This window comes from Pinus tabuliformis, chromosome Q, assembly GCF_031772625.1.
Source record: "Pinus tabuliformis cultivar Carrire ecotype Pingquan chromosome Q, CPIR1, whole genome shotgun sequence".
Lineage (NCBI taxonomy): Eukaryota > Viridiplantae > Streptophyta > Pinopsida > Pinales > Pinaceae > Pinus > Pinus tabuliformis.
The window spans coordinates 431,125,777-431,197,865 of record NC_142296.1 but is presented as its reverse complement, the minus strand read 5'-3'; the positions used below and the strand labels follow the sequence as shown (position 1 = coordinate 431,197,865).

Genomic DNA, 72,089 nt, shown 5'->3' with positions numbered 1-72,089 from the left:
CCCCCCCCCTCTCAGTATTATTTCCAACAATTGGTATCAGAGCAAGTTCTTCAGAAGAAGCTTGATCGCTTGAAGAAAGATCTTGCATCATGAGCAACTACGAGAGGGAAGCATCAATCAGGCCACCGATTTTTGATGGGACAAACTTTGTTTATTGGAAGGTAAGAGTTACTGCCTATCTTAAATCTCTTGGTACAGAAGTCTAGGATATCATAGATACAGGGTATACTTTTCCTTCAGCAACTCCTACAGATCCGGCTAAGAAGAAGAAATATGAAACAAATGCAAAGGCAGTCAATACTCTATTAGGATGTCTATCTCAATCATAATTTGTCAAGGTAATGCACTTTAAATCTACAAAAGAGATATGGGACAAGATTGTTCTGAGCTATGAAGGGGATGATCAAGTAAAACGAGAAAAACTTCAAACCCTCAGGATTCAGTATGAAAATCTCAGGATGTATAATGATGAAAGTGTGGCTAACTATTTTCTTCGTGTAGATGAGATTGTTAATTGTATGAAAAATTTGGGTGAAGAAATAAAAGAAGCTGTTGTGGTTGAAAAAGTTCTAAGATCTTTGTCCCCTAGGTTTGAATCTAAAGTTTCTACTATAGAAGAAAAAGAGAATCTACAACGAATTCTAACTGCTTATGAAATGAGGAAAGGAGGTCCATCAGACAGGAGAGAAGCTGTCTTCAAGGCTTCAGGCAAAGGCGAGTACTACGATTCAGGACACGTGTCAGAAGAAGAAGAAGAATCAAATTTTTTCAGAAATCTTCAACGGGGTATTGGACGGTTCCGAGGTAAGTTACCTTTCAAATGCTTTGCTTGTGGAAGAGTCGGTCACTATGCTGCCAAATGTCCTCACAAGGATAAGATTGAAAAAGGGAAGGAACCTGTTAGATGGAACAAGAAACAGAATGCAACTAAGAAAAGTTACTACACTCATGAAGACAATGATGGCCTATCAAATAGCGACGAAGATGAACGAGGTAATGATTATAAACTTTTAATGGCTTTTGAAGATGATGATTACATGGATGCTATAGATGTGGATGACTTTTATGAAGAGATTTCTAGACTCAAGACATGTTTAGAAGAAAAGAATGTGATCATTGATACTCTGCAATTTCAACTTTATGAAAAAGAAAAATCTCTTGAGAAGTTAGAATGTGAAATTGTTGGCCTTAGAAAAGAAATTGAGAAAACAAAGGTTCTTAATCTTAAGTTTGTTAAAGGATCTGAAACTCTAGATGAGATTATCAATGTACAGCGTTCTCCACTAATTAATACAGGTCTGGGTTATAATGGAGAAACATCTCAAGCATCCACCTCAAAGAGTTGTCTTGATGCAACAAGGAGGAATGAGAAAAAGCCCAATGGAGATCATCAGGTAAAGCAGGGACGAATTACATCAAGAACAAACAGAGACTACCAGGTAAACCAGGGGCAATCCATCTTAAGGGTGAACAAAAGCTACAACTAGCCACAGGTAAAAACTTCTCAATTTGCTTCAAGAATGGATGAAAATAGAAATTACAATCATTTGGCTGGTAGATTTGATAATCGCAGAAGTTTCTTCAATGGTCAATGTTTCTCGTGCCATAACTTTTGTCACAAAGCAGCTAAATGTGTTTCCTATAAGACAATCATGACTAGAGAAGCTCAAAAACAAAGAAGTATGACCGGGATTACGAAAAGGACCTATAACAACTTTTCGGCCCTTGAAAATGAAATTGAATGTTCTATTTGTAATAACTTCGGTCATGAAGATTCTGAATGTAGGAGCAGGTTTCGGCAGCCAAAGGAACAAGCCTCAAGCACCCAAACATGGAGAATAAAGGAACCGCAACCAGAAAGATGTGGGATAGCCTTTTATGCAGAAGGACATGAAAATATATGATACATCGACAGTGGATGTTCGAAGCATATGACAGGTGATAGAGAAAAACTTGAATCATATACTGCTTTAGAAAAGGGTAAGAAAGTTTCTTTTGGAAATGATACCCCTGCAGCCATAAAAGGAAAAGGCACTGCTCATTTGAAAGAAAAGGTCAAAGCTGGAAATGTTTTGTATGTTGATGGCTTGAAGCATAATCTACTGAGTGTCAGTCAGATGTGCGATCAAGTAACTGAGGTAATATTTCGATCAAATGGATGTAGCGTTCGTGACCTTGATACAGGAAAAACAATGATCAAAGGCAGAAGAACTCAAAATAATCTATACATATTTGAAGAAGGACAACAACAATGCTATTTGAGCAAAGATGATGAACATTGGTTATGGCACCAGAGGTTAGGGCATCTAAGCTTTTCACAAATAAAGAAAGCATGCAAATACCAGGCAATTCGTGGTCTTCCAAATATCAAAATTCTAGACAACACCATATGCGAATCATGTCAGTTTGGTAAGCAAACCAGAACTAACTTCCCTAAGAAGGAAGGATAAACCAGCAGGCCTCTTGAACTAGTCCATACAGATGTATGTGGTCCATTTAGGACAAGGTCACCTCAAGGAGAAGAATACTTTATATTATTCATTGACAACTTCTCCGGGATGGTTTGGTTGGGATTTATGAAACACAAGGACAAAGCATTCGAAAAAATCAAATCTTTCAAAGCCTTGGCAGAAAACGAATCAGATCACAAAATTAAGTGCCTCAGGTCCGACAGAGGTGGGGAGTTTACCTCAAATGAATTTTTCGATTTCTATGAAGAACATGGAATAAGAAGGGAATTCTCTACATCTAGGACTCCTCAGCAAAATGGAGTGGTGGAAAGGATGAATAGAACGGTCCAACAAATGGCTCGTGCTATGCTTGATGAGTCTGGGACTCCCGCAACCTTCTGGGGTGAAGCTTATTTTGCTACGGTTGTTATTCTCAACAAAACAAATGTCCGAGTGAACAACACCCAAACTCCTCATGAGCTCTGGTATGGTGAGACTCCTTCGGTAAAGCACTTCAAAATTTTCGGGAGAAAATGCTATATTAAGAATATTGATGAACAGCTTGGCAAACTTGAACCTAGAGCAGATGAAGGCATTCTCCTTGGTTATTCTCCCCACAACAAAGCATATAAGTGTTACAATAAAAGGCTTGGAAGAATTGTTGACAGCATTGATGTAATGGTTGATGAAAAAGGATACATCCCTAGGCAAGTAAATCATGAAAATATCGAAGAGAATGTAGACTACGCACCAAATCAGACAGATGATGAAAAAGAACCTCAAGAGGCACCAGAGGAATAGATAAGGATAGAAGAGAAAACTCCATCCAGGTACGTTCAGAAGAATCATCCAGAATCTCAGATTTTGGGGCAGAAAGAAGCAGGTGTACAAACAAGAAGAACAATTGCAGAAGCCTCAAGCTATTTGGCATTGCTCTCCTCCACTGAACCACAAAATGTAAGAGAGGCATGCAAAGATGAATGCTGGGTCAAGGTGATGGATGAAGAACTTGAGCAGATCGAAAAGAACAACACTTGGGAATTGGTTCCTAGACCAAAAGATAAGAATGTCATAGGGGCAAAATGGATCTTCAAAAATAAGTTGAATGAAAATGGAGAAGTAATTAGAAACAAGGCCAAACTTGTGTGTAAATGGTATGCTCAACAAGAAGGAATAGACTTCAAAGAAACTTTTGCTCTCGTTTCTAGACTTGAGGCCATCCGAATGTTCCTTGCTCTCTCAAACTTTCAGAAGTTCAAAGTTTTTCAAATGGACGTGAAATCAGCCTTTCTGAATGGGGACTTAGAAGAAGAAGTGTACATTGAGAAACCAGATGGGTTCATCCTTGGGAATGATCCAAATCGCGTATGCAGACTAAAGAAGGCTCTCTATGGTCTTAAACAGGCTCCAAGTGCTTGGTACTACTGTTTGGACAAATATCTTCATCAACAAGGTTTTTCAAAGGGATCAGCAGATAGCAATCTTTACATAAAAATTGAAAATGACAAATTACTAATACTTGTTGTGTATGTAGATGATATTATCTTTGGCAGCAATGAAGAAGCTATGAGTCAAATCTTTGCCTTGGTGATGCATAAAGAATTCGAAATGTCTTTGCTTGGAGAACTGACATATTTTCTTGGATTGCAAATCCAACAAAATGAAGGCGGGATTTTCTTGTCTCAAACCAAGTATCTCAAGTAGATTTTGAAGAAATATGGCATGGAAGATGCAAAACCAGTATGTACCCCCATGGTCACAAGATGTAGCCTTAGTGCAAATGATGAATCAGCAGCAGCGCACCAACCAACCTACAGATCTATGATTGGAAGTCTACTTTATTTAACTGGTACCCGACCAGACATCATGCATGCAGTGGGAATAGTTGGAAGATTTCAGGCAAATCCAAAGGAAACTCATCTTCATGCAGTGAAGAGAATTTTTAAGTACCTTCAAGGAACTCAAAACTATGGCTTATGGTATCCTAGAGATACAAATCTCACACTTCATGCTTATACAGATGCAGATTGGGCCGGAAGCATGGATGACAGGAAGAGCACAAGTGGTGGTGCATTCTTTATGGGTTCCAGATTAATATCTTGGTTCAGCAAGAAACAGAGTTCGATTGCTTTATCTACAGCTGAAGCGGAATATGTGGCTGCTGCATCTTGTTGCACTCAACTCCTTTGGATGATGCAGACCTTGCAGGATTTTCAAATCACTTGTACTCCACCTATCTCCATCTTATGTGATAATACAAGTGCAATCAGCATTTCAAAGAACCCAGTCATGCATTCAAAGACCAAGCACATACCGATCAAGTATCACTTTCTCAGGGAACAAGTGCTTCAACAAAAGGTCAAGTTGGAGTATGTTCCTTCTAAGGAACAAGTTGCTGATATACTCACCAAACCATTGCCCAGGGAGACCTTTGAATACCTCAGGCAAAAGCTGGGGGTTGTTGATGTATCATCTTGTTGTTGAATCTCATCTGTTTCAGAGATTGTTGGTTGTATGCGAGGTTCATATGGGGTATATGCGTACATTTGCTGGCTTATGGATTGGTCGAAGATTGAATGGAACAGGTTCAGGGGGAGCACATATAATGCATTGTTGGCATCATGGTAGCACAGAAGGAGAACATGGATGATGATCTAAATATTACTGCAATATGTCTCTTTCTCTTATGGTGTATGGTGGATTATGGTTTGTAGATCTGGTGTACTGTCAGGGGGAGCATGATTAAAGATTTAAGCATGGTCTCAGGGGGAGCATAACCCTTTTCCCTTGATGTCAAAGGGGGAGAATGACGATGAGGATCTTGAGGTTGCCATCAAGTCCAAAGGGGGAGATTGTTGGCATTATGATTCTGGTTTGGCTCTATGGTTCAGGTGTTGTACTTGATGGAAACTCACTCAAGTGGCAAAACTCTATTCAAGCTCTTAAAATAATGGAAAATAAAAGGTTTGCAGGTGCATCGTTCAAAAGGTGCGGACCCACAGGTTCGTCGTCCAGGGAGTGCGGACATACCCGCAAGTTCATCGTTCATAAGGTGCGGTCCCCCAGTTCACTCACTCCAATGCAGAGAAGCGCACTCATGTGGGGTATCCTATGTTTGGCCCTTGGTATTTAGCCCGTCTTTTACGATCCTATGGTTTTGGCCCGTGGTATAGGATCTAATTTATTGAACCCCAGTTTGGATCCCTTGTATTGGTTTTCGATGGTTTTGTCCCATGGTGTGGATAAGGGTTGACTATAAAAGGGGGAAGGAGATCACTTGGCTAGACACTTGTGAAATTTGAATATCTTAAGATCTAAATGTTTGGGTGATTGGTTTTAAAAGCTAGATCTAAATCAAGGAGAAAATTTAAGGCGAATCTATTGATAAATCATGGTCTCTCGGGCGCATGATCAGATCTGTGGATCTGACTGACTGTGGCACATTGGAGGACTGTTAATTTGGCCCTAATCAGAGGTTCGCAGGTGATCCACGGTGTAATTGAGGGGGTACGCAGAGCAGGGGAAGACGCAGTGCGGGGGTACGCTGCGCAACAAAAGGCGCAGTGCGAGGTACGTAGCACAGAAGAAAACAAGGTTCGGAGATACGCAGAGGCACGGAAGGAACAGTGCGGAGGTACGTAATCAGACAGAGAGTACAGTGCGTATCTGAGTTGAGGTACGCAGTTCAGCAGAAGGAGAAAGTGTGGTGGTACGCAAAGCAACAGAAGGATACGGTGTGGATCTGCGCAGTTCAGGCACAGAAAAACTGTTGATATCCGCAGGTTTATATCGATGAAGTTGTGGACCTGTCTTGAAACATTTGTTGACAGTCTTTTATCTATTGCTACAGAGTTCTGGGTTAGATTTCTGGTATTTCTTTTCTGTTTACAACATTCTAAGAAGTTGGGTGATTCATTGGTTGCTTGTATAAGGAGATTGGTGATTTGCATGTACTTGATGATTATTTGCTCTTCTTGGATCCAATCTGAAAATTAATGAAACATGGTCCTTAAAGAAGTAGAAGAGTAAAGGGGGTTGTAGCTCCCTTCCAGGAGAGTCTGAAAAACAAGAGAGAGTTGTAGCTCTCTGCAGGTTGTATCCTGCGTACTGGTAAAGGACTGCACTAATAAAAAATCCTTGTAAAAGAAGTTTCTAATTGAAAGAAGATAGCGACATATTGCAGCATGTGGTTTTCACCCTGGGTTTCCACCTTATATCTGGTGTTCTTTGGTGTGCTTATCTATTTTTCTTGCTCTTGTTCAATACTATATGGCACTGACATACAAATTAATGATTAATATCTGAAGAATAAATTAAAGTATAAATCTGGAAAGGATATTGAAAAGAATTTGATAATACTGATTCACCCCCCCCTCTCAGTATTATTTCCAACATGTATCTAAGCCACTCATGCTAACAATGTTGCATAAACATATAAACAAGTTATACTACCAACATCTCAGAGTGGACAACACAATTGCAGTTCTATATTGATGTAGAAAGAGTGATTAAAACCATCAGTTGTATTATCCTTCCCTTTTTCCTCTAGCTCCTCTCTCTCTCTCCCTTCTTAACCTCTTCTGATACCTTAGTCTGATATTCTGCTCGACAGTCAAATAGGCAATCCTTTCAAATGGTTCGACCCCTTTCACAATGGCCCTAGCCTTGCATATATAGCATGTGAGGATAGGGTTGCCAAGTCCTTCATGAGTTCCACTAGACAAAAGAAGTGATGTTTCCATGCCTTTGTGCTCTTTTCCGTTTGCATACTCCATTAGGAATTAGTAATTCCCCCAAACAGGTCGAGTTCTGATGTTTCCCTTCTTTTGTGAGCTTACATAAGAGAGAATATTTGGATTTTTCTCAGTCAACTCGTTCTATTTACCCGTAGAAACTCATTATATTTCACTAACACTCTTCCCGAGGTAACAGGCAAAGTTACCCTAGGCACTAACACACCCTTAGCATTGCTAGGAAGATTTATAAAGCAGGTTTCTAGTGCTTAGACAGTGTTAGGTTGACAACTGGGCCTGTGAACTTGGTCAGTCCTTCAATCATCATATCTTTCTCCTCTGGGTTGATGAGGAGGTCATTTTCATGTATAACATATGCCCCCTAAAGTGTGAGATCAGAGGTTGCAACGATGGCCGAAATACTTTATATTCAACTGTCCTTTTCCTTGGAAAAAAGAGAGAGAGGATCGGAGCTTCAGGTAGTACAAGAAACTTGATACAACACATATATAAAAAACAACTAAAATCATATCCTAAGTCGAGCATTCCCACGCTCAGTAGCTATTTCAGACTGATTTTCTCAATAAAGAGATATGACGATGTTGTCCGCCGATAAGCACAATGCAGAACCTGTGTCATAATAGGATCATTCTGATGAGATGTGTCCAAAAAACAAGAAATGCAACTTGGGAGAGAAAACAAGGTTGAGTGATGCAAGCCTCTACCCAAGGTCTTGATTTCCACTTCACCGCAACAACATAGATCGATACATGTGAATATAGGTGTTGAGGTCGAACATGCAAGAAATCGTCTCATTACCAGTCAATAATGGAGGTTGTTAACAGAGTCAAGGATGGCCACCAATAATGGTGATGGTCTCCAAGATGCACAGTACAAGCTAGCGAGTGTGAATAATGTTTTTGTCGTCAAACACTTGTAGAATTGTTTAACCAGGAGCCAATAATGAAAACCCTTGACCAAACACAAGGTGACCTGCCACTAATTTCTACAAGTACCAAGGCAATGAAGTGTTCTGGGTCTTCTTCCTAGATAGAGTGTTGAAGTCGATAGGAAGAGACATGTCGAAAGGTATGCAATAAGGTGTCCTACATCAGTCGACACGAAACGAGACAAGAATGATTGTTTTTTTGAGGAATATTTTGAGCATTGGGTCAAAGTGACAGAGGGTATGATGATAGGATATGCTTGATGGTTTGATAGAGGAAACAGAAGGTAAAGGTTTTCCCTTGAACAATAGAAGGTACAACAATGGTTTTAACCATGCAGCACTAGACTCATGAACACCAAAGAGTGTTAGGATACAGAGATGCAAGAACATCAGGGTATATAGGCTAAAATCATAGGATGGTAAGATCATATTGAGAAATCGTCACAAAGAATGTTTATCTAAGGGAGTGCCATGTTCAAGGGATCGATTACTGCCAAAAAACTCTTTTCACAATACGAAACACAAAGCAATTGTGTTGTCCACTTTCCCCATTTGATTAGTTTAGTGAGTCCAGACGGGTAAACTCATCGATCTTTTCATGTTTTAAGAGTCTGAAAAGGACCATAAAAAGAGCGACTCTATGCCCTATCTGATTAGTTTAATGAGTCTAGACAGGAAAACTCGTCAATCTTTTCATGTTTTAAGAGTTTGAAAAGGATCGTTAAAAGAGCGACTCTATTCCCTATCTGATAAGTTTAATGAGTCTAGACAGGGAAATTCGTCAATCTTTTCATGTTTTAAGAGTCTGAAAAGGATCATAAAAAGAGTGACTTTATTCCTCATCTATGTAATTTAATGATTCCAGACAAGACAACTCAGTGGTCTTTTCATATTTTGAGAGTCTGAAAAGATCATAAAGAACGACTCCAAGGTGGTCCCTTTGTCATAGTTTTTAACCGGGTGCAACAAAGGTTTAATAGTATACCCGAAATGGTTCCTTTTCTGTAAGTTAATCTATTGATTCCAGATAAATAGAAACCTATGCTCAATAGATGTTTGCCTCATTTTGTTACGAGTACGAGGAGACGGAGTAAACTCGATATTCTTTGTGAAATTTAAATGAATCACGCGACAACAAACTCAATATACCTTCATCAAATTTTAATGAGTCAAATGAAGAAAACTTGAGGTATCTTTTTTAGTTTAATGAGCGAGGAAAAATAGAGAAAATAACTACTCATTCCTTCTTCGTAGATTTAACGAGCCCGAAGAAGGGAAAAACTCGGGGATTTTTCAATTTAAGAGCAAGAAATAGTCCCAAAAAAGAAAGCGCTCATATCATCGTCGTAAGTGTTTAACAAGCCCAATGACGAAAACTCGGGGTTTTTTCGATTTAACGAGCGAGAAAAGTTCCTAAAAAGAATGCTCAGAGCTTTTTCATAAGTTTTTAACGAGCCTGAAGAAGGAATTGGGGGTTTTTCAATTTTATGAAAGAGAAAAAAGTCCCAAAAAAGAATGCTCAGTCGATATTTTTTAGTTTAGTGAGCTAGAAAAAGAGGGAAAAAGAGTTGCTTGGACCGTCATCGTAAATGTTTAACGAGCCCAATGATGAAAAACTCGGGGTTTTTTTTTTATTTTAAGAGCGAGAAAAAGGTCCCAAAAAAGATCATGCTCATATCTTCTTTGTAGTAGTTTAACGAGCCCAAAGAAGGAGACTCGAGGTTTTTCGGATTAACGAGCAAGAAAAATACCATAAAAAGAATGCTCGATCTTCTTCGTGGTAGTTTAACAAGCCCGAAGAAGGAGACTCGAGGTTTTTTCGAATTAATGAGCAAGAAAAATACCATAAAAAGAATGCTCAATACTTCTTAATCTCATGCTTGACAATAGAAGGGTCTATGCCATGCATTTCCTCATAAGACCAAGGGAAAACATCGCGGAAGTCCTTAAAAGGGTAGGTGAAGATCGCAATTTCCTCAAGAGTGCAATTGGCTCCAATCTGAATATTTTCCACGATGCCTATCTTGACTGAAATATCGATGAGAAATGTCTTTGAAGGATTTCCCATGTTCCCTTCCGAGTCCAAAGTTTGGATAGTCGTATAAGGTGAGGGAACGATTTCAGGTGCGTCAAATGACAGGATTTGAAGAGGCATCATGTCTAAATTAGATATTGAAACATGATGGTGAGAGTCCTCCCATGGTCGCTCTTCTAAACACATGATCTCTCTAATAGCTTCGTTCGAAGGTAGGACTTGATTGAGGAGATCAAAAGGAGAAGTTATGGGAAGGGATGTAGTATCGTTGGTCGTGACCAAAGTGACCGGAGATTCGGATGCAGATTGAATGGCTTGGTAGGCAAATTCAATTGGTGACAGTGGTATTTGTTCTCCGTAAGTGTCAATGTCTGAAGGGGACGAGAGGATCCAAGGATCGGTCAGTTTGTGAGGAATGGATGAAACCATAGAGACCGTATGTGGAACCGTGAGCAGCGGAAGAAGGAAACAATCCATCAGGGAAGAGCCCTTCAATAGACCGATACTGATACTAATGTAAGAGTCAGGTACACCACCCACTAAGGGTACAGAGTCGTTGGGTAACATGGAATAACCAGGGGTTCAAAAGGATAGCTGGTCCACTGTGACTATCTTTTCCATCCAATGGAAATAGGATGACGCAAAAGATAGTAGACACAATGGCAGTCATGGCGTAAGTCCAACTATGACCCAACAATAGATTATAGTTGAGCTTTCTATCTACGACTTCGATAGCCATCGTTACTGTTTTCCCATTCAAAGTGACGGGGTAGCTAGATAGGTAACCTTTTGGGATGAAAGTGTGGTTGTCGAAAACTTTAAGGGAATTCGACGGCAGGGATAGGGTTGGAGAACCCAAAGCGAGCCAACATGAAGCCGATGTGACACAGGTTGAAGCACCTTCGTTAATGACAGTTCTATGTATTCCTCGCCCTTTCGAAAATATTTGCACCTGAAATGCAAGTTGGTGTGAAAGGGGAGGTTTACATTTGTCCATGTCGAAAATTGCAAGCATGGAATCCTAAGGGTCAATACCACCAATTGCCGAAAGTAGAGCTTTCCTTTGTGCTAGACAGGTTTGTAATACTTCGAGTGCCGACATAGCTGACGGTGCTTGCGCCAAATCTTCTACAATACTGTAGTTCTGGGCAGCACGTGCAGATGTATTATGCGTTGTGCGACGAAGTGCCCCTTTTGGGGGGCAAATCACAAGATCAACAACCGGCCTTTCGATATGAATATCATTAGGCAATGGTGGGTTTTGACTCGAGGAGGCTTCCTCAGCATTAGCGACTGGAGCTCCATAAGATTTGGCTCTGGTTTGTAGATCTACCGTTTCAAAGGTGTAAACGGTAGATGGTCCTTCACCAGCTGAAGGATGATGCGAACCATCATTGCCCCCTTGCAAGGGTTGGGGTTGGTTTGCAACAAGGTGTTCCTACTGCTAAGCAGGGAAAGAATTATGTAGGACCACAGGGGTCCTATCGATGTCCTTTTCAGTGATGAAATATGTGCATTCCTGAAGACATGGACAACGATATGTCATGTGGTCTTCTGCACAGATTTTGCAAGGGAATTGGGCAGGTTTGTCCTTTCCATCGTCAGAAGGCGCAACAGCCTTCTGCTTTATGTTGTACTGCTTTGTTGACTGCTCTTTAGAAGGATCAATCTTTTTATTATTCTTCTTGTTCTTACCATCGGGTTTTTGTGTAGACTGCATAGAGTTTATCGCAGTGGTAGGAAGAGCAGTCGATTTGGTAGAGGGGTCAACTAACAACTGGGTAATGTGACTGCTAAGTTGTTTTACAGCAGCCCTAGAGGTTGCGCTGATAATCCCATCGGCGTGCGCTCCGGATTGCTGAGTAGCGGGAGCATTGGAGTTGCAAGGCCCATTGGGCATGGCATTGTATAAAGTGCCAGACTGCAAATATATCAAATCTAAGCACTGGGCACAATGAATGGAATGGTCTTCGTAACCGCACCACCTAAGGTGACATCTTTAGCGATTTGGGGGAGTAAAGACTTGCAGAACCAATCCGCTAATAGATAGTCTAGGAGGGGAGCTTTGACTAGCCTCCACCTACATCTCCATTCATGTATATGATCAGAGATGTGGGTGGCGATGTCCTGACGTAATGAAGTGAGGAGTTCTGTCCCAGTTTCATAGCGGATGGGTAGCTGGAATTGCTTTAATAATTCCATTGCTAAAGCACTAAAGGTATTGACTAACGCGCATGGTAACTCAATGTACCACTTGGCTGCATTACCAGTAAGGGTGCGGGGAAAGAGTCATAGTCGGATACTATCATCCACCATGGAGTTAGAAACACACCATAAATGATAGGTGGTGATGTGTGTACCCGGATCCTCCCCTTGTTTCCCTTCGAACTTCGGGATGTCTATCGGGATTTTATGCGGGATTGGTGGCCAAAGTAAGTTGTGATAGATGGGGTCATTTGTGAGTTTGTACAAGTTGGGGATATCAAGCGTTTCCAAGAAAGGCAAGGTGTTTGATGCCCCTAAATCGGACCAAGGCGATGACATATGACTTAAGGATCCTTGCAGTCCTTCCATCGTGTTGTTTCTAATATTATACACAGTTCGTGGTATAGTAAGTTCCTTGGGGTATAGCTGTGTACTATGGGTTTCCATAGGGGTTGTTAGACTGGGGGTTGGAAGTTCCCCCAGGGTAAGGAGTTCCCCCTTGATTCATTTGAGTTTGTGAGTAAGGTGCTCATATGGAATGATTGGGACCTTGCTAAGGGTTCCCACTTGCCACATAACTAACTATAGGTCCTTGACTGACATAAGGAGGGTTCATGTTAATTAATGACTGTCCCTACAGACCTATAAATGGAGGGGTAATTGTTACGTTCTCGACTAGTATATGCATATTGGGAACTATGCCCCCAAGCATCTAAACCTAGGGGTTAGAACTAAACAATGGATGCCAACCATAGGGGTGGTTGACGGGACTCGTGCTAACCGTTCTATATTGAGTGTTATAAGGAGAACTATATGTAGCACTTGTCGAAGGTCCAAGGGCTAATACAAAAGGGGTGGAACTCGGAATGTACTGGGTTCCACTCATGGTGGGTGTCACGATAGGGTTTGAACCTGGCACAAATGGGATAGCAGGGTTTGCCATCAGAGGTGCGGTATTGACTTTCCACTAGGGCGGTGGTGGTGGACCAAAAGTGTCAACAAAATCCCATGACCCGTTACTCATCGATGGGATGGGTGGAAATGTTCCAACGGAAGACAAAGGAGGTACAAATGCAACGGGAATCAAGAGTGGTCCCAACGGATTCCTGACCAGAGGATTGTATGGAGGAAGGAATCCTTAAGTAAATAAATCTTCCGATAAGCTTGAATCATGGGATGTCCAAACTAATTCTATGTTAGGTCTCAGAGACTAATTGCCCGAGACAGGGAATCCAGTACACTGGGGCTTGGCGGATCCTCCACAGTGAGTGGGGGAAGACCTAACAACCGTCTAGATTGACGATGAGGGCCGGATGTAGCCACGGTGACCAATAAATTTTATCAATAGATTTTACAGTGATATTTATTAAAGTCTCAGTGATAACAATTTGGCACTTAAAAAATAAAAAATACACCAAGGAAATCAATCAACAAGCAAAGGGAAATGACCCTATCTGATAAGCATCGATCACTGGAGATGAAACCCAGTATCATAATGAATAACAGAGAGAGTTGGCCAAATGTACAGTTATGATTACTCTTGATCTTCGCCCAAACCTCAGATTAAGGGGCCAAGTACTCTCATGAAGACGAGCACCCTCCCAAAAACCGAAGACAGAGTAGGTTCATCTGTGTTAGGTACCAGGGCAACCCACCCCAGTCACCTTGTGTTCATCCCTAAGAGTATGGCCACTAAGGATACCTCAAATCACAGACACTACCGACGCAAAAATAGTCGCAAATAGTACGTTGTATTGGCAGGATACCTAAGTTCCCAACTCAGCTCCGATATCCCCGAAGGGATCCCTGATACACAGAATACCCAAAGGAGATGTAAGCAAAGGCAGGCTACCTTCACTTACAGTCCAATGTTTTCTCATATTTAGCTCCACTTTTACTGGAGTGGTCCCAGATAGTATGAGTGCAAAAGGATTTCTCTCTTTAATGACACTAGTTTCGGTGTATGATCTTGGGCAATTAACTCACACTGCCTATCCCAAGATCCTAGCCTAAACTAATGTGTGTTTACTCTAAAAAGAGTTGTTGATTTATTTTATTAAGCATATTTTAAATGTACTTCGTTACAGTCTTCGGTAGGGGTGTTGACGTAATATGAAGTTATATGGGACTCTAACTCAAATCATGCAAAAATAATGCTTGTAAATTTTCACTTTCGATGAATAAGTTGCTTCTAAAAAGAGAGAGTCATTCATACATCAATATATATACCATGCATCCTATTCAGTAAAACACTAGCATAACTGACAGAACTTCAATGCTCACTAACAACTTTTGAAACCAAATAATGCAGATCTAACTAGCTAAGCAGAAAACAGTAAAAATTTTGTATTTTTTCTTTAATGAAAACAAAAACTTTAAGAAGTAAAGTTATTTTCTTAAAAAAAAATTGTTCAGGACACAGATCAATCAAACAAGCACAGTTGCAGATCCCTGATCAGTCTACAAGCAGATTTCCCAACCCATGAGGTCACAGAGCAAGTTGTTTATCAAGAAATGGTTGGCTAACACTCTGTACTAGAGGCTATAGAGAGTTAGTTTCAACACTAACGCACTGTTTGTGAGGACACAGTGCTTTATAAAGCATTGTTTACACTAGCAGACAACGTTAGTGAGGAAAAAGGCTCAAAAAATAGGTTGTGGGGATCAGATCTAGGGCTGAGCACTGAGAGAAGGGTGTTGTATAGTCCTAAGTGGTCGAAAAGGGAATGAAGAAGTATAGGAAGGCCTGGAAGAAAGAGAGATCTAGGAACTTTCTGGGAAAAACCAGGAACTAAGTGTAGTCCCTAGTGGAGTCACCAATTCTGCTATAGGGATTAATGCATAGGTGTTTGGTGATGTAGAAACCCTCAAGGATCTTCCCAGGATCCTTGGCAGACAGTCAGATTAGCTGCAACTGTCACAAAGATGCATGCATATCTATGCTTAACAAATGAATATCAAAGCGAGAAGGACTTATTACCTTGAGTCTTAGTGTGGTGTTGCTGGAGAGCGCAATGTAGCTAGGCAGAAGACCCCTGAGCCAGCTCCAATACAAAACCTGCACATAGCAAAGACAAGCGTAATATCACAGCATAAAACCTTGGTAAACAAAGCATGAACATATAAAGATATCTAGTTGCATATATCTAAGCCATTCATGCTAACAATGTTGTATAAACATATAAACAAGTTATACTACCAACATCTCGGAGTGGAAAACATAATTGCAGTTCTATATTGATGTAGAAAGAGTGATTACAACCATTGGTTGTATCAGCGTTCCCTTACCCCTCCAGCTCCTCTCTCTCTCTCCCTTCTTAACCTCTTTTGATGCCTTAGTCTGAGACTCTGCTCGATAGTCAAATAGGCAATCCTTTCAAATGGTTCGATTGGGCCCTCTCACAATGGCCCTAGCCTTGCATATATAGCATGTGAGGATAGGGTTTCCAAGTCCTTCATGAGTTCCATTAGGTAAAAGCAGTGATGTTTTCATGCCTTTTTGCTCTTTCCCATTTGCATACTCCATTAGGAATTACTAATTCTCCCAAACAAGTTGAGTTCTAATGTTTCCCTGCTTTTTTGAGCTGACATAGGAGAGAATCTTGGGATATTTCTCAGTCAACTTGTTCTCTTGACCCATAGAAACTCATTAGGGTTCACTAACGCTCTGCCCGAGGTAACAGACAAAGTTACCCTAGGCACTAACGCACCCTTAGCCTTGCTAGGAAGCTTTATAAAGCAGGTTGCTAGTGTTTAGACAGTGTTAGCTTGACAATTGGGCTTGTGAACTTGGTCAGTCCTTCAGTGATCATGTCTTTGTCCTCTGAGCTGATGAGGAGGTCATTTTACTATATAACAGTTGTTACACCCTAAACAATTTCTCTGTCTTATATTGGTCATGTCAGGCCTTGTACTTTTTCTGTGACTTCTTTAATGTCTCTTGTACCTACAAATGGATCTATCTAATCTTTTCAATGAAATTATACACTTTCAATGCTTCTCCTATGATTTCTTTGCTCACTCCTCTTTGTTTTCCATAGACCACATCCAAGGATGAAGGCAACAAATACACAAAGTGGATTTTAAAAGAGGACTTACCAGTAGAAGTATGGACTATTATGTTATAGGAGTGACCAGTGTAGATCAAATTTTCATCCTTGGTCTTTAGATACTTTTAAATGTAACCCCTCGAAAATTTAAACAAAGTTTTGTTGACTACTTTTGTTTTCCCATCTATTTGTGGATGGAAGGCTATAGATATCTTCATATTAGTTTCCATATTGCCCAAAGTGTAGTCCAAAATACACTAAGAAATCTTGCACCCCTATCTAAGATGATGTTCCTTGGTATACCAAAGCGCACCTAGACCTAGTCCAAGAACATGTTGACTATTTCATGTCCTTTAATGCTTTTTCTACGAGGCATAAGAATGCACATCTTGCTGATTTTGTTAACTACTAGAAACAGATAGTGTTGTCCCTCCCTAGTTGTTGGGAAACCACCCAAAAAATCCATGGAAATGCTCTCACATGGTTGGGTGGGTAAAAGTAAGGGATGGTATGGACCCTTTTTCCTATTAATAGGCTTTTTGGTATAACAAAATATGCATCCTCTAATATACCAAGCTACATCTTCCTACGTTATGGACCAATACACATACCTATATAAATTTGCAGTTGTCTTCCCAACACTAACATGTCTTGTAACCTTGGAAGTTTGAACCTCTCTGATAAACTGCAATCATTCACCTTTAGGAACAAATAACTTGTCTAATTTGTAGAACAACCCACTCCAAAGATGATAGTAAGCCTTACTATCATGCCTCTTACATTATATCATTTAACTTAGCATAACCTCTTTCCATTTATCTTTACTCTGTTAGACACTTGTTATCAGATTAAGTCATTTTTTAAATAAGTTTGGGTCATATATTGTGGATTATAGTTTAGTTATTTTCTCTCTATAGTTATCATCAAAAATGTGTTTGGTTTGTTGTTTTTGAATTAGTAACCTATTACTAAAGGTAAGTGTAACTAGGTTCGGTCTTAATTATGACATGTAATTATGATTTTATGTAATGAGATGTAAAAATAAATAAAATTATTATATTGACTTGCTTCATGGGTTTCATAAGCAAGAAATTTTGATTTTGAGTCAAGAATACCATTAAGAGTCTTTAGAAATTATTTGTCATCTAGTCATAAAATGATAGAGTCATTGCATGTAATGAATTCATGCTACACTTTGTAAAATGTCAAACTTATCTATGTAATGTATCCTCCAAGACCTTGTCACTTATCCTCTTCAAGTCGGCCTACCACAATGGAAGAAATTGCCAGAAGAAGTCGGCCTACCTACTTGAGATCATGTCGGCCTAAAGGACATGAGGTGAGGTGTATAAGTAGTCATACTCAACCTCACTTAGAGGCTAGCAACTCGAAAAGATATTCGATCAAGAAGAAGTGTGAAGGATAGCCCAGTGACAGAAGTGCAAAGAAGGATAGTGAAGGAGGTTTCTTTTGGGTATAGCGAAGGAGACTTTCTTCTCGGGTCAGCGAAGGAAAGTTACTTCTGGGGATTGCGAAGGAAGGATTCTTCTGGGGTCAGCGAAGAAAGGGTTCTTTTGGAATACTTGTTCTGGGTGACCAAGATAGAGATCAAAACTAGAGACCGAGATTCTCTAGAGGAAGTCAGTAATATCATAGAGACTGAGATTCTCTAGGAGAAGTTGAGAAGCAGTGTGAAGGGTAGAGACTTGAGTTTCTCTAGAAGGATCTAAGGAGAGAAGTTTGAAATCAAGAAGAAAGTCGAGAAAGGGAAGAGGTAGAGCATCAAGGTTAGTGACAAGGTTCTTAGGAGGATACTAGAGTCAAGGGTCTTTTTCATGGTTTTGGTACTCATCAATTGAAGATCTAGAAGAAGAATTTTGATCGGTTTTCCTCTCAAGAGGTGAGAGGTTTTGGCCCTGGTTGACAAGCCTACATACTGTGTCACTTGTCTTTTATTATGCATATTGGTAATTGTCTTGATGAAAAGAACACAATAATAACATAACGAAGAAAAGACTATAAGCTAAGAAATAAAAGTATATCACAAGCAATTATCAAGAAGAGAAATCTTTTAACTATTCATGCCCTAGATTTCTCAACTTGGAATCAGAGCTAAGGTGATAAAGTCAAAGGAAGGGCATCTAATCAAAGATACACTCAAGGATCGAGTTTCAAGAAAGTCATCTAAGCAAGTCGAAGGCTATCAAAGCAAAAGATCAAGATCTACATTGAAGAATAAAACCCTTGGATCAAAGAAACAGCCTACAACAACAAAATTTTTGGATCCTCTAGTCATCATCAAAAGACCACAAAGACCCTCATCAAGTTATCTACAAAGAAAGGTAGCTCGAAGAACTTTAAAGATGAAGATCACATCATCTTAAAGAAATTCGAAACCCTAGAAGCAATTCTAATTTTCAATCATTCACTACTGAAGAAGTTGAAGTATCTTGAAGGCTAGAAGGCATTGTCATCATCTTCAAGGTTATAAAGCAAGCAAGGATCCTCTCCTTGTCCTTGAAGAAGATCATCCGAGGAAGCAACAAATCATCCTCATCAAAAGGAACCAAATCAAAAGGCATTGTCATCATAAAAGGAGCAATCTTCTTTATTGAATAAAGGCTTTTTCATTTGGAAGGTCATCCAAGAGGGAGCACTAATACATCTTCTTCAACCATCATCAAAGTGATCAAGTAGAATATTTCATCTTCACTTGTCAAGTAAGTATCTTTCATTATTTAATTAAATTTGGTAAAATGACTTCGTGTTTTCAAGGAGATCTATAAGCTGGTTGGGTCATCGAAATTCCTTGCATGGAAAAGGAGGATAGACATAGTCCTCGAAGAAAGTGAAGTCATTGAACACATCAATGAAAAAGGTCTCCTCTGAATTCATGGAAAGGGATTCTTATGAAAGGTCCCCTCATATAGCAATATTGGAGACATCAAAGAGATGTATATGATAAGCTCGTAAGAATATTCTTTGAAGATGCGATAAAGAAGGTCACATGACTTAGATCTGATCTACACAAAATTGAAGGTATCAAAGAATGAAGGGATATCTTCATAAGATCTCAACTGCGAGATCTGGGAGAGATGATAAGAAGATAATCATCATTGTTCTAAATGCACTAACTGATGAACAAGGTAACAAATGTCCATGGGGATAAGAAAGTTACCTCATTCGACAACTTGTGGTTTCTATGCAAGATAGAAGAAGACAAGTTGAAGGCAAAAGTGTTAAAGGACTCAAACATTCGCAGAAAGGAAAGGGAAGTTTGGAAAATTTTGGTCTTCAGAAAAGAAAGAAGAGCATAGCTGAGATTCAATACTATGGATGTAAAATTACGGACATTACAGGAAATATTATCTTAAAGGGACAATATCAAAAGAAGAGAAGAAGCCCATATCACCGAAGAAGTGGAGGAAGTTGAAAAGAAGAAGTCCAAGAAAAAGGAAGTAAGATATCTCTACTAAGATAGTCTCCCTCACAAAAGGTCTTGACATAGCTTCTAAATATTATGTTGTAGGATATGGCTATAATAAATAATAAAGATGCATCGTGACATCATGGAAGCATTAGAAACAAGAGCTTGTGACATCACCATAGGAAACATGAAGGATGTCTAGAATAAAATCCATGGCAGACAAATATGAAGGATATCGCTCTTAAGAGCTTCATTGCAAACTCAAGGAAAGGAAGAAGTCATCCAGGACAAGGCTCATCATACATCAAGTCAAAAAGAAAACATCTGTCGGATAGGGACATACAAGATCCTTAAGATTCTCTGATGGAATGGTCATCGAAGGGTTCGCCGATCTAGAGAGGAAGTAAGTGTTTCGACAGGAACTCCAACTTGTGGATTTCATGGGATGATGGTATGATGACATGAGAGATGAAGCAGATTAAGGGGTTGAAGATCTTTTCAATCAAGGAAGTTGTTGAAAGAAGCCTAGATGACCTAAAGGTAAATGAGGTATGTATGCTTGTATTTAATATTATAATGTCACTTTGTATGGTTGCAGGGAACATGGATCACTACTTCTATCTTGAGAAGCATGATCAAGGGAAAATGATCTCCTCCTCTGAAAGGATGTAGGAAGGCACAAGTCACACTAGATGAAATCAACATAATATGTCCTCGTATAAAGTATGAGGTGGTTTACTACAATTAAGTAGCTCTGATTGGAAGCTGCTAGGAATGGAATGTGTGAAGCAAGGAAGGAAGAGATCGTGAGATATGCAACCATGATAAAGGAAATCAACATCTAAAAGATCAAGAAGATTTGACTAGCAAATATCCCAGAAGGATATGAAGACTCTGATGAAAGTTTGAAAAAGACGGAGACCCTTGAAAATCGATATCTTTGGGAGATGCGTCAACATGCATGCAGGATGATGATACCTACAGGAAATTGTCATGATAAGAGACCATCACAAAGGTAATTTCGATTTAAGTGTACAACTGTATTTTTGAACTAATATCTAGATGGGATTATGTAGCACTGCCAAAGGGAAGATTTGTGGATGACTTCCAGGAAGACCATATAGAAGGATGTAAGATCCTTTCGAAAATATGGCATCAACAAAGCATCATGACATGAAGCAAATCCAAATGGAAAAATTGATAAATCACTTTCTCATGAAAGGAATGAGGACATGACTAACTCATGAACAAAAGTGATGGATGGCATGTTCCCTATGAAGAAGTCCCAAAATATGAAGACTCCATAACGAAAAATAAATTTATGACATTAAAAGAAGGAGCTCTTCAAGCAGTTGGTTGTTCCATGATCTCCACATGAGGAGCTATTGTAGGTCCCTAGTTAAGAGGGAGCCTGAAAATAAGTTTCTTACTTGGAAGAAACTTGGAAATTCCTAAGCCAAGAGGGAGCTTCGGTACATTCTTTTTGTAGGATGAGTACATTCTTTTATTGGAATATGTCCTCCCTATCTGAGAGGGAGAGATAGACACATGATTTTGGTCTTCACCTGGGAAGACAAAATAGAGGATTGGGTAATTATTTGGCATTTGATACTCTTTGAGGATGACATAGGGCATCCAATAGAAGAGTATTCGTGGAGGACCGATATTCCTTGAGGGCTTGGGAGTCCAAGATAAGAATAGTCCTCATGGAACACACCTTGAGTACCCAGGTAGGGGATGTTCCGAGAGAGACAATGAGGAGTGTCTATAAATCATTGGTCTTTCCAGCATTGAGCTCAGATCTTGTGGAGAGATGGAGTTGTTAGTCAAGGCCTTGCTATGTAACAATGTTGGTTGATGTGATGCTATACAAATGAGTTACCAATCTGAAATTCTTCTTATGAGAAATTCTTCAGATTGAGAATGTCCAAGTATCATTATGAATACCCCCCTAGTTAAGAGGGAGTGTTGAAAAAGTTTGGTCTTCATAATGACATGTAATTATGAATTTATGTAATGACATGTAAATAATAAAAAATAAAATTATTGTATTGACTTGCTTCATGGGTTTCATGAGCAAGAGAATTTGTTTTTGAATCAAGACTCCCATTGAGAGTCTTTAGGAATTATTTTTCATCTAGTCATAAAATGATAAAGGCATTGTCATGTAATGAAGTCATGTTACACTTTGTAAAAGGTCAAACTTACCTATGTAAAGTATCCTCCAAGACCTTGTCACTTATCCGCTTCAAGTCGGCCTACAACGATGGAAGAACTTGCTAGAAGAAGTCGGCCTACCTACTTGAGATCATGTTGGCCTAAGGGACATGAGATGAGGTCTATAAGTAGCCACACTCAACCTCACTTAGAGGCTACCAACTCGACAAGCTATTCAATCAAGAAGAAGTGCAAAGAAGATCCCAGCAACGAAAGTGTGAAGAAGGATAGCGAAGGAGGTTTCTTCTAGGTGTAGCGAAGGAGACTTTCTTCTGGGGTCAGCGAAGGAAAGTTGCTTCTAGGGATTGCAAAGGAAGGATTCTTCTGAGGTCAGCGAAGAAAGGGTTATTTTGGAATACTTGTTATAGGTGACCGAGATAGAGATCAAGACTAGAGACTGAGATTCTCTAGAGGAAGTCAGTAAGATCATAGAGACTGAGATTCTCTAGAAGTCGAGAAGAAGCAGTGTGAAGGATAGAGAACGAGTTTCTCTAGAAGGAGCCGAGGAGACCAGTTTGAGATCAAGAAGAAAGTCGAGAAAGGGAAGAGACAAAGCATCAAGGTTAGTGACAAGGTTCTTGGGAGGATACTAGAGTCAAGGGTCTTTTTCATGGTCTTGGTACTCATCAATTGAAGATCTAGAAGAAAAATTTTGATTCAGTTTTCCTCTCAAGGGTTAAGAGGCTTTGGCCCTGGTTGACAAGCCTACATACTATGTCACTTGTCTTTTATTGTGCATATTGGTAATTGTCTTGATGAAAAGAACGCAATAATAATATAACGAAGAAAAGACTATAATCTAAGAAATAAAAGTATATCACAAGCAATTATCAAGCAGAGAAATCTTTTAACTATTCATGCCCTAGAATTCTCAACATGATGTGAGTATAGATATCTTATACAAAATATTTGAATAAGTTTTAGTGCTAACATGGTTGAAGAAAAAAAAAATTGAATAAAGTTCTGAAAATTTTCCAAATAGCTAAGAACTTAATGGATCCATGTTTGTTGTTTTCAATTAATAATTTCATCACATGGAATGCATGAAATTATCCTTCTCAGCCTAGAATTAGACCTGACCATGCTGGAATGTCAAAGTTTGACCAGGAGATATCACCTTTCTTATTTAGTCAACCAAAGCATCTTGTGGAACAAAGGAACAAAACCAATGTGGCAGATTTTGATCTAGAGAAGCACTTGTAAGCCAACCGGTGGATGGTTACTAGATCTAAATTGTGGTTACAGGATCCAAAACTTTTATCACATCTTTAGCAACTAAATTTTGGAGCTAGTTAAACCTAGTTTTAGCAACCATATACTTGTTAGCATCCATTGTTGCGAGCCTTATCCTCTTATGAACTTCAAGCCTTTTAATTGTAAGACTTTGTTTTTCATGGAAAAACTAGTTCATTGGTAGAAAGAAATCCATATAAAATTTGCAAACTAAAGTTAAATACACATGTAAGTAAGATCATGCAATCTAGTCAAAGGATCTTAGCTCAAGTGGTTTGGTGAACAATTCATTTCACCAATTGTGTGGGTACAAGTCTTTGAAGACATGTAACCAGCGCGTTTGTGGCATTTATGAAATAGTTGTATCTAGTGTAATAGTGGACCGACTTTTCACAGAATTTTCCAAAACACTAGATTACCGAACACTCAAAAAAATAAAAAATAAAAATAAAAGAAGTAAAGTAGAAAAAGGAAGTGTGCCCTGATGCCACATTCCTAAAAGAGAAAAGGGTTTCATGTTGAATGCAAAGTTTGTGGACATAGAGGCAGAGACAATTGAACAGGGGTGAAATTCCCAATTTATCTATTTTCATAGCTAAGTGTTCCCCTAGGTTATTTTGACGTCCCTTCTATCAATTCCTTTTGGACTCAGAAGGAATATGACTTTGTTTTTGGAAAATTCACTACTAAGAAGGAAGAGAACGTGTTTCCCTTTGAAAAATTATTAGAACGTGTTTGCTCATATGAAGTCACAGGTTCAAATCCATAAAGGAATAGAGAATATATACCTCCATAGATTTTAGCAGTGAAATCATTGCACAGAGAGTATTCTTTGTCCCACAAACCAGCGGTTCTCTTACATCAATTTGATGTCTAACTTAACCATAACTTTAAATTATTATTATTATTATTTGCTACTGATTTATATATTAAAATAAACTAAACTGAAATAAATCATCAACATTTCAGTTACTACCGACACAATATCTTATAACAGACGAGAGCTAAATGTATCATAAATAAATGGCCAGTGTGAAATGGCTATTATTCAATAACGGAGAGAATCAGTGTCAAAATTTAACCGACAAAGAACTAACTTTATAGAAGATTACATAATATGATCACGATACTACAGTCCCAACATCAAATTTTCGGCAATTCAAAAACTATTTTCTTTTTGGTCATCACATGATTAGGAAAAGAGAAATTTCAACAATTACATAGTCCATTCTCCATGTCTGTAACAGTTCTAATTATGTAGCTGTTTCTCATGCCGTTGCATCAGATCCATATGAAAAGTGACTACAATTGACATATTGCTATCTATATAATATGTTTGGTTCAGGCTTGATATCATGCACAATGTTCATTCATGGTAAAAGGTTCAGCTTGGCTCTTCCCTTCCAGTAAGAGCTGTGGAGATGAGAAATTTGAAAACTATGAAATGCAGAATCTACTGTGATGTTTGCAGCTCAAGCTACCTAACTCCATGTTTTAGTTCACTTTTCAATAGCATTTGATGCACTCCTCAAATGCATATCGTGGGGCTAAAAGTAGCTTCACCAGAAATAATTCTCCTTTTAAAATATCACAAACCTTCAGTCCCTTGCAGCCAGAGCAGTAGCATTTGATGTACTTCTCAAATGCATGTTGTAGAGCTAAAAATACCTTTGAAAGAAAAAATTCTCCATTTACAACATCACACACCTTCAGTCCCTTGCAGCCAGAGCGCTATTGATGCTTTAAGGATGCTTTTTAGTATTTACTGGGTCTTCATTAATTTCATATTATGTCCGTCCAAGTGCTGGTGCTTTTGAAATAAGCCTTCATTTCCCTGAGAATAATAGTTTCTTAACGACTGATAACGTCCAAGGAAACGTGTCTCTGTTGACAGCATGCGGCTGGCAGTTGTTAGGAAACCCTTTTCATTATACTCATTTTTGCATACAATCAGGTAACGTATAGCAACATCATTTTCATTTTCAGAAGGAACCACCAAGCAGGACTCGGACTCGTTCACAAAATACCATTGCCCGGAGAGAATTTCACAAATAGCCACCACACCATATCCTTTTAAATTCCCATTTTTCCACCCAGAAATAGGTGAAGAATGAGAACGTGCAACGTCCAATTCAGTAGAGAAATAGATGCCTTGCCCATGTGCCGTTCCAGAAGACATGTAATCTGTTCTGCTCAAGCACCTCAAGCCATTCCTGGAAAGCAAGACAGCCACCCATTTTTGATGAATCCAAAATGCTAATCAGTTAAACGTTTATACTAATTTATGGATTTGTATAATGACTACAGTTGTTTTATACTTACAGCTGATAATGATATATGAGGTGCACTTTCTAATATAGAAGAATACAAAAACCAGAAAAAACAGATAATAAAACGAGACGATGCTTAGCTATGACTGATTTGCATACCGAAATGGCAGAACAGATACGTTAAATTCTTCCCTTGTTAACAACATGTTCCAGATCAAGCTTCTCAACAGGGCATGCTCATTAGAGGGAAGGTTTATCAAATTGAATGACCTTGCAAAGATGTATATCAGATGAATGCAGTTATCAATTTCAAGATCATTTTTGGAAACTATGTACATTAATTTGATGTAGATGTCAACAGCGTAGGTAACAAAGAAAAAGTTGTATCTTTTTCTACAGAAATTGTACAGTATGTAATTTAGGTGAATCACTTTTCTAATGTAAGGATATCTGCCTCATAAGACAGTCTCAAGGATTAGCTCAATTTATTGAATCATCCATCCGAAGCATGGTGTCAACAAGGAGGCCATACATCACAGGCTTAAGTACAGTTGAGTTTTTTCAGATTACCAGCTGCTATTATTGCTAGGGGTTGAACTGCTCTCCATCTGGATACTCCGAGGAAAAGGGAGAAATCCTGCAGAATTTTCCTTTAAAAAAATGTCACGTAAGACAAAATGTCAAACATTCCAATTCTGCCTTAATGTTTTGATTGATCCTATGAAAATAGGTTAGGCATCAAAAGAAGGAATGCCTTCTTGTGACAAGCAGCTTTCATAGCCAGAAAAGTAAATCTTCTAACCAACTTTTCTCCACAGACAGTTCAGATTAATTTCATCGATATATTGATTGTTCTATTTTATATGTGGTCCCTATATTCTGATGTCAAAACAATATTTAGGATTCCAAATTAAATGGGAAGCATGTAGCACAAAAAGATAGCAACTAAGCAAATTCTGACCATGACTTTGCAACCCTAAAAGCAATACAATACTGCTTTTCAATTTTTGAAACAAAAACCAAGCTACATCAAATTGTGTGAAACATAGCTTCTTGTAATTTGTATAATGCAAGAGTAATTTTGGTAAAGAAAACTAATAATATAACTTCTACCCCTCTTTTAGCAGGGGTACATATGCACATATTCATTTTTGGAAGCACCATTGTAAGCCCAAGGAATGTAAGTCTAAAGCCCTATTAATCCCTGTGGGATGATAATTATGTCATACTATGTCTTAGATCCCCGATGGTGGATGGTCATGGCTGGTCCTCTTAGCTTCATCTTCATGGTGCCTGGTTTTATGGCACTATTGACATCCCCCTAGTGGGCAGTAACTTCCTGCCTTGATGGGCATTCTTATGTCTTGGGGTGGTATGCAGGCAATATGGAGGTGGACCTATTAGGACTCATGATTTATGGGAACACTCACCGTCTACCCCTATAAAGGTGGTCATTTATTGTACTTTTCTCCTCATTTCCCCTAAATGCTAGTGGACCTATTTGTTCCCCACATGGTCGTCTTATTGAATCTGTAGGCATTCCTTGGCTTTGGTGTCTTTATCTTGTCACGATTCTTCATCATGGCAGTCTCACATTTTCCAACATTTGTGGTTCCCAATGCACAAGTTCCCAAGGTCCTTGGTCAACAAAGGCTCAGATTGAGTAGCAAAATTTATCCCTGCCATTCCACAGTGAATTTTTCAGAAATGACGATCCAGAAGGAAGTTATGCTCTATGCAAGGTGGCCATCCTCCTTTTTGGCACGTGTGGGCCTCTGAGAGGCTTTGGAACAAATTTTGGTCGAATGGATCAAGTGAGTAGTCAAAAGGAATCTACAATTTTTTGGCAAGAGAACCAATGTTTTAGAATCTTCATATCAGCAATGGCATTGGAGATCTACACTTGGGGTCACTTATCTAAGGAGCCGACAACATTTGTTAAGGCTAGAAGAGCCTTCCAAGCCAAGTTAAAGGAACTTTAGACCAAGGATGGAAAATCATGCATCGTCAAAGGGAAGTTACCAAATAAAAAGTAGGAAAGCATATATTTTCAAGAAAAAGGGACCAAGTCAAACTTCTAAGGGAGACATCGGATGCTTGTGGAGCAAGTTGTGGAGGGTTTGAATGCAAGTCAATCGAATGTTGGATCTCTACTAGCCATTGGAGGGTTAATCCCACATCAAATTACTCAACATCACTCTAAGTCATCATCAAGCTCAAGCCTTGAAGCACACATCAAACAAGTTTTGGACCAAAAGAGAGGAGCCATCCACCTCTAATAGTTGTTGGGAGTACATCAAAGTCAGTTTGAAGGAGTGCTGAGCCTTTTGGGTAGGTCATTGAAGTTTAGAGGCATGCCTAACTGTAGTTCAAGTCAAATCAAGCAAAAATTCCAGGGAACGTTGTCATTTTAGGCCAAATTAGCCCTCCTTGAATATATTTCAGCTCCCTTCTGTTGGCATGTCTCACCTCTTTAGAGGGTTTTAACTTTTAAGCAATGTAAAAGACCAATTTTATTTTGACTTAGTCTCTAAGTATTTTGTGGATGACAAGTCACCCTATTTTGGGAAAAAAGAAAGGAAAATAGATGTGGAGAGCCTCACCTATAAATATAGATCTCTCCATCCTTAGCAAAGCATGTTGTGAAAATGTGAGATCATTAATGCCATAATAAGAACTTCTTTGGTGCAAACATCTTGTATACAATTTGTGGATTGGTTTTTCTATTCCTTCTCTTCTTAGCTCTTATAGATATTATTGTGCTTTCATAAGATATTTTGCAGGTTTTTTTCTAAATTACACAAAGTTATTGGATCAATCCATTGAGGGGCTACATGGTCACGTAAAGAAGGGTTAGCACACTAGGCCTCACCTTCTTCTTGTTGAACGGGTTATCGAAGTCTGACTTTTGGACCAACCCTTATTGGTGGTTCTTCCTTTAAAGGATTTGCTCTTTCATAGCTTTATAGTTGATTCATTGGATTGGTTAAAACACTAGGCCTCACCTTCATAGTTGATCCAATGGATCCTTTGTACAACTTGTGGATTGGTTTTTCTATTTGTTCTCTTCTTAGCTCTTATAAAGATTATTGTGCTTTCATAAGATATTTTGCAGGTGTTTGTCTAAATTACACAAAGCTATTGGATCAATCCATTGAGGGGCTACATAGTCACGTGAAGAAGGAGGGTTAGAACACTAGGCCTCACCTTCTACTTATTGAACGGATTATCGAAGTCTGGTTTTTGGACAAATGCTTATCGGGGGTTCCTCACTTAAAGGATTCGATATCTCATAGCTTCAGAGTTGATCCATTAGATTGGATAGAACACTGAGCCTCACCTTCATAGTTGATCCAATGGATCTTGTGTACAACTTGTGGATTGGTTTTTCTATTCCTTCTCGTCTTAGTTCTTATAAAGATTATTGTGCTTTCATAAGATATTTTGCATGTTTTTGTCTAAATTACCTTATTGATCCACTGAGAGGCTACATAGTCACATGAAGAAGAAGATTAGAACACCAGGCCTCACCTTCTTCTTGTTGAATGGGTTATCAAAGTCTGATTTTTGGACAAATCCTTATCGGGGGTTCCTCCTTTAAAGGTTTTGACCTGTCATAGCCTCATAGTTGATCCATTGGTCAAAGGAATTGCTCGTAGTTGAATTTGGGCACTAGTAAAGGTCTTAAACAAGAGTGGGGGTGACTAGTGCAAACGCTCCAAACTCACAATTTGTCCAAATAATAAAGGACTTATTTAAGGAGAGTTGCGATCACAATCCGACACCAGAAGAGGTGATTAGAAGGGCACAAGGCAAGTCACATCTTCACCTCATCAAATTTCAAAATTCCTTGTGTATTATCATTTGAAAATAAAAAGTCAGAAAATATAAAAAAAAAAAATAATAATAATAATAAAACAAAACAAAACAAAATATTTTACTAATTTTCAGCATTTAACTAGTTTTGGCACTTGGGTTTTGTTTCAAAGATTTATCTAATTGGCCAAGAAAGTTATAGTGACTTGTGTATAGGGAAAGCTATTTTCAAGCAAAACAAGTTGTTGTCCAAGGGTTTTGTAAGTCTGTAACAGCAAATTACAGCCACCATTTCACATAGTAAGTGAATCCCTTTCAAGGGTCCTTCACATTTAAAGGTATATTTCTTCAATCCTCTTCATTTTCTTCACTTCTAGAAGTCTATTGAACATTATTTGAAGTGAATAATCAATCCCAAACTTGTTGGGATAAAAAACTGCATAAATAGAAATCTAGGTTTTGACCCTAGTGGGATTTAACCCCTAAAACTGAGTAGTAAATTTCAGATTTGAATATCTCTTGAAATATTCAGTCTTTTGAAAAGTGCTAGGACTCTAGGAGTTTCATTTGATTCATATTTCAGTATACTCGTTCTCTCAACCCAGAGCCATTTTAGAGCTTGTGGGTGGCCCCGAAGTGGGTTGTAACTACTTGGTTTCTACATTTTTTAATTTTATGCAGATTCCTAGGTCTTAAGGTTCAGAACAACAAGCTAAATCATCATTTCTAACCTCATACCAAAGTTAAAATCCAGGCTACTCATTCCAAGATTGATAATCTCTCTTTACACTCAATCCTTGTGCTTTTCCAAGGCTTTTTCTTTCATTTATTGAATGTTTTTTTTGCTAGTATGTGTTTTCTATAGTAATAAATCATTTTCAGATCAACAAATTTCCTAAACTAACTCCTAAACTCCATCACCCAATAGGAAGTATAAGTCATTGGCCTATTAATCTTTTGGTGTGGGATTTTGTGATTGTTGGGAAACCTCCCATGGATTTATAGGAGTTGGACCAAAGAGTGGGAACTCATACCAACTTCCAAGGTGACAATGGGTACGTGTTCTCTGTGGTGCCACCCTAGCACCTTGTCGGACCTTAACAAGATTTCTAATCCAGACAGTAACAGTGACCATAATGAATCAGCATATACAACATAGAAGGCATAAATTGCATTGGTACTATTGCCGTATAATCTAGAAGCCTAGTGTAAAGCCTCACTAGGTGATCTAGGTCTTAGGGCAACAATGGGATTCACCACCACTATCACCTTAGTAGTTTCTCCCCTGCTATTTTGTGGTTGGATATTATCCCCACAAAATAGGTTTCCCTGGCAAGATTTAGACACTAGATGACCAAGGAATCTAAGCCAAATTGCTTTCTAAGGGACTTGCAACTAACACTCTAAAAGGATCAATAAAAACAGGCTCAAGGGTGGACAAAGAGCTAATGAGATAGAGAGAAGTATTGGCAAGGCCTTCGAGGCCGAGATATGGTCTATAGATGTTCAAGTAAGGTTTCCCACTAGCCACCATCAACTAAAGAATGTTGTTATAAGTTAAGGTTTTATAGGTATGCATATTGACAACATGCAAAACATTATATCAACAATTAAAACAGCCTATAAATGTTAACATCAACAAATGTTTGAGGCTATTTAAGGGGGTAAACAAAGGATAGTTTTAATGGCTGAAACGCACAAAACTTCACCAACAACCTAGACATGAGCCCTAAGAATAGTGATAAAACGTGCATAAAATGATAGATTTTGCATTTAAAACATTAATAGATGCAATTCCTGCCTAGATATAGGTGCAATATTCCTATAAAACACAGTTTTAACCAAACCCTAAACCTACTTAACATAAAATGATATAAAAATGGAAATTTAAGGTTGATTAACACACCAGGACTAGTGCCTCTAATCAATTGCAATGGAGTCAATTAGGGTGAGGTCAAGATAGAAGGACCTTGGATAGAGAGGGTGGACGACAATTTACATTACTTTAGAAAACCTAGCAACTTTCTTGTATAGGAAATTTAAGGTCAGAGGATGCAATATAACTAGTCCCTTTGATAGATACTTGATGACAAATTTTGCTTAAATACATGGAAACAAGAGTTCACAAAAAATATTGCACTTTTTAATATGACATATGGAAAACTCTAATTTTAGAAGTCTCATGCAAAATGGAAGAAAATACCATTAAACTTACATCATTCAAGAAAGCATCACTTCATCAATCCAAAGAGAGCCTCTCCATGAAAAACTTATCCTCCCTAAGACAATTCGCACTCTACTTAGCCATTGAGTCCAAGAGAAAAGAACAATCCAGTAGTGCGCACTCTTTCAGGAGAGAAATGAAGAGTGTTTGTGACAATGATTCAAGATAGTTTGACGTCCCACTATTTATATGAGGCCACCAAGTCAAATTTGTCTTAATTTACAAGTAAAAGCCCTAAAAATTGACTTTAAGCGTTCAACAAGCCTAATAGATCACAAGTTGACCTAAAGGTAGCTTTACATAATGATAACATAATAAATAACTCCCTTTTCTCCACACGTGTGGTAAAATAATCTCTTCAACATGACATCATCCTCATAATGTGAGCATCTACATCAAATAAGGTGCCAATAAGGGTCAAAGAGAGGTCCTCACTCCCAGATATCTCCACAATTTGAAGGGGTGCATCTCCAAGCCATCACTACTTATCCAAGATGTCATCATCAAGAAGCCCTACATCATGATCCTAAGCTTTGCATGTGTGATGTAGCAACCCTAGGGCGTGACATCGTCATCAAGAGGTGTACAATTTAGTGTTGCACATATCGCGATAATATCTGAATTATCGCGATATTATCACTGAAAACCACCTTGCCGATATTATCGTTGGTATTTATCACAATATTATCACTGAAAATCACCTCACTGATATTATCGTTGGTATTTATCACGATAAATTGCTTGAATTAAAATTATCGTGATAAATTGCTTGATTTAAAATGGACGCGCTAAATTCAATTTATTGCGATAATTTAAGTAATTATCGCGATAATTTCGAAATTATCGCCATGCTTTGCAATTTCAACTTATTAACAATTTTTGTTTTGACCTAATTTTTTAAAAGTGAGTTAGGGGATTGAGTTGTGAGGATACTCTGACTATTTCCATCAAGAAAACAAGGGGAAATCTATTGTTTTCATTTCCCATGATCCATCTCATGAGATACATAACCTAGTAGTTAATGGTACTATTAAATTCTTAAAGTAAAAGTGACATTTTCCTTTATCTTTCATTTTCATCATTTTACTTAAATTTTTAACATTAACATTTTCCAGCCATTAGTTGCAGTGACGTCTAGAGTTAGGTGATGTTACATGTTTTTTAACCATAGAAGAATGCTGTAATTTATTCTTTTGTTTGCTCTCAGTTTTAGCCATTATTTTACACTTTATAATCATAGTTTCTGGGGATAATTTTCTGTTGTTATAAACCATACCCCATATCCCCAGTACAGTTTATCTCCTAAAAACAATTTTAACAATATGACTAACTGTGAAAATATTCACACTTTGTTAATGAATTGACATGATGATTTAAATTCTAAAATTCCAAAAAGGGAGTCACTTTCCAAAAATCTCATGAATTTGCCAGAAGGAAACAATTTGAAAAGATGCAATATGCCTCGAGGAGCACGAACATGAATCGATATGATTAAGACTATAAAATTGTATTAGTTAGATCCAAAACTTGTCGAGAGAACTTAAAAGCATGACCCAGGTGGGCTAAAATAATTGTGTAATCACAGGTTTGATGAGGTTGCCTAAATTAACATAAGTACCTATTTTTCCCTATTTTTCAGAGTCTGATTTCCCAACCACCAGCATAAATTTGTATTCTGACCTTATTTAGTCATGGGCATGCGACAGGCTAAGAATAATTGAACTTTTTATTGGGTTGCCTTTATCCTTCACATCATGAGCTGGAAATTTAACCCTCGGAGATAGACTTAATGGCAAGATGGTGTGAAAAGGCAAGATGGTGTGAAAAGGAAATATATGCTTTAAACACTCTGTTAAAACCAGCAGGCAGCAATCTATGGATGAGAAGCGAATTTGTGAAAGGGTTTCCCGACTCTGAAAAGAATCATGATGGAATTGCAGGTTGAAAAAAATTGCAATTTATAAGAGTTTAAAAAATAAAACTTGCTGTTAACATATAATTAAAAAGGTAAGTTTGAAAAAGGGAAATCCTTTGCTAGCTACTTCTAGTGCTTTACATTAATTAATGAAATCTCTCTATAAAACATCTAAATTTCTATAATAAGACAAATAGGAAGCATAGAAATACCAATAAGATATCTAAAATTTTCATAACATATACAACAAAAATAAAAATAAAGGACTTATTTTTATTCTACCCACCATATTCTACCCAGTTCGTTATTGTGTTGATCAGTATTGTTTTTATCCTAAAGGACTTTTCAACAAAATCATTGTCAAGAATCAATAAGTGTAGATGACTCGATAGGTCAACTTTAGGGACCCAAGTATTTCAATAAGATCAAATTGAAATACGTGGAAAGATGTATCAAGGATTGTTTGAATGGTTGGTGATGCTTTTCAGTATTGCTAATGCTCCTGTTATATTCAAGTGGATGGAAAATGAAGTTCTTAGACCTTATTTTGAACTTTTTGCAATGTTCCACCGAATGAGGATACGCACAACAGAGACGTATATAAGCAACCTCAACCTCAAAATTTAGGGAAATTTTGGGGAAACAAGGGACTTCAAAATCTTAACAATTATAAAATTATTACAAATTTAATATATAAAAATAAAAAATAGAATCCCAACAATATGTCAATAACTAAATTAATAAATAGTGATTCTTAATAATTATGAAATGTACATCTAAATATGATCATCATTTCGTATTAGATTATTATGAATCAGAATTATCATTTGACATTTCTACTATCAATGTAAATTTAAAAGTAAATTACTAAATTGAATAGATCATTTGACATTATGCAATGTTCCATCTAAATTCATCATTTGGCAATGGAAATTAATACTATGCAAAGTACATCTAAAATAAATTCATCATTTAACATTGAAATTACGCAATGCACATCAAAAAGTAAATTCATCATATGTCAGCGGTTCCAAGTCACAAAATGTCAAATGATAAATCACAGCTCCAGCCTCCAATGATAAATCGCACTCCAAAATCATAGCTCCAATCCGGCGGCTCCAAGTCACAAAATGAAAATCGCAGCTCCAATCTAGTGGCTCCAAATCACAATTTAAATCGCAGCTCCAAATGTCTCTGACCCCCAGTGGATGGTAAATCAGAATCGTAGCAAATTGCAGAGGGAAAATTTCAAGCGGTGGCAGCAGGAAAATCTCAAGCGGCAAGGTGAAATGTCGAGCAATGACAGAAAGAAAATGTCGAGCAACAAGGTGAAATCACAGGGTTAATGAGAAACATTTTAAAGTTTTAATTTATCGTTTAGTTCTTATTTATTTTTTTTATATTGAAATTTGTAATTTTTAAATTTTTTATGTTTTTAATTGTTTTTAACGAAAAAATTCTAGGCGTCACCCTTGCATCCCTCTTATGTGCCCTGACTCACCCATAAGAGAGATGCATTTCGTCATTAGAAAAACATCCCCAGAGTTTCCCTGAGTTTCCCAAAATAAAGGATGTGGGGAAATGTTTCCCGGGAATTTCCTCATCCTGAGAGTGTGGGGGAGCGAGGAAGCGCGTCTCCGTGGAACACTAAAAAACAATTACAAAAAACTTTTTTGCCACTAAAAAACAATTACAAAAAACTTTTTTGTAATTGTTTATGTCGATGATATACTAATTTCTAGTAAAACCTAGGAAGATCACTTTTAATACTAATTTCTAGTAAAACCTAGGAAGATCACTTTTAACACTCAAACCAGCCATATGCAACATTTTGGAAGAAGAAGCTACCTATGGATTTGAAGAAGTGTATATCGGGACATTTCTATATGAACCAAGATGGACTAAGCATTAGTTGTGAAAAATTTGGTCGTTGTTGACTAGGCATTGCTGAATAACATGCATGACCTGCGAAGCTTCATGGGAAAGGCCAATTACCTAAGAATGTTCATTGAATAGTTTTTCCATGTTTTCCACCTATTCAATTCATTGAACTATGACCAAATCAAATTCAGCTAGGGTCTTGCGCAATGGGAAATGTTTGAAGACATCAAGCACAGAGCTATGACTTCCCAAATATGCACACTGCTAGATATTCAACAAGCCTTCTATATCACAATAGATGCCTTTGGACATGCCATGTGAAATTTTGATGCAGCACTGAACACATGTTGCATATCACTTCAAGATTTCTTTCAAGTGTATTTCTAAATTATTCAGTTTATAATTGAGAGATCTACATGCTAGTCAAAGTTGTAAAGTGGTGGAGACATTATTTGCTTGGGAAAGATACCATCATCCATGGTGATAATAAGCCTCACCACTTTCTCTTAACACTGAGCAACTTTGAGCACGCATGCCACATGAAGTGAATCACATATTTGCAACAAATCAGTATTGTAATAAGTGTAGAAAAGGAACCCCACATTGTCATGTCCCCAATTAAAAAAATTCAGACAAGGAAACCTCTAATTTTGCAATTTTGGTGATTAATATATATATTTAGATAAATAAAGTTAGGAGAAATAAGTTGTGGAGATATTAAATCAATTTTGGAGAAAAGGCAAAAAACTTAAAGTGAGGATAAGTTGTGGAGATTACCAAGGATGGTAATCGAACCATGGTAAGAATCAAATCATGGTATCCAATCAGAGTGTGAAAGAAATCGAACCATGATATGAGGAAGGGAAAGCAACAATAAAAGAAAAGCTAGAGCCTCATTTTGATCATTCTAGTCTTGCATTTCATTTATGAATTGGAAGGTTTGCTTGGGCTGCTGAGCCAAGTCAGCTAGTGTTGTTTAACACAGGGATTTCCAAGTGGAAAATCCTAACTCTTTCGATGAACCTAGAGTGTCACCCTAGGAGAGAAATTTGAAGTCAATTGGACATTTCTTTTCCTAAATTTTGTGAGCCGTTTCATCTATGCATCAGGTGAGCCAAATGATTCTTCCTTAGAGCCTGCGTAGGGGTTTTACTAAACAATTTTTGCTGAAGCGGTTGTTGTAGCTTTGTGTCGGAAATAGCTGGAATTCTCACTCTATCATTTTAGTGCTATTTCTCAGTGGGTTTTAGTTATTTTGGTGGAGGATTTTGGGTGGATGCAACTATAGATTTTCAGGTACAACGCAGAGTTGGGCAGTGGGTGATTTTACTTGATTTTTGGGTAATTCCGGGGGATTGGAATTAGCCCAAATAATTTATGGCTTTTGTTGGTCCAGGGTTGGAGAGAATTATCCTAATTTTGCATAATTTTTGGAGTAGATCTAAGGCCTCAAATATCAGCTTGCCCCTAGCAGCAACAACAGTAAATTTATGGGGAGAGTGTGCAGCTAGTGAGTCTATTTCAGTGTGGAATTTCCTTCATTCTCACCTAGTTTTTGCATGCTTGCCTTAGCAAGCCCGGGTGCACTCATTCCACTATAATTTGTACTCATCTTCTCATTGGATATTCAATAAAATGGCTCGGCTCTATTATTTCTGCACAACAGTGTTCTAAATTGGTTGATCTTGTGGAGTTTTCAAATTGCATGTTTGTTTGTTTGTTGTAACTAGTTCATGTTTTGATATTTCACTATATTTCTCTAATTAGAATATAATAGTGGTATTAGAGCACCGGTCTTGGCTCGGTTGTGGAGGGCATAGATACCAAAGTTGGGAGAGGGAATTGGAGATTACACTTGATACTGAGGCTCCAGAACAGATGGTAGAGGAAGTAAACATGGTGGAACTCAAGAGCAAAGAGGAGGGCGCATTCGATAGCCTCTTGAAGACTTTGGGTTACTTGGCAAAAACACTAGAAGAAATTACGCAGCAGAACTGAGACAAGAGCATTCACCGGATTTTGGGTTTGGGGAGATTTCAGGGGCTTCCCACCAATACAACAATCATTCCCCTTTGACTCACTCGCATGCTTACAATGGGCCAACTAGGACCACATTGCTCACATTTTTTCCTTCAGGAGTCGGTGAGCAGGCTAGGCAGGATGAGATGCCTGTGGGGGAGTATTTCCAAGAGTGGCAGTCGATGGGGGATGAATTTCAAGCTGCACTTTCCTTTTGGGATTTCTACCATCTCAAGCAAAATGACAAGTGCAAGGGCGCAGGAAGCTCAGGCATGTAGAATTCAGAGTTGCAACGTACCATTGGGACGGTGTATCTCCCCACACTCGATGGTCATCCAAGTGCACGACTAGGGCATGGGTTGAGAATTTAGACACGTATTTTCAACTTAGCCGAATGACTGAGGTGGAAGCCATCAAAATGGCTACCTTACACTTGGAGGGGGAGGCACACAATTGGTGGTTCCATTGGTTGACCACGCTAGGGCATGCTAACATGACTTTCTCTGATGACTTCACACAGAGGGTTTTGGAGCGTTTTGACAAAAGAGATCCAAAGGCACATTTCAGAGAGTTGACCCAGCTCAAGAAGACAGGAATCCCTAAGCACTACATATCAGAGTTCTTGAGGGTGTCAATGATGGTGCCAAACTTGTCAAATGCCCGAACGGTCTACACTTTTGTGGAGTGTTTGGTTGAGCCCTTGCGTGGGCTAGTGAGGCAAAGCAGGCCCACTACTTTACGGGAGGCAGTGAATCGCACAAGGGATTTGCAGGACGCAAATCCCAAGACTAGGGCACCAGTTCCACCACAAGCTCCTTTCCCACAAAGTGGCCGTGACACTAGGCCCCCACCACAGAGATATGTTCAGGGGCGTGGATAGTTGGATGATGAGACTAGGAGGGACCTCCAGTGAAGGAAATTATGCTTTACTTGTCAAGAGCCATCGACACCAGGGCATCGGTGTACCAAGGGCAAGATCCACTATATAGAGGTGTTTTTAGATAGTTAACCAGGTGAGGAGGATGCAAATCAAGGGGTAGATGCAAGTGAGGGTGGACCTCAAAGCTCGAGAGGTGCGGACGGTGGTGGAGGAGCTTTCTTGCCCATTGGTGGAGTTATTGCTTCGCTTCGGGGAGTTCCAAGTATTTGACACTAAGGATCAGAGGCACAGTGCAGGGACAACGTGTATCTGTGTTGGTGGACAGTGGGGCAACCCACAATTTTATTGATGCACAATTGGTGGAGCGTAGAGGCATTCAGATAGAGGCTTTCGAGGGATTTTCAGTACTAGTGCCAGGAGATAGGACTATGCAGTGTACCTGATATGTTCCCAGCATGACAGTGACCATGGGGAACTATTCGGTGACAGACCATTTCTTCGTGGTGGACATTCCGAACACCAATGTGGTGATGGGAGTTTAGTGGTTGTATTCTCTTGGGCATGTCACCACTGATTGGAGGAAATTGGAGATGGAGTTCATAGGGCCAGATGGAAAGCTAGTAGTGTTGAGGGGTATGCATTCATATCCACCCCAAAGAGTGTCTGCCCACAGGATGTGTTGAAGAATCTAGGGCCATTAGGTGTAGTGTGATTCTTCTTGACTTGATAACAATTTGTGAAGCACTTTTACAATTATCTTAGATTGATCTTCCTCTTATTATTAGTGTTGAAGAATCTAGGGCAATTAGGTGTAGTGTGATTCTTCTTGACTTGATAACAATTTGTGAAGCACTTTTACAATTATCTTAGCTTGATCTTCTTCTTATTATTAGTGTGTGTGTTTCATCAAATTGCTACCAAAACATAAAGACAAGAACACAGATGTTGGCTCTCTGCCAGGGCCAAAACCTCTCTCTCTTAGAGAGGAAAACCCTTCGGTAAGTTTCTCTTATTGAAGCTTCTTATTGATCACTGCCAAACCCTAGACCCTTGACTAGGATGTCCTCCAAGCACAAGTCAAGTCCTTCCTCTTTTTTGCACTATGTTCCCCGGCACATGGACTTCCTCCTTCCGGCACTTTGCTCCCCAACACTTCATCCTTTTCTTCACTGCTTTGTCTAGAGATAGACCTCGGCTATGTTAGCTTCTTGATGAGATATTCTTCTTCCTTTCTTCAAGATGTTCTTCACTTAAGGAGACACCCTTCTCTTGATCCAATGAGACTCTTCTTGAAGTATAGGTGTATGACTGTACGGCTGCCCTAGTTTTCTCACGTGTGATACGTACCCTAGAGAATTAGGGTCATTTTCCTTCGCTAGAGAGATAGGCTTCTTCGCTTGACTTGGGAGGCCTTGTAGGCCTAGTTTCAAGCCCAAACAACACTAGTTCATGCACTGTTTGTCCCTGCTGTCATACCCGCAGACTTGACCTCCTTTTCTTCGCACGTGTGACTGTTTCTAGCCCTAGAAACAGTCCTCTTCTCTTCGGTTTTCCTCATCCTTCCTTCACTGCACTAGGAGACCCTTAAACTTGTCCTTTTCTCACTTCTTCTCGGCTTATATACTTCGCTGATTTCAGAGTTGCTTTGTTGACGTTGTGAGGGAGTGGACAGCCTCTATATATAGAGGACTGTCCCTCCTTTAGGCCGACTTGAGGCCGACATCATGACTGTAGGCCGACTTGTCTATTTCTTCATCATTTTCATCGTTTAGCTTCCTTTTGGAGGACGTTGCTGCATGGAGAGGACTTGCACTTGTCTTGGAGGTATTCCTTTGACCTTATCCAATATTATACACAGTGTAATATGCCCTCTAAGGGTCTTCAACATTTTCTTTTGACTTCTTGACTCACCTATAGAACTTAACATGTGCTAGACCTATTTCAATGAGCAAGAAACTCATTGACATATATTATAAAAATAATATTTCTTTTTCTTGAATAAGTACAAATATCAAAATTACATTTATAAAGACCGAACCTAGTTACATTTCTTTCAACAGGAGGGAGGCTGATCTGAGGCATGGGGATATAGCTTGGGCGGTAGAGTTACGGATTTCTAAGTCATGTGCACCAGTGCAGAAGACACACCCCAACGTATTGGCTCTTTTGGAGAAGCACCAGGCAGTATTTGGAGATATTCCCCCAGGCCGTCCACCAGATAGAGGATCTGAGCATACCATAGAGTTGGAGGAGGGGGTGCATGCAGTTATTACCCAGTGTTAATGAGCTGGCAAAAAATGATCCCGTTGTGTGGATATGCCAGATATTTCTTTGGACAATCTCCAGTATATGTGAACCATACTTGAAAAAATTAAAAATACAGTCATGGTGAGCAATGACACAAAACATTCCTACAATAAAGGCAATAGCGCTTTCTGATGCAGATCATGTTAGGTTTGTAGATCACACTAACGAAAGAAAAATTGTCAAATGGATCGCAAGAAAATGAGTCCCCCATCCTCCAAGTGATGCCCTTTCCAGATGTGCCCTTGCTCAGTATCACTTCAGAATCTGGGCAAAGGTGCTGTTGTTTATTGTTCTATTTATGCAAAGAAGCCTGAACATCCTAACTCAGAAAGAGAAACCTAAAAGTGACTCAGAAATTTACAAGAGTAACATTTCATTAATCCAAAATACAAAATTTACTTGCATTTAAAGAGAGTTTACTCCTCTTTAATCCATTGCTCAAATTCCTCAAAGTAAATAGATATATATAATAGTGTAACGTAATTAATATATAGTGTAATGTAATTTCTTTTTGGATTATAATGTACTCAGATATATGTGAGTACATTATATATGTGTGAGAGGCATATCTTTCTTATACTCAATTGTAAAGCATTTCTTAACTCAATCATAAATATATATAACAATTTGAACTCAATTGGGTTTATCTTGGGTGGTTGGCGGAATGTGTTATCTTCCCTACTAAGGTTCAAATCTCTGCTAGTGACATGATGAGCTATAATGCCTTGATAATTATTGTTTTAATGGCTTCATGGCTATGAATATTGTTGTATTGGCTTCGAGCCTTATGAACTCTAAAATAAATATATCTATGAACTGGCCTAGTACCAGGAACCTCACTTTAGCCCTCAGACTGAGAAAGGCAGATTTCTTTCATTAAAAAAAAAAAAACACACACATATATATATATATATATAACATGAAACTATATCAATTTAACAATACCATCGTAACGAGATTCCTATCCTAAAGAAGCCAAAAATGCTAAGCCTGTGCCATTTAGGCCAGTACCCCAAAAAAGAGATGAGGAAAGTGTATTCATTCCGAAGGATTGCTGATAGTCTATATTGCTTAAAATCCATAAAAATCATAATAAAGAAAACAGTAAAGTTTCCTTCGTTTATATTATTAATATGTGAAACAAAATTTCATATCCTATGTGCAGAAACTCAGAAAATAGTACCAGAAATAAATTACCTTATGATAGAGTACCAGTTACATGAAGCACTTCCATGGAATGCAACGATCGATCCTTCTGTTTTCCTCCGACGTTCGAAGGACTGTTCCCTCTCAGAATCATAAAACACTGCAAACTGGTAGAGGGACCCTGGCACATCGAACCTGAGATCTTGCTGAACGAGATTCATTGACAACCTATTTGTAAATAGCACATATCTGAGGACATTGTATGGAAGCCTTACATTTTCAACATAATCTTCTTCAGATAGCTTATCCACTTCGAAATTATCAGAATAGCATTGCTGCCTAAGCCATGAAGCACCCAGCTTCTGCATTAATACAACGTCAGAGGTACACTCTTGCATCTCTGCAACTGGCGGAAATGAATCTATTATCAAGCGCAAGAGGTCCAATTTTTTATTATCCAGATAATTTTTAATGCCAAGTTCCCTTGAGTTTTCAGGTTCCATTGACATGATTGCCATTCGAAATTCTAGGCTTTCGCCAGGTGGATAATCACTGAAGAATCCAGAGCGCTTCCTAATTTCCTGTTTTTTCAACAAAAAGGATGGATATGGCTCAAAAACATCACGGTTGCTTGTTGTTGCATCTCTAGCAAGGGAAAGCTCCACTTCAATCCACTCTGAATTCCGCAGTTCTTGTAGTATTGATGCTCCCGTATCCGTCTCTTCAAACGTATATAAGCTGATAACCAAAGAAATGCCAGTGCAAGTTAGTCCTGAGCTTTAGATATCAGGAAAATAAGTAGTATGCTGATTTGTTACAGGCTAGAGTGATGTAAAATAACACTTTTGATTTTACTAATCACCATGATACACTAGGCTACTAAAAGGCTCAGGGGTATCTATACGTTTGTGCGTCTTAACTGTTCTCGCTTGATATAAATGCTTCCAATATCAAGCAATTGATAATATCCTGCTGCTGAGGTAGAGAGTAATTATCCCGAATCAGAGGTAAGTCTAAACCCGATAAACTGTTGTTCGCCCTAGAGTTGTTCCCCTGCTTATTTTCAGTCACTATTAGTTAGCTGTGGATAACCGGTGCACTCTCGCTAGAGGGTACTTTTCATAGCCATCATAAAAGGCATTCTCAAGCTTTCACTATCAGTGAGCTATTCAAATATATCTACTGGGTCAATCTCTAAAAGATAAGTTTTGAGCTGTAAATTTTCAAACTAATTCAAAAATTGAACTGTTTTTTTTGGGTAATTGTTTCAGTTATGTGAGTGAAGAAAGATTTTCGACTAACTGTTTTTTTTAGGTAATTGTTTCTGCTATGTAAAGTTATGTGAGTGAAGAAAGATTCTGGGGTAACTGATATGTGTGTTGTTTAGTAGGTGGATTGGGAAACCATAATCCAGAGGCATCTAAGCTTTCAAAATTACAGGGGATTGCACCAGCCTAGGCCACATCAGCCCTTAACATAGCTAAATTTTTACCCATCACAAAGTGCCTTAACAATAAACCCGATCACCATCTATCCTATACCTCTGGAGCCAAAATACAATATGAAACTGCCTAATTACCATTCCAAATCCTCCAATAATTATAATTTAATAAAAATTAAACCAAAAAATAAAACAAAAAAACTAACTAACTCACTACTGAAATGTCTTATAAAAATAATCACACATTTTCAACCATAATCTTCACAAAATCAAAATCAAAACGCATCTATTGAACACCATATTACCACATTCTTCAGACAAACAAGAAAACAGGGGAACATCCAAAGGAAAGCAAGGATTAAAAGAGGAATACCATAACTCCTCATCGCAGCACCACCACCGAGAATGTGAAGGAAGCCTCCTACTACAAAAGACACAGAAATTGCTCATATTCTTCAAATGATTTCCTAGGTAAATCAGAAGGCGGATCAAAATGTTATGTGACTCTGCAACCAGCCCTGTACAATCAACCCTATTTTCTCTCTTAAAACAATTATCGAAAAATTCCTTCACTAATTTTGGCACCAAGGTCTGAGGCCCATATTGAGAAATTCTAGTTCGGCAGCATTTGCTAACAGCATTCCTCAATCTTTCATCATCCAGTTGGCCCATCAAAGTTTGCATTGAAGCTTCACTCTGGGGAACCTCATGCAAGCTTTTCACTAGAACTTCGACATACCCAAAGGATTCTACATAGAACATTTTTTCTGATTGATGGCCGAATCTCAGCAATATTACGAGAGGACTATAAAGACAGAATCCTAGAGCTCTGGCAACATTATGAGAACCCATTATTCCCTCCGTTTCCATTTTCATTTCAACAGTTTCTGAAGTTGGGTCAACTGAAACTGAACACCATGGTAATATATTTTCCGGAATCGAATGCTCATCTAATTTCTTCAAAGCTTCTTCACGCTGCACTATGGCACCTTGGGCTAACTTGTACATTGCACTCTTCCAGCATCCGTACTGCCCAAAAATTTGCAGTATGTTGTCAAGCACTCTGGTGAACCAATCAGGCCCAATTCTTACTCTTTCAAGCTTCTCATTGAGAACAACAAGAGCTGTCTGTAAGACCTCGTCCTCTAGTTCTTCTAAAGTTATGGCCGTCAAAGCAGAATCATAATTCAAATCGGCTGGGCAAGGGTCATGGAAGGCAGGGGGTATGATCACCTGGATGAAGTAACCTCCGATATTGAGTTTGGCGAATTCCTTCCTGATGTCAATTAATTTCAGGCCAGTTTTCTCTACTTCTTCTCTGTTTTGGGTCATCCAAGACTGGATTGCTTCCTCCATTCTCCAATTCAGAGCTTCAAATTTTAAACTCAGACAAGAATTCTAAGAAGTGTGTAGTTAATGAAAAGGATCAGAATGCCATGAATATTCATAAGCCTCATACTGAGCTAGGGAAATCGCTAAAATCCATCCAAATTCCCCGTTATCATTGACTCCCAGTCATTTAAAAGTACGGTATCCATTTTCCTGGTAAGAAGTATGTACTTTCTGTGCTTCTGCGTGGAAAGTGGAAGGCCTGCACATCCCGGTTTCCCGATAGTTTACATTTTGGCGGACCGGCTTCTCGTTAGTTTGCATTTTGGCGGACGTGGTCATGAAGGTACGTTGTATCAAGTTAACCATTTCAAAACCAAGGTTGCTTTTGTATTTTAATTTTGTCCAGATCAGCTTGACTCTCAGCGATCGTGCGGCCCACATGGGCTTGTCTAAATGTCGTTTCTTTCTTGTTCAGCTGACTTCAAGGATCAAATGGACCAGAGTTCATGAAGTTACGTTGTATTTTAATTTTGTCCAGATCAGCTTGACTCTCAGCGATCGTGCTGCCCACATGGGCTTCTCTAAATGTCGTTTCTTTCTTGTTCAGCTGACTTCAAGAATCAAATGGACCAGAGTTTATACAATTGCATTTTAGTGAACTTTCGTCGTAGTTTCTTTCAAGTTTATCCAATTGCATTTCTTTCCTGTTTTCTTTTCAATTAAATTTTTTATTTACCATTTATGTATTTAAAAATGTATTTTAAATAACAAAAAAATTGAAATTATGTTATTAAATTTTAATGAAATTTTGTAAAAAAAAACTATTTCATTTGAAAATTAAACTAAACTTTTATTATATTGTGAAATTATTAATTAAAATATCTATTACCAGTATAATTTTTAAATATATTCACGCTCACTTAAACATTAAACAAAATTAATAAAAATTTAAACCAACAAAATCATAAAAAAATATTATAATAATATATTTTTATAATCAACTAATTTACACTTCATAAATTATTCAATTTTTATTATTGTTATCTTGTAATAAAAAAAATTCAAATTTTATAATTGAAATTTTAAAAATATTTCCCATATCAATTAGTTTTAAATATTTATGACTAAGTTTTAATTTTAAAATTTTTTGAAAATCTCCCTGTCAAATATTTCTACTTTACTTAAATTCATTTTACAAACTCTTTCAATTTTTTGCAGGTTTATGTTAAAAATAAGCCTCTTTATAGTTAATAGTGAATCCATCTTTGAGCTTCCTTAGGTTGGCCATAAGTATTTAAGTTTGAATTAGAAGTGACATAAATGAATAAAACTAGCTAATTAGTTTAGTTTATAATAGTTTGGATCCAATAAGGGGTGAATTAGTTTAGATAATCTTTGGGGTGAATATAATATTTGGATCAGTTTATTTGAAGAATACTAATATTTATAATGAAAATTGTAATGATAATTTATTTTATTATTTATGTTTAAATTATTTGAAATAAGTGAAAATGAAAAATAATATGAAATTTTTAAGTGTTTTTTAATTTAATTGTCATGTATTATTTGTAATTTTTATTTATAAAATTTAGAAACTTATTATGATTAGAGTTATGTAATTTTAACTATTTCAATTCTTTGTCCTGAGGATGAATCACATTAGATGGTTTGAATCGTCCATCAAATCTCACTAATATGATTAATCTGAAAGATATTTTTATCGTCAATATGGATCACAAAAGTCTAAGATCTAGTATTTCAATCTTTTCTTTTAGTGTATGATTCTTCTTGATTCTGAACTAGTGTTGAATGTTTTTTTTTTAGTATCAATTTTCTTACAAATCTATTTCTTTGTTTTAGGCCTCTACATAATCCTCAACTCGTGTTGAATATATATATTTTACAACAATTTTCTTACAAACCTATCTTCTTTGTTTTTAGGCCTCTACAGAATCCCTCCAGTGACCATTGCGGCTCCCAAATTCTCCAAATTACTCAATTCATAGGAAATCAATAATAATATAATCAATGTTTCATGAAATTTATACTTACACAACAACAATGGGTTTGCACAGCAACAACAATAACACCAAATCAAAATTGTGAAAAATATGATGGCCATGTTAGGGGTGGCAGGAGCGAGAGGGGTGATTCTTAGCCATGATGGACAAACAAAGATACAATTTGTGTGGGGATTAGGAACAACAACTAATAACCAAGTTGAGTTCTCGCTCTATGGCAAGGATTAAATCTCACAATTGAGCAAATCATTCAGGAAATCTTGATATTTGGTGACTCAGTGATAGTCATCTGGTGAGTTTGGGAGGCTCATAGTTAGACTATAGTGACCACCTCTTCCATAGAGGAAAGGATCCTTCTTCAGCTCCAATATTTTGTGAAGTTTGAACTCACACATGTGTCAAGGAACTTAAATTACTCAACAAATATATTAGCAAATCAAGGAACAAGGTTGTTACAAGGAACATTAGAAATCAAGAATAATTAAAAAATAAACTCCCCCTTGTCATGAGGTGCCAAACCCATATCATGGGATTAAATTCAATTCATGATCGATTAATAAGGACGAATGTCAAATTTTACTCGAAGCATGGGACAATATGGAAATTAAATTCATTAGAATTGTAGTTCATAATGGTTTGGGAGTCATTAATTATGGATCAACCTTGATCATCTCCTAAGGAGTACTCATGTCGTCTCATTAACAACACTTGGCATGATCTCTTCCTCCCACACTGCATGGCGAATTATAAGACCTATGTTAGGTAGAGGAAAATTAGAATGTCGAGACAAAATCATTTATTTCGCTCTATATCAGAGTCATTTCCTTTCTCTTGCCGTAGCAAGTGGTTTCTTTAGCAAGGATTTCCCAATGGTCTTATCTTGGATTTCTCAGATTTGCATTCAATGGAGGCAAAGTTGGATAACATAGCTCACATGGTTCTCTACAGTCATGGTACTGGGATTTCTCAGGCTTGCGTTCGCAGAATTGGCATTTTTACCCCCCTTTGGGCTCCATGTTGAGAAAGGTATGATTTCTTCTTCTCTAGCCATATTCAAGTGTGTTTATACAAATTGTTGTTGTTGTTGGACAAATATGTTATGGATAATGTGGGTTCTTCTTCCCGCGACCCCGACTCTCTGGATATCAATTATATTTTGGACAAGTTTCTTGCAGAAATGGAGAGCATGTAAACTGGTTTTAAGCTGAGAGAAGAAGAGGAGGAGAAGGCTTGTAATTCTCAGCAACTGGTGGTTAATTCTAGGCTCGAGCTTATGCAAGTCAAAATTGACCAACTCCAACACGAATTAAGGACTAAATTAGCAGTTATCCACTACAAGCTGGCAGAGATGGAGAACCTTTACATCGTCAAGTTTCAATTTTCTCCAGAGGAATCCAAGTCAGAAGATGAAGCCACAAGGAAGAGAGGAAGGTCGACTCAAGCTCCTAGCCACCCAAGTTAATTTGTTAAGGTGCTTGGCATAGAGTTGTGGAAATCCTTTTAATCAGTTTTATATGTATTGTAGTGCAAATACAACTTGTTTTTAGGTACCTTTGTCAAGATATTTAGCAAGTATCTATTTAGAATTATCAGGAAAATATGTCATAAGCTTCGAATGCATGTGTATTGGACCTCAAAATGTAGGATTTTGATGGATCACGATGAATTATGTAAGGGTTTTGGCTTGTTCTCTAGATTTTTCCTTTTTCAATAGAAACTCTCTAATTTATTCTTTGGAAGAAAAAAATATGATGGCCATGTTCCATATATATATATATTGGAATATCCAACAATTTTCAATCTAAACGCAAGAGATTTTTATGATGTCCATGCCTCTTGCACCAATATGTGCTTATTATCATGTGCTAGCATCTTCCATCTCATTTGACTCTTCTCTTACAACATTTCACCCAGTCCCTTCTTGCATCCACTATTTTTTAGGAGTTCATTTACGGGTTCTTCAAGTTGCTATCACAATTAAAATGCATCCAAATATTTCAACAATAATGCTTATCACATCAGAATGGTGTTAGAGAATAGTCCAAAATTCTTTGTTGTTATAGAACTATCCAAAATTCATCTTCATGCCATCCTACCATGTCTCCCTACCACCAATGGAGCTTTCTCATTTTATCCATTCAAAATTGCACTCATCATCTTGTATTCCCTTTGTAAGGAACTTCAACTTAAGCAAGAAAGACTCATAGTGCAACGCCATACTTCATATCCTCATCTTACTTCAAACTAAAATCCATTTAACTCCTTGCTCGCATGTACCATAACTACAAACCCAATCTAATTCAACATTATTGAGTCCCATACTACTTATATACTTCTTTCCCTGGTTCATGTTCCTTCTTAATTAACACTTTAATTTCTTACCTTTCTTAACTCTTACTCTTAAGTAAGAGGTACTTTCAATGGTATTCTTCCATAAATATTTTCCCTTCAACAAAGTATTTTATTATTGGTTCAAACACTCTATTTTAATAAAAACATGATTACAACCCCAACTATAACAATCCCATATATTGTTTTAGATTTTATTGTACCTCAGTTATATAAAATTTTGAAAATAATTTCCTTTAATCATATGCATTTTATTATTGGTTCAAACTCTCTATTTTAATAAAGACATGCTTACAACCCCAACTATAACAATCCCATATATTGTTCTGGATTTTATTGTACCTTAGTTATATAAAATTTTGAAAATAATTTCCTCTAATCATGTGCATGCAATGAGTATTGCAGTTCAATTTCTTTTAATTTATAAATTTCTTTTGTTCGTTTTCCCAAGTTTAAACATTTTTTTATTTAAAGAAGCATATACATATATTGTAATTTACTTACATACACACTATATCCAACCATCTCTTTCTTTCACTTACATGTTTTCAATGCTTCCACATATAAGGTATGAAACAATATAAAATTGTCGTATAATAACTCTACGAAGCATTTTAATGATGTGAAAAATAACATTTGCATGATGGGAATGTTTTTTTAAAGTATAAAGCATTAAATATGGCCAAAAACTAGTGGTTAAAGTTATATCAAATTGTATCCTATAAGGCTTACTTTTAACTTTAACTTTATTCTGTTTCTTATTTTATTTTATTCTGTTTCTAATTTTATTTTATTTTAAGTAAAGGAGAGATAAAGTGGTTGAGGTGAGTTGTTAAATTTTTTTGTCCTTTTTGCTTAAGTTTGTTGTGATGAGATGAGAAGAATAAGTGATTTCGTAGAGATTACTCCATTTGTAGTCATTATAGGACATCTTGGTTTTTGGTTGATTATCTAAAACTATATGTTTGGTTTGTTGTGAAGCTAGAAGAATAGTTTACTCCATTTGTAGTCAATATAGGAGATCTTGGTTTTTGGTTCTTGCTAAGGCGAAGGTTCGATGCCTTGCCCAGATTACTCCAACGAGTTACCAATTCATCATGGTAAAAAAAAGAACTTTATTTATTTTTAATTATATATAAAATTATTTATATTATATTGATTTGTATGATAAAGATATTTAATATTAGAGATTGATTTTTATTATTATTATGTATTGTGTCTAGATTTTCATTTAAAATTGTTTTTGTTTGATTAAAAGTTTGTTTTTTTTTTTTTTTTTTAAATGTAATGAAATAAGTTAACAATCCAAAATTTAAGGATAATTAGTAAAAGTGAATGTCTACTCTTTTTTGGACCGCCAAGGATTAATTCAAAAAAGCGTGTTTTTTAATAAAGATGATAAGTCAATCTACATACACAAATAGTAACCAATAATAACTGTCCTCACTATTAATTTAATAATTAGCTTATAACCAACACAGCCATATAAACATAGAAATTAAATGGTTATAAACAGTGATAGACATCAAAACACTTACTTCATGATACATTTCATGTCGCTAAAATTTAAAAAACCATAAAAACTAATTAAACTATAACTTTATTTTATATATATATATAGATATATCTGTGTGTTAAAATATATAGATTTTAAAAAAAATAAACAAATGGAACAAGATTAGAAACCATGGAGATTTCCCCCTATTTTACCATGGAGATTCATAATTTGTAAATAGTCTTTGTTACATGATCATGATTTATCAATACCATATGCCAAAAATTCCATAAATCACTTCATATGACACTTGTTCATATGATATTTGTTTTAATTAATCAACTTAATTAAAAATAAAAGAGGCACAATTACTTTGGTATAAATCTCTGTTTTATTTGTATATAATATTTAAAATATTTAAAATATTTGTGAAGGTTAAATTAAATTAAAATTATAAAACTCTATTCCAAAATAAATAATACTATAATCTTAATTTACGTATACTATAATCCTTTTTTTTGTAAATTCCAGCTGAAGGTTTCTATTAATAGAAAAAAAGAAGATTACATAGATATAACTTGGTAACCATACTAACACTAGAAGATTGTGAGACAGTGTTGTAGGCAAAAAGAAATTAACTGTAGAAACCTTATAGCGATATCCAAAAAACAAAACTATACTGCCAAGCCTAAGAGAATTAACCTGGGGCTTTTAGATGGTTGCATAGATGAGAAGTATCTAGTGGACAAAAAACCAATAGATAGCCACCAACAACTATTAAGTACATCATAAGTAAAGTATGGAAAAAGACAAAGAAACATGATGGACATGTTAGTCCAAGATGATGACTAGAAAAAGTGGAAAAGAGTGTGCAATTGAAATGTTCAGAAATAAAACATTGCTTAAAGGAAAAGCGTTAATGACTTTATCGTTCAAAATCATTTGATTCAGCCCATAAGTTCGAAACACTTATATATATATATATATATATGATATTTCCCAAAGTATTTGTGAAATGTCAAAGTGGAGATTTATGTATTATTTTTGGTTGACATATTTGTTATTCTACATAAATTATTATTAAGTCAACCCACTCGAAAATATTGAACTATTTTATTGAGATTTTCTTTTTTGTTGCACTGTGATTTAGGTGTATCACGTCATAATATTATACGAAATGTAATTTTTGGTAGGTTATTATACTTTCCTTGTTTTTATTCACAATTCATTATTAAAACATATACTTTCCAAAAGTTGTGTTAGATTAGGTTAGATTATTGTACTTTCTTTGTTTTTATTCATAGTTTAATTTCTTTTTTTCCATAGAGAATTACGTAATAGTAATATATTTATCTATTGTTGCACGAGAACTTTTTTTGAGAGCTGGGAAACCTGTTTCGGTGGTTCCCACGCTCCCCGAAACTATGGAGCTGCACAAGAACGTTATGTTTTAAGAGGGAACGATAACAGGAGCTTTGGACGGTTTCTGGAGCTTTGAAGGCACAAATCGGGAACTTGGGAGAAAATTTTGCAGCGTTCCCAAAGTTGACTGAATGGGAATTAGCGAGAAGAATGTGGACGGAAATTGGCAAGAATTTTTTTTTTTTGCGCCAAAAAAAAACCTCCAGTTCCTCCATAAATGTTGGTTCCTAGGCCTCCTTTCACTCCATCGCTGAGGTTGTTGTTTGTTGTTGAGAGCAGGATAGTTTTTTGTTTTCGCTGAGGTCTGTTGTTTGGTGTTGAGAGCGAGAGAGCGAACAATGTTGTTTGGTGTTGAGAGCGGGAGAGCGAACAGTGGCTGACAACCATTCAACAATAGACAGCCTGTTGTTTCACCCCTTACAGGTTTAGGTAAGATCAAGCATATTTTATGTGTAAATAATTCGACTTTCCGACCCACACACGAAGGGATATGCAGAGGAAAAGATAGTGTGTTGTAGCTTCTTCCTATATATGTTTATAATTTATTTTGTTTGTAGCATCAATTGAAGGTCCAATAGTAGTCTGTCTCATATATGCATCATCCTCTAGCTAGTATTTCTGTGTGTTCAATTGTGAATTAGCTTTTCTTCGTGAGTTATAGTTGGAAGAGAGCCCCCTTTTTTATTATTTAAAGTATTTTGACTCAAAGATGGCTGGATCGAGCAGGTTGTAATGTCAGGGAACCAACATTTCTGCGTGTTCACTTATAGTTAGCTTCTTTCCACGAGTACTTGGGTATAAGCCCTTAACCACCTAAAATTTCAGAGAAAAGATTAGTTTATACTAATTTATTTCATTTTTTTTATGTCAACACTTTTTTTATATAACTGAATGCAAAACATCAATTTTTTTCCATTTTGTTTTATTGGTATTATCCACATTACAAGTAGTTTTTCCAGTTTATTTTATTGATATTATCCACATAGGTAGATATGTAAACAAAGATCTCTTCCACTCTAACAATGTAAAAGCAACTACCTTCTCTAGATAATGAAATTTATTTCCTTTCATCTTCCTAGACCCTGTTTTGCAGTAATTTATATGTCATGCAGTAAGTTATATGTCATGTAGTAACTTAACAAAAAATTAATTGAACATAGAAAGACCGCATTGTGTTTTCCACTTTCTTTTATTGTAAATAAACAACCAAGTGAGAAAAAAATTAAATACTTCAAACATATATGCGATGGTGAGAGTGGGATTTCATATTGGTGATAAAATTAATATTTTAATACTTTTAAACATAATAATGAGGATAATAAACATAAATAATGAGGATTCACTTTTCCTAAACATGCCTTTTCATTGCTTCTAATAATTTGACAGAAAACTTCGATTGAATATATGTTGATGTTTCCCTGTATTTTTTGCATTGAAGGATAGATCCATAAGCCATTAGAGTAGAAGTTTAATATATGTTTTTTCATTCATTTCATTTTCATTAATGTATTTTCATTGTTGTTAAGTTTTATTTTTTATCATTAGGTGGTGTGCAATTTGTGTTTCATAATTTATAGTTGGCATTCATCCAATTAAATTTTCCCTAGTCATTCATATTTGACCTCTCATGATTTCAACTCAACTTTATTACTCCATTGGCTTTGGTGCTAAAAAAAATGCTTAGTGTGTTTTTTTGTTAAGCCTTATTGTTGGTTCAAATTTTGATTCATAGGCAGAACTTGATAGGTACATTTGTATTTTTGTATATAAGTGTTTGGTCAATTTAGTGTGTTCTAAATTGCTAATTAAAATGTCAATCCGGAATTCGTAAACTGATGAAGTGAGGTGTACTATATGTACAAGATAACCATTTTCTTAGTCTTTTGTCGTTTTTGAGTTTTTTAGTTTGTTTTTGGGTTTATCTTCTATGGATTCCCTAGTGTGTGGTGGCGAAATTGAAAGTTAAGTATGGATGGTAATGGTGATTTCTACAATGATTTTTCAAACTTAAAAGTTTTCAAAAAGAAAGTTTCAAACTGACTGTAATGAAATCAATTCTCAAAAGGAAATAAATGTACCAAAACAGTGAACTAGTGACAATGGCCCAGTATCCTTACTGCTGTATGAAAAAGAAAGTAAAAACTGAACTTAAAGCAACTCAAAGACTGAAAGCAAAGAAAACTAAATCACACTACTTCAACCCCCGTTCTGACCCTTCACCTTTCGACTCATTCCATCTATAGGAAGTAATCATAAACAAGCTGAATAATATGATATCTAAATTGCAAGAAATTAAATTGCATAAAAGGAAACTAAGATTTAACTACTCATTCATATTTCAACTCCTGAAAATGACATAAGTAATCCAATCTCTAACTTGCAGGAAAACAAACTAAATCATACTACAATAAGTAATATTCTGATTCCTTACTAATAGAGTCACTTGACTATAGAAAGGAAATCATAAACAGATGAGTAATATGATGTCTAAGTAGTAGAAAAGTAAATAAGCAAAACGTAATTTGAAAAATGACAGTGCTGGAATTAAACTTAGGAAATGAAAATCAACAGAAAGGACAAGATGATCTCATGTCAGTAGTTATCAAAAATGTGTAAATATGCCCAGGCTACATACAAAAACCTGTAAAAGAAGCACTGATCAGCTAACAGTTATAAAAGAAAACATAAAGGAAATATGGACAGCAATGAACATCAGAAAAGTGCATATATATATATATATACAAGCAATGATTTAAAAACAGTAAATGAAAGCAAGTAAGAAACTATACAAAGCTTTGGTGTACAGGGGCCCTCTGCAACCTCGGCCAGTCAATCACTTAGTCACAAATCAGATTCAGGAATGTTGTCTTCTCATGTATTTAAAGTGCAGTAATAAAACAAAGTGAAGCGCAGTACAGTGGGTTGATAACAACAGTCAAAATTACATTTCAAAAACTAACTATCCAGCGTATATCAACGCGTTATTTATAAGTAAAGGTGATGCAACTGATTCCTAGATTTTATGTTGCCAAGAGACACGTAAATCTCCTTGACCCGAGATCTAGCGTGATGGTCATCATGACAGTTGAATCCATGGAGTGGTGGCTGCTCGATTTAGTTCACGGGCTGCTCTACAGGTGTGCCAGTACCTCCGAAAACTAAGGATCGTGCCACGCAAACCTTCATGTGGGCAAAACAGATCCATGCCACCGCAAAACTCCTCATTTGGCCCTTCCTTTGACCGTCCTTGACCACGTCCGTTTATGAGTGATTTGGCTGAACTGAGGGGACACACTCCATGTACACGTCACTTGCAGCTTAGCCATGTGGCCGGTTTCTCCATTGGACACCTGTAGCATAGTTTTTAACAAAATGGCTGCGGAAACTTGGGCTGGCTGCGAAAAGTGACAAGTTTCTGCAGCTGCTTGAACAAAAATCTAAATCAAACAACAGTCATAAGCATAGTTAGGAAACCATTTCATAAGTTCTTTTTAGACTAATATGCAACGATTTGACAGCTTGGTGGATGAAGTAAATGGAAAAAGAAGGCTGAAAGGGTATATAGGGAAGTGCAGGTTTGGGACTCAACATACCCCCACTATGAAGGTGTTGCATGTCCTCATGCAACCAAAATTTAGTCACTCCTCTCTAATCCATATGTTCTGATGCTTCTGCTAGGACATCTAGCCCTCTTTTCTTCTTCTTTGGTGCTACCACCATTCTTGGTTTCCTTATTAGACATCTGAACTTGAGATTGATCAATGTTCTGCTCAACTTTTTGCACTTTTTCTTCAGTTTCTTGTTTTTCTTCTGCCATAGTCCTAAATGGAGCATAGTGTTGTCATGAATAATTTTATCTACTTTGCTCTGCTCTTTGAGTGCTTCATTTTCCTGCTTGATATGCCTGTTTAGGACCTCTAATTCAAATACCTCATGTTTTAAGGATTGAACTTGTGCATCTAGTGGCAGAGTGGTACTTGGACCTGCAGCTGATTTTTCTAATGATTCCAAGTAGTCATATACTTCCTGTTGATTAGGATCTACTTCAAGTGTCTTTCTTGGACTGAGTTCAAAATCTGGTGGAGAAGGAGGACTGCTCTCTAGCTCTGGCCGAGAAGGGATTTCATCATGTGGAGGACTGGTTTCAATGCTTGGCTGAGGACGAGGTGGACTACGGCCAGCTGGAGTTTTCTCAGGTGTCTCTCCACCCCAGTCAATGAAGTGGGGCTGTTTTATTTGTGTTTTACTCCCTTTTCCTCTTGACCTCATGCTTCTCCTTAAGTATGGTGGACTAGTACTCTTTTCTTGTATACTCTGTTTTCCTTTTTCCTTTTTCTTTGCTATAGCAGCAGCCTGAAGATGTACTAATCTTTTTGACAGTGGTCGATAATCCTCCTCTATGGATGGCTCAGGTGATTGGTAGACTTCTTGGATAGTCCTTTTGCCTTTTTCTTTCTTCTGTTTCTTGTCTTTAGTTCTGTCTTCTTCTTCTTTTTGACCAATTTCTTGAGTTTCTGTAGTAGGGGAGTCTTGGACTATGGTGCTCTTTTCTCTTTTCCTACTTTTTCTTGGTGTCTTTGGTGTACTACTTTTAGAGGCCTCAGATGGCTCTTGGAAGTAGTTCCTTATCAAGAATTGTTCCCATGTATCTTTTTTTTTCTTTAGTTGGTCTTCAATAAGAATTTTTATAAGTCCATGATGGTATAGATGAGGGTCTATATTGCCTATGTGTTTTTGGACTGTAATGCTCATCTTCTTCAAACTCAAGAGTAAGAAATAAGGCAAATTAAGAGTCTGATTCTCTAATAAATTCATCAACAGTCTAGCATGGTACATGTACATCGAACCAAAGCGTCCTTCACAAGTGACAAATTTTTGGATAACTAACAGCAGACTAGCCCATTCTTCCTTCAATGCATGAACATGAATTCCTTTAGTAAACACGGTGGTGTCCATACCTGGGTTTCTTAGCATAATTCTCCATGCCTGTTCATCCACGCTTTTATTTTTGAACCACCTCTCACCTTCCTGAGGTAAGCCTGTGGCAGCTGCTACTGTTGTTTCCGTCACCGTGAGCTTCAAATCTCCAATCTCCACCTTTTGACCATCGAAAGACCATGCAAAAGCCTTGATTACTTCTGTGTTATAGCCTTTAAACTTTTGAATGAAGCGTAACCATTTGGTTTTCTTCAGTAAATCCTTGGATAGAGGGTAACCTTCTAGATATTTCGGTCCTTTTGGCTCTGCCCTTAGTAGTTTTCCCATTCCTTTCTCTGTTTTAAATTTCAACTGAGGATGCAATTGCGTATGAGGATTTTAGCAGAGGGAAGTAGCTCGGTTGCAGGGTTTATGGTAAAAGGCAATGGCTGCAATTGATAGCAGGTAACGGGAATGCTTCAGATTATAGGCGGAACAGAGGATAAGCAGTAGTGAATGAGTTCACAAATTGAAATGCGTGTGTATGAAAAGGAAGGTCTTAAATGAAATGGTAAGTGAACGGCAGTGGAGGCGAGATTTTTTTTTTGAATTAACGGCTGCGTACGGGAGATCACACGTTTTGATAGATGGTTGTGGGAAATGCGGTGGAGAAGAGCCGTAAAGGGATTGGTCACATCTTATGAGCGCAGGTGGCAAATGAAAGTGCAGTCAACTTGAGTTTAGACTCGAAAACCCATCATGAGACCATTAAGAAATGAATGCATGGTGTATGGAGTAATATCGTGGGATAGGAGTGGGTAATGGAGCTATCATATCGAATCATTGCACATAGTAGAACTTTTTTATGGTTTGATAACCATGCATAATCATGACTTTAATTGCTATTTGATAAAAAAAATTGCTCATACCTTTGGAAACTTTTTCATTTCTTGCTCATAGCTTTTAACCAACTGTTCTTTCTTGATGTCTTGGATATGCTCCATGTCTTCATGGCATTTGTTCACTTACACCTGCATTTTCATGATTTTTGTACTAACATTTTGACTGTGAATTTGAAAAAGAGAGTGGTGGTAGCTACGAAAATCGTTTTTGGCTGCGGAAACTGTTTCTGGCTGTGGAAACTGCTTCCAGCTGCGGAAACTGGGACAACACCCACTTAGCTGAACAAATATGGTTAGAAAAGAACTAACTGAGTGAAAATAGTCCTGAAAGGAACTTTTATTGATGAAATGAAAATGAAATGAGTGGAATGGAATGAAAATGAAGCGGAGTGAAGTGAAGAGAAAATGTGAATGAGATGGAGATGGAGTGGAATGGCAAATGAGGTGGAGTGAAGATGGAAAGAGAAGGAGAGGAGATTTTTTTTTTTTTTGGAAAATACAGAGTGTCAAGTATCCTTGATTTTCACTCTATATTTTCTGTATAAGACTGCCAATCTATGATTGGTTTTCAAGCTTATACAATTTTTTATTTTTTATTTTTATTCTTTTTTTTTAACTGAAAGAATCAAAGGCTAGGCTGGTGGGGAAGAATGATTCTTCTCCACCAGCCTTATTGCGGAATTCTCTTGGAACATCTTGACAAATTCTTCTTTTGAGAGTGGCTTATGATAAATTTTCAATCGGTGGCCATTCACAATAAGAGAAATCCGAAATTCATCAATGGTCTTGATTCTTGCCGCTCCATTGTTAAAGACTTTGTCAATTTCATATGGCCCAAGCCAATGGGTCTGAAATTTACCTTTAAAGTCCTTGAACTTGGAATCAAACAGTAATGCCCAATCTCCCTCTTGAAACTTTCTCTCTTTGATGTATATGTCATGCCACTTAGCTCTTTGATGTTGAACTAGATCAGTGCTTAAAATTGATTCTTGTATGATCTCATCTAGCTCATTCAGCTGCTCCATTCTGTGCTTTTTGGCTTCTGATAGATTCATCCCCAACTGGACTGCCATCTTGAAAGTCTTGACTTGAAACTCAATGGGGAGCAGGACTTCTTTCCCATAAACAATTTCATAGGGGGAATGTCCTGTTGTATTCCTCCATGTAGTTTTGTAGGCCCATAAGGCTTCAGGAAGCCTTTCTGCCCAATCTTTTCTGTGTAGATGAACAGTTTTGGTGATGATGCTCTCAAGAAATTTGTTTGTAGACTCCACTTGGCCATTTGCTTGCGGATGGTAAGGAGTAGATTTTCTGTGCTTGATTTTGTATTCTTCCATCAGCTTCTCCATCAAGTTAGATGTAAATTGACTTCCCTAATCTGTCACAATTTCTCTTGGGACACCAAAACGAGTAAAAATATCCTCAAAAAGAAATTGAACAACTGAATTTTCAGTGGCAGAAGGCAATGCTTTGGCTTCTACCCATATAGTGACATAATCATTGCATACCAATATATACTTTTTCTGTTTAGATGGTGGATTAATGGGTCCAATGAAATCTAAAGCCCATTTTTCAAAGGGTTCGATGAGTACCTATGGTTGTAATGGAATTTCATTTGAAAGAGTCGGTCTCCCAACTCTTTGGCAGTTGTCACACCTTCTGACATATTGTTTTGCATCTTTGAAAAGGGAAGGCTAATAATATCCTAAAGAAAGGATTCTATAGGCCGTCCTTTTGTCAGCAAAGTGTCCACCGCATGGTTCATCATGACATGCCTTGAGGATGTCAGGCATTTCATCTTCCCGAACACATCTTCTGATCACACAATCTAGCCCTGTTTTAAACAATTCATTAGAAATCCATGAATAACTTGAACTCTCCTGAATAATTCTTCTTTTTTCACCAGGAAATAAATGTGGAGGTAGCTTTCCTGTAACCAAATAGTTAGCAATATATGCATACCAAGGAGTCTTAGTAGTTACTGCAAATAAATACTCATCTGGAAACTTATCCTCTACAGGAGAATCTTCATTAGTATTTTGGATTCTAGACAAGAAACCAGCTACTGTATTTTGTTTCCCTGGTCTATCCAACACAGTAATATTGAATTCTTGTAAAAGTAAGAGCCATCTTGTAACTCTGCCATTAGTAACAGGTTTATTCATGAGATATCTAATTGCAGAATGATCAGTATGGACAAAAGTTTCATAGCCTATTATATAATGTCTAAACTTATTGATTGCATGAACAACAGCTAAGAACTCTTTTTCAGTCACAGTATAGTTTAACTCGGTGGGAGTCAAATTTTTACTAGTGTAGTAAATGGCATAAGGAATTAAACCCTTTTGTCCCAACACAGCTCCTAGAGCTGTATCTGAAGCATCTGTGGAAATATGGAAAGGAAGTTTCCAATTTGGCCCTCTCAAAATGGGTGCTTCAGATATTCTTGTTTTCAAAGTTTCAAATGAAGATTGACAATCATGATTCCATTTGAATTCACAGTCTTTTGTAAGTAATTTGAAGAGTGGAGATGCTATTTTGGTGAAGTTTCCAATAAATCTTCTATAGTATCCAGTAAATCCAAGAAAACTTCTAACATCTTTTTGACAATTTGGAATAGGCAACTTGGAGATGACTTCAACTTTTGATCTATCAACTTTAATCCCATCCCCTGAAATATGATGTCCTAAAACAATCCCTTCAGTAAACATCATAAAGCATTTTTCATGACTCAATGATAGGTTTGTTTATTTACATCTTATAAGGACTTTTTCCAAATTTTCTAATGCCTCTTCAAACGAATTACCATAAACTGTAAAATCATCCATATAAACCTCTACACAATCATGGATTAGATCAGAAAAGATTCCTAGTACTACCCTTTGAAATGTTGCGGGTGCATTACATAATCCAAAAGGAAGTACTCGGTAAGCAAAAGTTCCCCATGGACAGGTAAATGTGGTCTTATCCTGATCTTCAGGTGCTACCTGAATCTGATTATAGCCAATAAAACCATCCAAAAATGAAAAATACTTTTTGCCTGCTAAAGTATCTAATACCTGATCGATAAAGGGTAAAGGAAAGTGATCCTTCAAAGTTGCTTTGTTCAATTTCCTGTAATCAATGCATACCCTCCATTTACCATTCTTTTTAGGTACTATAACCAAAGGAGAAACCCATCAGCTATCTGAAATTGGATAAATGAAGCTTACATTAAGTAGTTTTTGGAGCTCTTCTTTCACTATCTCCCTAAGGTTTGGATTCATCCTTCTCTGAGGTTGTCTGATTGGTCTACTGTTTTCCTCAATGTAGATGTGATGAATGCAAGTCTTAGGGTCAATACCTTTCATATCAGTATATTCCCATTCAAATGCAGTAGAATGTTTTTGCAAGATTTTGGTTAATTCTTCCTGTTGTGATCTTTCCAACTTTTTTTTGATATTCAATGTTTTACCTGGAAAGATCTCAATGGCGGAACTACCAAAATCTTCCATAGAGAAAAGAGACATTTGTCTATATGATAGATACTCAATGTCAGAATCTAACTGAAATTGTGTGTGGTCATATTCTGACGATGTTTCAAAGTTTTCTAGTGTGTTCAGAATTTTACTATCTTCACTAACTTCAGAAATGGTAAAGACAGGTTGTATAGTATCCTCATCATCAACCCACTCATTATCTCCTATTTCTGTAATTGCTTTTGCTGGAGGATACATATTGAATTTCTTTGTCGAATTACCATCAGAAATATACATATCCCCGCTGATGAAAGCATCAGCTGTGGCTAGCCAAGGTCTTCCTAAGATGAGAGAGTGTCCTCCTAAATTACTCTTGGGAGTTAAAATCATGAAATCTACTGGATATTCCCAAGAGTCTAAGGAGACTGAAATGTCTTCTAATACACCATCTGATTTGATAATTGATCGATCTGCAAGTTGCAGTAAAGTAGGTGTAAAAAGAAGATTAGGAAGTTTCATCTCTTCCATAGTCTGTCTACTCATAATGTTGATAGCAGCCCCTAAATCAATCAAAGTATTTGGAATTTCTACCCCATTGATATGTGTTTTGACAATTGGACTACCGGGATCTACATACTTCTGCATAGTAATTTTTCCCATCATGATATCTGCAATTTTTTCTACCAGGTGGATTCTTCTTGTATCTCTAGGTTTCCTTCCTGGTCTTTTAAGACTCAACTCCTTTATTGTTTTTGCTAGAATAGGAATCTCTCTAATGGCTTGTAACAAGGGAATCTTAATACAGACATTCTTCAATTCATCTAGAAAATCATAGTCAGGCAACAAGATTTGTTTTTCCACCCCTTTGTCAATTTTTAATCTTTCAGGAAAAGGAGGTGTAGACGAAGATGCAGGTTGCTCAACTATAGGAGTTGTGGGGGTTAGCTCTTTTTCTCTTTCTTTCTGAGTGCTTTGGTTTTGAAGAGATGCTTCAGAACCTTTATTGGCTTTAAGAGAATCTTCCTCTAAAATGCTTTGCTTTTGGGCATCTATAGAAGGTTTATCTAAAACTCTACCAGATCTGAGTTGTACATCATTGAGAGGAACAATCATATAGGTAGGAAATTGTTGACCTTCTACCATGTAAGCATTTTGAGGGCTTTATTATTGGGGTTTGGCAATGGCTGGGAAGGAAGTTGATTTGACTTCTATTGGAATGGAAGCAAGAGTTGAGAATTTGGATTCTGTTGAGAAGGTTGTTATTGTTGAAATGGCAATGATAGTTGTGGATTTTGATTTGGAAGTTGTGGAGCTTGTTGGTTTTGAAAAGATGGAGGATATTGATAAAATTGAGCAAATCTCCCATAAGGATTTTGCATGCCTTGTACCCATGATTGAAAAGGATTTTGAGGTTGGGACCAAGGTTGTTGCCAAGGATTCCAATTTGGTGGGGTTTGAAAGTTCATAGAGTGTTAAACCCTTGGTTTTGTTGCCCCTGCCAAGGTCTCCTTGCAACAAAACAGAGAGACTCAATTGTATTTGGTTCTTCTTGGAAGACAGCTTTGAGCCCAAGAATTGAAGGACAATCCTTGGTCTCATGATTCTCTGAACAAATCGCACATGTTTCTACAACTTTTGCATCCAAGGGACATTCCCTTAGAGCATGTTTCTTTCTACATTTTGGGTAAAAGATGGCCAAAGCTTCAGCTTCTGCTTTCTGCTTATTGTGTATCTTAAGAGTGTCTAGTTGCTCACTAAGACTCCCTAAGATATCAGTTTTGAATTCATCAAGCATATTGCCAATCTCAGCCCTACTTATTGATCCAGTTGCAGATTTGTTTGCTCTGATGAGAGAAGGATCTCTAGGCCCTTTTCCAGTTTTAGATTTTCCTCTTGAGAGATGGACACACAGCTCTGCTATATCATGAAGTGGAAGTTGAGATATGTCTCCTTTTCCCATCATGTTCAAAATATCTATCCATTCATCTCTAATGGTTTTTAATAGAAGGGCTTTCAGGGTTTCCTCATCTAAGTTACTCATTTTTTCTCTTTTCAAGTTGTATTGGAATCTTTCAAGTAAATCCTCCAAGTTTTCATCTTCTCTTTGCACCATTTTGAACACTTCATCCTTGTGATTGGTGGGCATACAATAGTCCAGGTATCTATCCAAAAATGTTTGTTTCATATCATTCCAAGTCCTAATGGATTGAGTGAGTAATCCCATGAACCATTTCAAAGCAGCTCCTTTCAATGTTGAAGGAAACAGTTTGAGTTTTTGAGAGTCTTCCAGATAATCATAAGTTCGACACATGACCTCAAACTCAAATAGAAATGTTTTAGGATCCTCATTTCTTAACCCATGAAAGTTTGGGAGGACAGATGGTGAAATATTTTTCATTGTTGCTCGAGAATCCTCATCGACTATAGGAAATCCGAATGAGTTATCTCCATCCCTATTTCCCCCATTGTTACCTCTACCTCCTCCATTGTTTCCTCCTCCCCCTCCTCTACCTCTACCTCTACCAAATCCGTTAACTACCTCCTCTGTCATGATAGCTTCCTCAGATATTTCAAAGTCCTCTAGTTCCTCTACTAATGGCGAACGAGGAGGAATTTCTCCCTCTTCTTCCTTAGGTGATTCTACTTCTTCAATTACAATGTGTCTCCCTGTAGAAGGAAAGAAAGGATCTTTTCCTAATTCAGATTCGATGGTTGGTGTGGAAGAGTCTCCTAATTCAACTACTGCCTCTTGAATTCCAGGAATCCTAGGGCTAGGAGTGTGGGTTGGAGATGATGGAGGTGTCTCTTGTCTATTCCTTGAAGTAGACGGAGTTGTGAAAATCGAACTCTTGGCTCTAGCTAAAAACCTTCCCCTAGAATCTCTTGCTCTATGCATGTCATTTTTATTTTTCTTCAAGTCAGGCTAATAATTCTCTTTCTGATCTTCCAGGTCACTCTAGGTGCAAGAAGAGAGCATACTCAAGAAACTATTAAATCAATAACTTTCTCTTTTCTGATCCTCCAGATCACGCTAAGTGCAAGTGGAGAGCATACTTTGAGAGGTTATCAATTTTCCTTCCTTGAATTTTTTTTTTTTATTATATTTTTTTTAAGAAATTGGCTACCTAGTTTCACTTCCCCGGCAACGGCGCCAAAATGTTTGGTCAATTTAGTGTGTTCTAAATTGCTAATTAAAATGTCAATCTGGAATTCATAAAAGATAACCATTTTCTTAGTCTTTTGTCCTTTTTGAGTTTTTTAGTTTGTTTTTGGGTTTATCTTCTATGGATTCCCTAGTGTGTGGTGGCGAAATTGAAAGTTAAGTATGGATGGTAATGGTGATTTCTACAGTGATTTTTCAAACTTAAAAGTTTTCAAAAAGAAAGTTTCAAACTGAATGTAATGAAATCAATTCTCAAAAGGAAGTAAATGTACCAAAACAGTGAACTAGTGACAATGGCCCAATATCCTTATTGTTGTATGAAAAAGAAAGTAAAAACTGAACTTAAAGCAACTCAAAGACTGAAAGCAAAGCAAACTAAATCACACTACTTCAACCCCCGTTTTGACCCTTCACCTTTCGACTCATTCCGTCTATAGGAAGTAATCATAAACAAGATGAATAATATGATATCTAAATTGCAAGAAATTAAATTGCATAAAAGGAAACTAAGATTTAACTACTCATTCTTATTTCAACTCCTGAAAATGACATAAGTAATCCAATCTCTAACTTGCAGGAAAGCAAACTAAATCATACTACAATAAGTAATATTATGATTCCTTACTAATAGAGTCACTTGACTATAGAAAGGAAATCATAAACAGATGAGTAATATGATGTCTAAGTAGCAGAAAAGTAAATAAGCAAAACGCAATTTGAAAAATGACAGTGCTGGAATTAAACTCAGGAAATGAAGATCAGCAGAAAGGACAAGATGATCTCATGTCAGTAGTTATCAAAAATGTGTAAATATGCCCGGGCTACATACAAAAACCTGTAAAAGAAGCACTGATCAGCTAACAGTTATAAAAGAAAACATAAAGGAAATATGGACAGCAATGAACATCAAAACAATGCAATATATATATATATATATATATATATATATATATATACAAGCAATGATTTAAAAATAGGAAATGAAAGCAAGTAAGAAACTATACAAAGCTTTGGTGTACAGGGGCCCTCTGCAACCTCGGCCAGTCAATCACTTAGTCACAAATCAGATTCAGGAATGTTGTCTTCTCATGTATTTAAAGTCCAGTAATAAAACAAAGTGAAGCACAGTACAGTGGGCTGATAACAACAGTCAAAATTACATTTCAAAAACTAACTATCCAGCGTATATCAACGCGTTATTTATAAGTAAAGGTGCTACAACTAATTCCTAGATTTTATGATGCCAAGAGACACGTAAATCTCCTTGACCCGAGATCTAGCGTGATGGTCATCATGACAGTTGAATCCATGGGAGTGGTGGCTGCTCGATTTAGTTCACGGGCTGCTCTACAGGTGTGCCAGTACCTCTGGAAACTAAGGATCGTGCCACACAAACCTTCACGTGGGCAAAACAGATCCGTACCACCGCAAAACTCCTCATTTGGCCCTTCCTTTGACTGTCATTGACCACGTCCGTTTATGAGTGATTTGGCTGAACTGAGGGGACACACTCCATGTACATGTCACTTGCAGCTTACCCATGTGGCTGGTTTCTCCATTGGACACCTGTAGCATAGCTTTTAAAAAAATGGCTACGGAAACTTGGGCTGGCTGCGGAAAGTGACAAGTTTCCGCAGTTGCTTGAACAAAAATCTAAATCAAACAACAATCATAAACATAGTTAGGAAACCATTTCATAAGTTCTTTTTAGACTAATATGCAACGATTTGACAGCTTGGTGGATGAAGTAAATGGAAAAAGAAGGATGAAAGGGTATATAGGGAAGTGTAGGTTTGGGACTCAACAATAAGTACAATTTATTTTTTGATTTATCATTGTACATTTTGTTTATAATGTGTTTTTTTGTCTCTTGTGTTAATCACGGAAATCATGGAGGGTAGTAGTTCAATACCAGCAAGTGGATATGAAAATTCTTCTCTTCCTCCAATTCCAAGTGGTCAAGTCCAACAAAACACAAACCCCAAGAAACCCTTGTTAAAGTTTGTGAAGAAAATTACTAAAAACAAGAAAAATAATACTGGTGGTTATGAAGAATGGATGTGCACATTTTGTAACCATGTGTTTAAAGGAAGCTACACTAGGGTGTGGCATCATCTTTTATCCCTATCCGGTGATGGTGTAAAGGGTTGTACATGTACTATTTTGAAAAGGATGGAGTTGACAAAGCTTCATATGGCTTCCCTAGGATCCAATGTAATGAACTTGGACAATGATTGTAATTTTAAAGTACCGAGATATTCTTCTCATGATATGGAAGATTCAGATAATCAAAATGCATCAAACCAATTTGAGTATGTGGGGGGGTCTACTTCTGGGAGGAGTAAGAGGACCGCTAGTTTTTCTCATGAACAAACTGCTAAAATCTACAATGTAGTACATAGGGATGAGGCTGATGATGTTATTGCTGAATTTTTAATGGAAAATGGAATTTCATTTAATGCTACCCGTTCTCCACATTACAAATAATTGGTGTGAAAAATCATAGTTGTTGGACCAGGATATGCACCTCCAAATTACAACAAAATGAGGTGATGCTGGAGCATCTAGACCGGGCCAGCAATGTGACGTGGTGGTCACATGTTGTGGCTAATGCAAGACTTGAGGAAGACTTGGTTGATTAAATTTGTGTTAATTTCTGTTAAACGCACATGGGAAACATAAAATAGGAAAGATAAATCATGTGAGTTCATTTTTTATTAACAGGAGATATACATTTATAGTACATTATGTGACCGTTGGGATTCACATCCCAAGGTCTCTTGGACTGCTTTTGTCCATTCGACTTCCACACTAACCCATTGAGGATTAGGTGTCCAACATTCCCCCCCTTAATCCGAAGGGTTATGTATGAGTCCAAGAATAGAGTTGTAATACAAAATGTGCAAAAAATGCATGGCAGCACTAGGCTGAATGTGCTCTATGAAATGTTGGTATAAAGGGCGGTGGTTTAAGGATGACCACCAACACTGGAACGCTTAGTGCAGTTCCCGGAACTCTTCCAAAACTGGCAAGAAACTGAAGTTTTCTTCTAGAGGAAGTGATCCTATTGTTTTAAAGAGGGAAACCTTCAACCATAAAAGGGAGGTCTCACCCCGTATAAAAGGTAAAACTTCAACCTGAAAAGGGAAGTCTCAACCTGTGATGGTTTAAGGATAACCAACAACTCTGGAATGCTTAATGCAATTCCTGAACTCTTCCAAAGCTGGCTAGAAGCTGGTGTCTTCTGCTAGAGGAAGTGTTCTCAATTTTGTTCCCGGAACTCTTCCAAAACTGGCAAGAAGCTGAAGTCTTCTGCTAGAGGAAGTGTCCCAGATTGCCAACTGAAGGCATGTTCAGGCATCTTTGTCTCTGGCTACAACTCTGAAACTAGTGTGGCAGGTTGTGGCTCAGGCTCGCTTGATGTGGCTTTGAAGCTTGTAGATGACCATCATTTCCCCCCCTGTCAGGTACAAGGTGAGAAGATGGAGAAAACTCAACTGCAAGACTGTTCACTACTCTGGAACAAGTTCTGACATGTGTTTGGAATATCTTCTTGGTTGTTGATGCCCATTGCCAAGAAGCGATCCATCCAAGATGAATCTTTGTTCTTGCAGGACGTTTGTTTCTGAAGCATCTGTGTGAAGAATGGTTGGTTTTATGACAATGCTTACATGGATGAAGATCAAAACAGTGATCTTTCAAATGGCCAACTCGGTCACAGTGTTGGCATTTTATGATCTGTTGTTGTTGTTGTTGTTGTTGTTGCTGCTGCTGTGGAAGAGGGGCAGAGTCTGGAACAGCTGAAGCTGAACTGTCATGAGGAGTAGGTGAACTGTCATGAATGAATCCGACACTCTGAAATTGAATGGGCTTGGCGTAGTCTGGAATATGAAAGGATAAGTCCTTGTCATATCCAAGACCAGTTTTGTGCTTGTTGTGGACAAGCTGTTCCCAAGGTCTGATGATGGGCTTGGGAAGTGCAGACTAAGTTTCTGCATCTGCATGTACAACTGCTGCTTTATTGGATTCTGGATCTGATTCAACCTCAATATTACTAATTTCACCACTTGCTGGTTTAACCTTGAACAACATATTGTTTTGAGCAGAAAACAAATTGGAATGACAAATCTGTTGAAGCTCATCTTGCTGGAACTGAGATTCTAGTTGCAAAAAATCAATCTTTTCTTATGCATCATGCAGGCAGGTCTGAATGTCACAAAGAGTGTCTTTGCTAACATTTACCTTCCCACCAATAGTGGAGTGTATTAGTGTATTCAGTAACTCTAATACATCATCAAATCTAGCCATTGTCTCAACAAAGAAATGAACACTCAACAATCCTAGTGGAGACTATAGCAAGTCTAGACAAACCCCAGCTATTGAAGATTTCAAAAATTAAGAATATCAGTTTGAAAAGTACATTGTCCAATACCAGACTTTCAGAGATTCTGTTCTTTAAATTCTGTAGAAATTTCACATCTGACTAGACTTTTTTAAGTTACGTAGCTGATTCCTTCAAACTTTATAGAACTTGCCTCTATATCCCTTCTGGAAGCTCAGGAATGCAAAAAGAATAAAAAATCCGCGAATACCAGCAATGGAGACACGGCTCAAACTCCACGAATATACACAAGGGTAGCTCGACCTCTTCCTTCAATAATAAACCCAAGAATCTCAACCCCCTTTTTTTTATATTGGAAATGACTCCAAAAAAACTTCACCGAAGGTATTCAAAAGGCACTCAACTAAAACTTCAGCAGGGCTTTATTATGTATTCTGCCCTCAAAATACAGAGATTCCAGCTAGGAATTTAGCCAATCACTAACAGATTTGTGTCCAGCAAGAATGAGAGGCTCAATAGATATGTTTCACCCTTAAAATGCTCAGGTATACCAAGATACGCTTTGTATGGATGCACAACTAAATGACTTCTTCCTTCTTTGAAATTCGAACTTCAACTACAGGAATGGATTACATATACCTCTGATATATCAACTCTAATAATAACAGAGATCTGAAGTAGAATATACCAGCAAATTTTAGGAAGAACAGTGGCTGTAGATAAGTGTTATAACATCAAAGAAGCTCCATCATTACAGAGAAAACACCACAGTGATAATATATGCAACGTATTCAGCTCCAAGACAGAGAAATAAATATGGAGTGTCTTCAATATATTCACAGCCACACATCCATGAACTTCAGCAAACATTGGTGCTTTGGCCCTCCAAATGGTCCAAGAACTCGTTCCCTTTAGCAGTAGGAAGCTTGAATTGGAAAAGGTTATAGGTTTGACAACAAGAAACTGTAGTGGCTTTGCTTTCAATTTTTTAAATGGAGATTTTGCCTATCTTGCTGGGTGTGCCGTTGTCGTGATTTTTAGTAAATTATCATGCTTTTACAAGTTCTGCTCCCAGCACCATCCTTTTATGTGAAGCTTCAAAGAACGGGTAAACTATACCGTTAGCATTTTGCCCATGTAAACCCTGGTAAAATGCTACAAATGCTATCTGGATTCAATGACTCTATGACAATAGCAACTTGTGACTGTCACGAGTGGAGCGTGAACTCCTACCACAACGATAAAATTACCACACTAAATGGGGCAACTGACATATGAAGGAATATTCTTGTTTCAACTTGTAGCATTTAAGGAAAAAAAGCAAATGTTCTCATCTTCCCAAGCATCTGCAACTCAGAATATCAAATGTCCTTTACATCTTTACCCCTGACGAGCACAGAAGCACTCTGAGCCAAAAATTGGCCATATTTTAAACTAAAACCCTAAGGTACGAATCGGTCAAATAAATTGCTGCCGCTGGAATTACCCTTGCTTCAACTCTAAGCCAAATAAGAACGACACATGGGTAATAACCCACTTAAATTAGGGAAGAACATAAAAAACAACCCTAATTTATGGCATACATTCGTAATTTCTATACAAAAAAAATCAAATACTGAATTCTTTAGCCTGGGCGGTTTTGGCAGCAAGTTTGACTTCATTCAAGTCACAAGTTCGAATCCCGCAGAGCCAGCAACGCATTAACGCCTCCATTAATACCTTGATCCAGGCGGATAAACGATTTTCGTTTCTTTCACACTCTTGACTGATAATGATCAGCACTGAAATTTATATTGACCTCCTTCGTCATGCAAATTAAACTGATTTCCTACCTTCAGTCGGTTTCCAAGACCTTTAACTTTGCATGCGAACGTCGGATAGCGCTCATCCTGCGAATTGATCCTCGAAGCACGAAATTAGCAGGTAGCCTTTGACTGCGCCGTGATTCGACCCGCCGACCTCAAGGTCGCTGGCGATAAATAAATAATAATGATGTTGTTGGAGATGGCTCTGGCAGAGTTTCTTTTCTGATAGCCCTCACATGTGCTCATATTGTGTACAAAGAAGCCATGGCCCAGAGCCCATATTAAAAACTCTTTTCACAGTCTCACATCTCAGTCGTATGCGAAGTCTCCAGCATTCAAACAATGAATTTCCTCACCGGTCGCTTCCCACCTTCGATCACCAGCAAGACCAGTACCGAGGCGCAGAGCGATTGTATGTGTAACGTTTGAATAGCTCAGTGCTTTTGGACGCTAAAACGGTAAGATACGTTCATAAAAACAATGCGCAGTCTCTAGCGTTCATGTTAGTCAGAGAGCGCAGAGAATCATCATTGAGACAGGACAGAGGCGCAGACAATCAATGATGCAGAGAATCAATGACACTCAGGGCAGAGCAATCAATGCGCAGAGAGACAAACGTTCAGGCATGGCCAGACAAACGTTCAGAGGCAATCAATGTGTAGAGAGACAAACGTTTAGCATTTACTTAAAAACGCATATGTCAGAGTGCGCAGTCTAGACAAAACGCACAATCTTGGCAAAAAAACGCATATATGTGCATGAATTTCGATTAGGCACAACAGAGAGATAATCCAAGGAATGGACAGAGTAAAAGCATCAAATTTCTGACTGTCATTGAATTAATGGAGTGTTATGGACAGTGAACAGAAATGTCATAACTGAAATGCACATAGAGGCCACAAAACAAATGGCTCAAATTGGAGCAGGACCAGCAATCGCCTGCTCTAATACCATGTTAAACACACATGGGAAACATAAAATAGGAAAGATAAATCATGTGAGTTCATTTTTTATTAACAGGAGATATACATTTATAGTACATTATGTGACCGTTGGGATTCACATCCCAAGGTCTCTTGGACTGCTTTTGTCCATTCGACTTCCACACTAACCCATTGAGGATTAGGTGTCCAACAATTTCAATAAGGGCAGGTAGTTAAAAGTGGTCTAGTTTGTTTGAATGAAGATAAAGATTGAATTATAACTGTATAACTAATTCCTTCATGTGTGGAAAGAAGTAGTTAGGTATGACTTATGTATGACTTCTTTTTGGGAAAGAAAAAGGAAAGGGGAGGCAACAGGGGAGAGATAGATGGAGTGAGGGGAGGTCTGACGGATAGAGAGGGCCAGGGAAAAGCATGCCCATCCTTGTATGATCAGGCCGTTGAGGTAACAGTTATATGCTAATAAAGATTCTGCATATGAAAACTGTAATAGTTCTTTGATTTTTGTGACTTGATCTCCCCATGGTTAATTGGACAAGTGTGTAAATGTCTGCTCAGAAATCTCTGTGTGTTTTATGTGATGGTCAGTGAACGGTCAATGAATATATGAAATGTTGTTAAGGAATTCGCGTCTGTCATAAATTAAATCCAGAATTAAGTTTTGTATGTTGTTTCAGAGTAAACTATCATAGGTTGAACCCTGAGTCAGTAATAAACTGTTAATGTTACTGGAATTGCCATC

General features: G+C 37.5%; 1 protein-coding gene across 1 annotated transcript; it reads right to left on the bottom strand.

Moving 5' to 3' along the window:
• Positions 1–24,446: 24,446 nt before the first annotated feature.
• On the bottom strand, positions 24,447–44,852 carry LOC149220067 (uncharacterized). The gene is made up of 3 exons (XM_089384628.1): positions 43,571–44,852; positions 41,808–42,494; positions 24,447–25,511 (listed from the first exon to the last, which is right to left on the bottom strand). Exons 1-3 carry the CDS (start codon positions 44,551–44,553, stop codon positions 25,061–25,063), a joined length of 2,121 nt encoding a protein of 706 aa, XP_089240754.1. The 5' UTR covers positions 44,554–44,852; the 3' UTR covers positions 24,447–25,060.
• Positions 44,853–72,089: the final 27,237 nt, after the last annotated feature.

Bases quoted from the DNA above. Each gene is read 5' to 3' on its own strand.
- LOC149220067 (XM_089384628.1), bottom strand. From the start codon at position 44,553: ATGGAGGAAGCAATCCAGTCTTGGATGACCCAAAACAGAGAAGAAGTA. The intron at 42,495-43,570 runs GTATTCCTCTTT...TTTGGTTATCAG, and splicing joins TGCTGCGATGAGGAGTTATG to CTTATATACGTTTGAAGAGA. The intron at 25,512-41,807 runs GTAATTTATTTC...CTTGCTTTCCAG, and splicing joins AACTGGTACTCTATCATAAG to GAATGGCTTGAGGTGCTTGA.